The sequence below is a fragment of the Bubalus kerabau genome, chromosome 14, assembly GCF_029407905.1.
Source record: "Bubalus kerabau isolate K-KA32 ecotype Philippines breed swamp buffalo chromosome 14, PCC_UOA_SB_1v2, whole genome shotgun sequence".
NCBI lineage: Eukaryota > Metazoa > Chordata > Mammalia > Artiodactyla > Bovidae > Bubalus > Bubalus kerabau.
Genome location: NC_073637.1, coordinates 3,572,268 through 3,643,084, shown reverse-complemented (window position 1 = coordinate 3,643,084; position 70,817 = coordinate 3,572,268). Strand labels below are relative to the sequence as shown.

Genomic DNA, 70,817 nt, shown 5'->3' with positions numbered 1-70,817 from the left:
GCACCATAGTGGCCAACCATGTAGCCAGTGGGAGTCTGCAGAGGAAGACAAAAGAGTGAGAATTTCCATGGAGAATGAAGGTGTGAAAGTACAGCACCAGGGAAGACAATTCCAGCAACTTGTCTACAAACAAAGAACAACCTAAATAACAAAGAACTGAATCAAACCAAATGAGACCCCAGTGAGGATTTCCCACGGTCCAACCAATGGTGCCCTCAATTCATATGTGGAAACCCTAACCTTCAGTACCTCATAATGTGACTATGTGGAGAGAGGGTTCTTAAAGAAGTATTCAAGGTTAAGTGAGGTCATATGGATGGGTCCTAATCGAATCAGAATAATGTCCTCCTAAGAAGGGGCAGTGTGGAAGGACATAGAGACACCAGAGGTGGTTGGGCACAGAAGTATGACCACATGAACAGCATGGCCATCTGCTGGCCAAGGAGAGAAGCATCAGCAGAAAATAAACTGCTAATGCCTTGATCTTGGACTTCCAGGCTCCAGGATGATAAGAAAATAAATTTCTGTTATTTAAGCCACCCAGCATGGGTGTGGTATTTTATTATGGTGTCCCTAGAAAATTAATGCCATACCTTTCAAAGAAAACCTTGGGCTCTATCCCAGCCTCAAGAGAATCCTGAGAATCAGACTTTGTCTCCACCCAGTTTTGATAGCCCCTCATCCAGAACACCAACTCTCCATCTATATGGACTCACTGTTGGCCCCCTCCCACCCCCATCAGACAGCCAGGAGTGAGGCAAAGGCTCCCCAGGGGCATGCGTGCGGTTGGGGTCCAATGATGCAGTAGATTCTTTCAAGTCATGGCACCAGACTATTACAGACAAAGTAGTCTGACAGCTGTTTAGCTGACAAGAAAGACTATTCAAGAGCTAGACCTCAACTCCTAATATAGTAGAGATGGCTGGGGATTTATATCCAACTATAGGGTGAGGGGTCAGAGGATGGAAGCTTCCTGAGTGGAAACATCAAGGGTGGGGATGTTCTTGCCAATGGCAGACTGAGGACTTAGACGTGGAAAGTGGAACTTGATCAGATGTCAAGAGTGGGAGGAGTCTCACTAAACTGATGCTGTGGATTCTTTGCTAAAATGAGGTGACAGAGACTGAAGACAGGACTGGGGTCAATGTCAAGGCCCAGTTGAGAAGCAGCTCAGAGGAGTCTGGTTTGAGTTTGGGCCAGGAGGGAGTCTTTGTCAGGTGTAAACTGAAAAGAAGGGGATTGAGGCTGGCACATGACTAGAGTACTGATCAGTTACGAAGTGATTAAATTTGTTTTTGGAACTGTCCCTGGGAAAAGATGGGTGTGGCTACCTCCAGATTTTTTTTTTTTTTTCCAATTAGGCCAACAGCTTTATTGAAAGACAAGAGCAGACGCCTCCAACCCCCAGGGTCCCGGCAGCACTGGCTTCAGGCTCTGAGCATTAAGGTGTCCTGTAGCCTGAGAGCTGCCTCCAGTTTTCACACGTGAAAACCAGCTCACCAACAGCGCAAGAGGGCTCCCTTTGCTCCATACCCTCTCCAGCATTTATCGTTTGTGGATTTTTTGATGATGATCATTCTGACCAGTGTGAGGTGATATCACTGTAGTTTTGATTTGTATTTCTCTAATAACGGGCAATGTTGAGCATCTTTTCATATGTGTATTAACCTGTATGTCTTTAGAGAAATGTCTGTTTTGGTCTTTTTCTCACTTTTTTATTGGGTTGTTTTTCTGGTATTCAGTTTTATGAGCTGCTTGTATATTTTGCACTGTTGGTGGGAATGTTAATTGATATAGCCACTATGGAAGACAGTATGGAGATTCCTCAAAAAACTGGGAGGTAGAACTACCATATGACCCAGCAATTCTACTACTTGTCATATACCCTGAGGAAACCAAGATTGTAAAAGGCACATGTACCCCAAAGTTCACTGCAGCACTATTTACAATAGCTAGGCCATGGAAGCAACCTAGATGCTCATCATCAGATGAACAGATAAAGAAACTGGTACACATATATAATGGAATAGTACTCGCCATGAAAAGGAACACATTTGAGTCAGTCATTTGAGAAGGATGAACCTGGAGCCTATTATACTGTGTAAAGTAAGTCAGAAAGAGAAAAACAAATATCGTATATTAACATATATGGAATCTAGAAAGATAGTGCTGAAGTGCCTATTTACAAGGCAACAATGGAGACACAGACATGGAACAGATTTGTGGACCCACGGCGGGCAGGGACGAATGGAGAGACTAACATGGAAGCATAGACACTCCCATGTGTAAAATAGGTAACCAATGGGAATTTGCCATATGACTCAGAAAACTCAAACTGGGGCTCTGTAACAACTCAGTGGGGTGGGAATGGCTGGGAGGTGGGAGGGAGGTAAGAAAGGGAGGAGACACATGTATACCTATGGCTGACTCACTTTGATGTATGGTAGAGGCCAGCACAATATTGTGAAGCAATTTTCCTTCAGTTAAAAATAAATAGGTTTGAAACAAAAACAAAAACAGCTCAGAGGGTTGAAGCCACTACCCTTCTGCGTCTGTGACCCCGCAAAGACCAGCATTTCCTCTGCTCGGAGTTTGAGGGCAGAGTCCCTTGAAGACTGGGTTTGGAGGCAGCTGGACCTGCTGGGGGCGGCTGGCGGTCCTTTCGGCTCCTGCTGCCCCTAGCCCGTGTTGGGGGAGGCTAGTACTCTTGCCTGGAAAATTCCATGGATGGAGGGGCCTGGTGGGCTGCAGTCCATGGGGTCGCTAGGAGTCGGACACGACTAAGCGACTTCACTTTATTTTTTCACTTTCATGCATTGGAGAGGGAAATGGCAACCCACTCCAGTGTTCTTGCCTGGAGAATCCTAGAGACGGCGGAGCCTGGTGGGCTGCCGTCTATGGGGTCGCACAGAGTCGGACACGACTGAAGCGACTTAGCAGCAGCAGGAGGCCCAAACTCTGCAGGAGCAGAGGGAGGCTGCGTGGGGCTGGACGGGGGAGGGGCGGGAGGAGGAGCCCAGGGCTCTGAGTTTCCATTTCCCAAGAGAAGGCAGGTGGAGAGGGGAGGGGCAGGGGAGCCCCAGGAGCGGAAGGGGAGGGGAGGGGAAAGGGGGGCATCTCTCGGGCTCTGCTCAGAACTACCCGCCCCCCGACCCCGCATCTGCCCAGGCACAGCGCTGTCCAGTCCAGGCACACTCTGGACGGGGGTCCAGACTCCCCAGTCTCAGTGCCCAGGAACCCGTGTGATGCCTGCGTTTCCCTGCAGCCAAACTCAGCTCCTTCCGGTCCGGCCCCGCCCCCTCGCCTGCCCGTCCCAGGGAGCCCTGAACCCGCTAGCTGCAGGGAGGCGGACATTCCTACCCAGCGTCTGGCCTCCTCTTGTTACAGGACAAGGGGACACAAGAGGATGGTTATATGCCAGGTCTTAGGTGGGTCCCTGGCTCGGGGTCCTGAGTGAGGGTCCTTAGCTTCACACAGGAAAGAATTTAAGACTGAGCTGAAGTGGAGTGGAAGCAGATTTACTCACAGAGAACACGGAGTGTGGGCTATCTCAGAAAGTGAGAGTGGGCCCGCGGTTGTGGGGGTGGTTAGTTCTTAAGGGGCTGGATAATTTCATAGGCTAGCTAGTGGGAGGAGTATCCCTGCTACTTTGGGGAAGGGGTGAGTATTTCCAATATCTGGGCCGCCACCCACTTTTTGGCCTTAATGGTCAGCCTTGAAACTGCCTGGCGCCTGTAGGTGTGTCTACTAGCTGATGTAGTACAACGGAGCTTTGAATGAGGCTCAAGTCCACTGGAGGCTGAATCTTCCACCATCTTGGGCCTAGTAGGTTCTGACCAGTTTTTGTTGTATCCTCAAGGGTTCTGTCGTTTTTTTAGCAGTTGTGACCTGCCCCCTTCCTTCCCATCTTACTCCCAGGGCACTTCTGTGTGCCTGCGGCCCAGGGTAGGGGGCTCTGTGCCCCCTTCTTCTCAGCTCTCAGCGTCACCCACGTTGCTGGAAGAGGGGCCCCTTCTAGGGCCCAAGAATGAGCTCTTGTCAAACACTCAGAAATGAATCGTCTAAAGAGTCACGTGCTGACAGAGCAGGAGAGTTTACTGGGAAGGGACGCCAGGGAGGGAGGGCAACAGTCTCAGGGAACCCAGGGGTGCTGCTCTGCCACTTGGCTCGCGGTCCAATGGGGTTAGTTCCTGAGCTGTTTCTGGCCCGCAGCCTGCTTGGTGGCACGTGTGTCTCTCAGCCAAGGTGGACTCCAGGACGAAGGACTCTGGGAGGTTGGCCGTCTCCCCTGTTTTGGCCCCTCCTGAATTCTCCTGGTTAGTGTTTGGTGACAGCACCTTGCTCCTCATCAGGACCTCTCATTGTGGCACAGCTCGTGTTAGTGGCTGTCCTAGTGCCTGAGCCAAGGTGAGCAGTTCTGGTCCGTAGTTCCCTATCTGCCCTCCTGTGACTCCAGGCCCCCAGCCTGCTGGCCCAGGCCTGCATGGGATGGAGGACACCTCTTGATAAGTGGTGAGGAGAGGGCAGAGCTGGGATGGGGGCAAGGAAGAGCCAGGAACATGACATGGCAGCTTCTTCATGGCTCAGCCCTGCAGAAACCTAACTGCTCTGCTAGTCACTGGTGGCATAGCACAGGGCCATGGACCCTGAGGGGTCAGGCCAGCAGGTCAGCTATGAGTGGAGTGGCTCTGCTTCCAGCCGCAGTGTTCAGATGGCTCATGTGGAAAGAGCCTGTCCAACATCCTAGTGATGGCTAAAACAAATGTACCAGGATCAAATAATAGGGGTGTTAAATGGGCTCTTGCCAGGGATAGAGAGACAGGTGGCATAATATTTGTCAATCTTTAAAAATAATTTCTACCCTGACCCAGAATAAAAAAACTATATTTTGCATGGCAACCCAGAGCACTCATGTACACAGACTATGTGAATACATCTCTATGTAACTGAAACAAGGGCTCCGCAAAGCAGTAATTCTCCTTATTCATGAAATGAGCTCTGATGTTTTCTTTTCTATTGTATCTGAGGAAGTGTAGGGTATGTCTCACTTGTTTGAATTTGCAACCTTGTGTTTGTTTGTTTGTTTGTTTTTTTTTTTGGCCATGTATGGTGGCATTTGGAATCTTAGTTCCCTGACCGGGGATCCAACCCATGCCTCCAACATTGGAAGCATGGAGTCTTAACTGCCGGACTGCCAGGGAAGTCCTGGAATTCACAACCTTCTAATGCACGCAGTCTGCAGTCTAAGAATGTACAAGTGGATCATTTCCTATTGTGTCTTTGCCTGCCAGAAAGTATTTCTCCTCCTGAATGCTTGGAATGCTTGGACATCCGTTTGGGAGAATCAGCCTTCCTTGCTGGTGCAATTCAGCTGCCTGCCCTCCTGAGTAGGAAGCAGAGGGGTCTGTAAAAAGTCTGTTGTAACTTCTCTGTTCGGCACCCCAGCTGAGCCTCCACAATAGAAAGAGTGAAAAATGTGGAAGAGAGGGTAAGAAATATGCCAAGCAGCAAAGCAGATACCCAGATACTTGTGAGACGCCCAGTATTTGTGAGGACAAATACTGAATTGGTAATAGTTTGGACATCTTCAGGACTGATAAAATATATCCTATCCAAGATCAAGCAGCCCCATAGATCACAAGCGGGATAAAGAAATGAATCTCCACACAGACTCATGAGAAGGTAGAAAACTGCAGACAAAAAGGAATTCTTGTCATTGGCTAGAGAAAGACAGGCCACCTTCTAAGGAGTGACTCTGGGAATGACACCTGACTTCTTGACAGAAGCTGTGGAAGCCAGAAGGAAAAAAATGACACAACCTTAGAATCTACATGCAGCAAAAATATCATTTAGGAATGAAGGTGAAAGGAAGACAAGGGAAAGCAAGAGTTGACCATCAGCAACTTGCACAAAAAGACGTCTAGGAAGTATTCTTCAGCCAGAAGGAAAGGGATCCCATTTTGAAGGTCACTTATCTCAGAACATGCCAGTGCCACCATTTCCTGAATGTATGTCCCATGAAGAAGCCTGGAATGTAGTTGCTTCTGGGTCGAATGATCTCACCTTTGTCTTATGGTCATTCACCTTCCCCTGAGTTCTGCAAACCTCAGGTTGTGGGCTTTCCTGGGAGCTCTGTAGTAAAGAATATGCCTGTTAATGTAGGAGACCCAATTTCAATCCCTGGGATAGGAAGATCCTCTGGAGAGGGGAACGGCAAACCACTGCCATATTCCTACCTGGAGAATTCCTTGGACAGAGGAGCCTGTCTGGCTACAGTCCATGTGGTCACAAGGAGTCAAACATGACTAAGCAGCTAAACAACAACAACAAACTAGTGAGATGGGAATCTGAGTTCTTGTCCATGGAGCCAAAGAATGGAATCCACGAATATGCAAACACTCAGAGTAGTAAGCAAATAGGATCTATTAAAGAGGAGGAAAGTACAAAGCTCTCAACACAGACACTGAGACGGGTAAAGAGTCCTCTCAAGGTGGGACTTTCAGCAGTTTTTATATCCTTCCTTAAACCACATTATTTCTAACCAATTAATTTAAAGGTCAAGATACTTAACATCTTTATGGCTTCTCTTGATCCTTGGAAGAAGTCACCACCCTTTTTCATGCCTTCTGGCCATTTTACCATGGACCAGATTGCATGGGCTTAAGATTAAAGATCACTAGTTGTTTTTCCTTCAAGCATATGGAACAGACTTTAATTACTGCCCTTCCCTGGATCTGAGTGCTGAGAAGTTATCAAACTAAAGAGCAATGGTTTCTGCTGCTTAACCTGGCAAATGGCAGAGTAGAAGGATGTGCACTCATCTTCTCCTGTAAGAACTCCAAAACTACAACTTGCTGCTGAACAACCATCGAGTAGAGAATGTTGGATCCCACCAAAAAAAGGTACCCCACATCCTAGGGCAAAGGACAAGCCCCAGCAAGATGGTAGGAGAGGTGAAATCGCATTTAGAATCAAACCCCTTACCAGCCAGAGACACTCAGAGCGCTCAAACAAACCTTGTGAGCAGCAGGACCCAGAGACCCCCACAGACACAGAGACAGAGCTGTGCTTGACTGTCTCTTGCAAAGGTACAGGTCAGCGGTGGCCTGCCACAGGGGCAGGGACTCTGGGTGCAGCAGACCCAGGTATGGCATAAGCCCTCTAGGAGGAGGTCGCCATTAACCCCACCAGAGAGCCGCCAGAACTTACACAGGACTGGGGAAACAGACTCTTGGAAGGCACAAACAGACCCTTGGGCACACCAGGACCCAAGAGAAAGGAGCAGTGACCCCACAAGAGACTGATCCAAACTGCCCATGAGTGTCCAGGAGGCTCTGGCAGAGGCGTGGGTCAGTGGTGGCCTGCTGCAGGGTCGGGGGCACTGAGTGCTGCAGTGCATCATGGGAACTTTTGAAGGAGGTCCCATTATCTTCATTACTTCCACTATAGTTTGGCCTCAGGTTAAACAACAGGAAGGGAACACAGCCCCACCAATGAACAGAAAATTGGATTAAAGATTTACTGAGCATGGCTCCACCCATCAGAACAAGACCCAGTTTTCCCCTCAGTCAGTCTCTTCCATCAGGAAGCTTCCATAAGCCTCTTATCCTTATCCATCAGAAGGCAGACAGAATGAAAACCAATCTCAGAAAACTAACCAAACTGATCACATGGGCCACAGTCTTGTCTAACTCAATAAAACTATGAGCCATGCTATGTAGGGCCACCCAAGATGGACAGATCATGGTGGAAAGTTCTGACAAAACATGGCCCACTGGAGAAGGGAATGGCAAAACACTTCAGTATTCTTGCCTTGAGAACCCCATGAACATGAAAAGGCAAAAAGATATGATACTGAAAGATGAACCCCCCAGGTTGGTAGGTGCCCAATATGCTACTGGAGATCAGTGGAGAAATAACTCCAGAAAGAATGAAGAGACGGAGCCAAAGCAAAAACAACACCCAGTTGTGGATGTGACTGGTGATGGAAGTAATGTCTGATGCTGTAAAGAACAATATTGCACAGGAACCTGGAATGTTAGGTCCATGAATCAATGCAAATTGGAAGTGGTCAAACAGGAGACAGCAAGAGTGAACATCAACATTTTAGGAATCAGTGAACTAAAATGGACTGGAATGGGTGAATTTAACTCAGATGACCATTATATCTACTACTGTGGGCAAGAATCCCTTAGAAGAAATGGAGTAGCCATCCTAGTGAAAAAAAAGAGTCCAAACTGCAGTACTTGGATGTAATCTCAAAAACGACAGAATGTTCTCTGTTCGTTACCAAGGCAAACCATTCAATATCATCACAGTAATCCAAGTCTATGCCCCGACCACTAATGCTGAAGAAGCTAAAGTTGAATGGTTCTATGAAGGTCTACAGGACCTTCTAGAACTAACACCTCAAAAAGATGTCCTTTTCATTATAAGGGACAGGAATGCAAACATACGAAGTCAAGAGATACTTGGAATAACAGACAAATTTGGCCTTGGAGTACAAAAAGAAGCAGGTCAAAGGCTAATAGAGTTTTGCCAAGAGAACGCACTGGTCATAGAAAATACCCTCTTCCAACAACACAAGAGAAGACTCTACACATGGACATTACCAGATGGTCAATACTGAAATCAGATTGATTATATTCTTTGCAGCCAAAGAAGAAGAAGCTCTATATAGTCAGCAAAAACAAGACTGGGAGCTGACTGTGGCTCAGATCATGAACTCCTTATCGCCAAATTCAGACTTAAATTGAAGAAGGTGGGGAAAACCACTAGACCATTCAGGTATGACCTAAATCAAATCCTTTACGATTATACCAGGGACATGACAAATAGATTCAAGGGATTAGATCTGATAGACAGAGTGCCTGAAGAGCTATGCATGGAGGTTCATGACATTGTACAGGAGGAGGTGATTAAAACAATCCCCAAAAGGCAAAATGGTTGTCTAAGGAGACCTTACAAATAGCTGTGAAAAGAAGAGAAATGAAAGGCAAGGGAGAAAAGGAAAGATATACCCATCTGAATGCACAATTCCAAAGAATAGCAAGGAGAGATAAGAAAGCCTTCCTCAGTGATCAGTGCAAAGAAATAGAGGAAAACAACAGAATGGGAAAGACTAGAGATCTCTTCAAGAAAATTAGAGATACCAAGGGAACATTTCATGCAAAGATGGGCTCGATAAAGGACAGAAATGGTATGGACCTAACAGAAGCAGAAGATATTAAGAAGAGGTGGCAAGAATACACAGAAGAACTGTACAAAAAAGATCTTCATAACCCAGATAACCATGGTGGTGTGATCACTCACTAGAGTCACATCCTAGAATATGAAGTCAAGTGGGCCTTAGGAAGCATCACTACAAACAAAGCTAGTGGAGGTGATGGAATTCCAGTGGAGCTATTTCAAATCCTAAAAGATGATGCTGTGAAAGTGCTGTACTCAACATGCCAGCAAATTTGGAAAACTCAGCAGTGGCCACAGGACTGGAAAAGGTGAGTTTTCATTCCAATCCCAAAGGAAGGCAATGCCAAAGAATGCTCAAACTACCACACAATTGCACTCATCTCACATGCTAGCAAAGAATGCTCAAAGTTCTCCGAGCCAGGCTTCAACAGTACATGAACCCTGAACTTCCAGAGGTTCAAGCTGGATTTAGAAAAGGCAGAGAAATCAGAGATCAAATTGCAACATCTGTTGGATCATGGAAAAAGCAAGAGAGTTCCAGAAAAACATCTACTTCTGCTTTATTGACTATGCCAAAGCCTTTGACTGTGTGGATCACAATAAACTGTGGAAAATTCTGAAAGAGATGGGAATACCAGACCATCTGACCTGCCTCCTGAGAAATCTGTATGCAGATCAAGAAGCAACAGTTAGAACTGGACATGGAACAACAGACTGGTTCCAAATCGGGAAAGGAGTATGTGAAGGGTGTATATTGTCACCCTGCTTATTTAACTTCTATGCAGAGTACATCAAGCGAAATGCCAGGCTGGATGATGCACAAGCTGGAATCAAGATTTCCAGGAGAAATATCAAAAACCCCAGATGTGCAGATGATACGACCCTTATGGCAGAAAGTGAAGAAGAACTAAAGAGCCTCTTGATGAGAGTGAAAGAGGAGAGTGAAAAAGCTGGCTTAAAACTCAACATTCAAAAAATGAAGATCATGGCATCCAGTCCCATCACTTCATGGCAAATAGATGGGGAAACAATGGAAACAGTGAGAGACTTTATTTGGGGAGGGGCTCCAAAATCACTGCAGGTGGTGACTGCAGCCATGAAATTAAAAAATGCTTGCTCCTTGGAAGAAAAGCTATGACCAACCTAGACAGCATATTCATATTAAAAAGCAGAGACATTACTTTGCCAACCAAGGTCCATCTAGTCAAAGTTATGGTTTTTCCAGTAGCCATGTATGGATGTGAGAGTTGGACTATAAGGAAAGCTGAGCGCCAAAGAATTGATGCTTTTTATCTGTGGTGTTGAAGACTCTTGACAGTCCCTTGGACTGTAAGGAGATCTAACCAGTCAATCCTAAAGGAAATCAGTCCTGAATATTCATTGGAAGGACTGATGCCGAAGCTAAAGCTCCAATACTTTGGCACCTGATGTGAAGAACTGACTCACTGGAAAAGACCCTGATGCTGGGAAAGATAGAAGGCAGGAGGAGAAGGGGGTGACACAGGATGAGATGGTTCAATGGCCTCACTGACTAAATGGACGTGAGTTTGAGAAAACTCCGAGAGTTGGTGATGGATAGGGAGGCCTGGTGTGCTGCAGTCCATGGGGTCACAAAGAGTCGAACACAAATGAGCAACTGAACTGAACTGATCTATCTCCTCCTGTTGGCTGTTCCTGAGTTGTATCCTTGTAATAAAACAGTAGTCTAAGTACAGAGCTTTTGGTGATTTCTTTCACTTGTTCTATGAAATCATTAAAACTAAAATGGGGATGGGGGTCAGGGGACATCCAAAATTTGTAGCCAAGTAGGATAGAGATCCAATACTCCACTTGTAATAAGGCTGTCTTGCTGGGGACTTTACCTTTAAGCTGTGGGACCTGTGCCAGCTTCGGACAATTAGTTCAGGAATTGAAATGTAGAACACCCAGCTGAGTGCTGAGAACTGAGCAGAGAATGGCAGAGAACTGAAATGCAGTAATAAATAGATTGAAAATAAATGAATGAGAAAACATATAAATGCAAACTATAAGCATAAGGAAGCTGTCACTGTACTTATACTCCAAAGCAAAGAGTATAACTAAAGTCAGATATTTCATAATGATAAGGTAGCAATTTATCAGTAAGACACAGCAGCCCTTAGCATGTATGTCTTGTCAACTAAAACACACAAACAGCTTAAAAGCTGAGAATAATGTTTTATTTATTTTACTTTCTGAGGACTTCAGAAAAGTTCAAAAGACAGCTTCACAGCTAGCTGTGAGAGACTGCTCTGAAGAGAAGCCAGGATATATAGGAGTTTTTGCAACAAAGATCAGGTAGTCAGAGTATCAAGGTATTATTGTTCATTAAGGAAAACTTGATATCAGGAAAACCTGATGTTGAATTTAGCTCTTTTCTCTATACCAAAAGATGCAAAAGTCTGGGCTCACTGAAATCATTCCTTTGAATATGCGCCTCAAATTCTAGGGCCAGTATCCTGTGCTTTCTCACCCTGAGTCTCCTCGGGGTGCACCTTTGTGGGGAAGGAACTGTATCAGCTGAGGGCTGGCAACTGGCAGCCCATTTGCCTCCATCCTGAGTTTCCTCGTGGCTCACCTTCCAGAATGGCTGAAGTGGTTGAGGGCTGCAACATCCTTTGTTTACTGATATGGCAGGCAGCATTTTTTATTCACAGCATCTAATAACAAAATTTCAAAATACCAGAAACAAAAATAAATAGACATAAAGGGAGACACATACAAATACACAACACCTCTTCCTCAAAGACTGATAGAAAAAGAGGATTTTTAAAAATAATTCAGTAAGAATATAAAAGATGTGAACAATACTATTAGCTAACTTGACCTGATAGACATTTGCAAGACATGATGTCAAATAACCACAAAACAAGCAATCTTTTCAGGCATATATCAAATATGTTCAAGACAGACATATCCTGGTCCATAAGAACACCTGTCAACCTCAAAACATGAGCTAGTTACAGAGTAAGATCAAAGTCAATAACACATAGATATTTAGAATAGAATTGTCTAATAAAAATAGAATGGAAGTCACAAATGCAGTTTTAAACTTTCTGGTAGGTGCACTAAAAGGTTAAAAGAAATTTGAAATTAACATTAGTAACAGGGACTTCCCTGGTGGACCAGTGGCCAAGACCCTGACCAATTAATGCAGGATCCTGGGTTCAATCCCTGGTTAGGGAAATAGATCCCACATGCTGCAACTAAGACCAGTACAGTCAAATAAATACTATATTTGTTAAATATATCAGTACTTTACTTAAGCCAATATATCCAAAATACTATCATTTGAACATTAATGATATTTCCAAACGTGAGATAGCTCATGTTCCTTTTTTTAAAATTGTCTTAAACAAATCGGGGCGGGGGGGTGCGGGGGTGGGGGGTGGGGGGGCAGTCCTAAGATGGCAGAGGAATAGGACTGGGAAACCACTTTCTCCCCCACAAATTCATAGAAAGATCGTTTGAACCCTGAGCAAATTCCACAAAACAACTTCTGAATGCTGGCAGAGGACACCAGGCACCCAGAAAGTCAGCCCATTGTCTTCAAAAGGAGGTAGGACAAAATATAAAAGATAAAAAGAGAGACAAAAGAGTTAGGCACGGGAGACCCGTCACGGGGAGGGAGTTGTGAAAGAGGAGACGTTTCCAAACACCCTCTCACTGGCAGGTCTGTGGGGAGTTTTGGAATCTCAGGGGACAACATAACCGGGAAGAAAAATAAACAAATAAATAAATAAAACCCACAGATTACGTGCCTAATGGCAACTCCCAGAGAAGTAGCCCAGATGCTCGAATCTGCCACCAACAAGCAGGAGGGTGAACGGGGAGGCGCGGGTTGCATTGCTTAGAGTAGCGTCTGGGCCTGAATGCCCTGAGGGCAATCTGAGGGAGCTAATGAGAGAAAGCAACCCAAACTGTGGGGTAGCCAGAGAGAGAGAGAGAAAGAAGAGAGAGAGAGAGAACTTTCCCGCGAAAAGCTCTAACCTAAGGCACTGCCGGGCCGCTCACAGAACAAAGGAGTGAGCGAATACTGGGGGAGAGCTAGCCAGCAGCGGATCGGCCCATCCCCCACCGGAGGCAGAGAGGCAGGCAGGCGACAGCCGGAGCTGGAAAGAGGCAATCTCTGCCCCAGAGAGGCATCCTCTACCAAACTGCGAGCAGGCTCCCAGTTGCTAACCAAGTCTTCCTGGGATCCTGGACGGTTGACATCTGCCAGGAGGGTTGCGGCCAGAGATCAGCTCCCCAGAGGAGACACACGGCACACCTGAGACGGCGCTCCTGCTGCGCACCCAGGAAAACGAGCGGCTGGGACCGGGGAAGTGATAAGACGCACCACCCCACCTGGGGAGAGTGTGCTCACTAAGCACCTGGTCGCCTGAGCTGCTCGGACCTGGGAAGGGCACAAAACGCTGGCCCAACCGAGTCTGTGCCTTTGTGGGGGTACCCAAGAACCTGAACCTGAGCAGCTTAGACCTGGGAAGTGCACACAACCCAGGGCCTGCTTTTGACAGTTCCCCTGCAGAGCAACCTGGAGCCTAAGCAGTGTAGACCCGGAAAACACACATGCTGTGAGCAGGGACAAACCCAATGTGGCCCAGACACTGCGCGCACTCCCCACACTCGCCAGTGATATTTGTTTGCAATGTTCCTCCCTCCCCACAGCACGACTGAACAAGTGAGCCTAAATAAGTGACCACCTTCGCCCCCTTGTGTCAGGGCAGAAATTAGACACTGAAGAGACTTGCAAACAGAATAAGCCAAAAGAAACAGAGGGAACCGCTTTTAAAGTGACAGGTGCAACTGATTAAAACCCTGTAGTTAGCACCAACTACACTGGAAAGGGCCTATAGACCTTGAGACATATAAGCTGGAACAAGGAACTATCTGAAACTGAACAGACCCCACACTGCCCGAAACAGCTCCGAGAAATTCCTAGATATATTTTTACTATTAGCATTTAAACAATTTTTTTAATTTTTTTATTTTTAAGTCCTTTATTACCCTCTTTAACTTTCATTTTTATAACCTACTATTACCATGTTTTTTAAAAAGACCCTATTTTTAAAGCAAATTTCATATATATATATATATATATTTTATAATTTTTGTGATTTTGTTTTGTTTTTTTAATATAGTATTTTTGGGAGTCTAACCTCTATTCTAGATTTTTAATCTTTGCTTTTTGGTATTTGTTATCAATTTTGTACCTTTAAGAATCCAGTCTTCAGTACCCATTTTTACTTAAGAGTGTTATTACAGGCTTGATTGCCCTCTCCCCCTTTTGACTCTTCTTTTTCTCCCTAGGTCACCTCTATCTTCTCCCTCCACCTTCTCTTCTCTCCCAAACTGTAAATCTCTTTGTGTGTTCAGGACTGTGGAGAACACTTAGGGAACTGATTACTGGCTAGATCTGTCTCTCTCTTTTTTACTCCCCCTCTTCTCCTTCTGGTCACCTCTACCTCCTTCCTCCCTCTTCTCTTCTCTATGTAACTCCATGAATCTCTCTGGGTGTTCCAGGCAGTGGAGAGCACATTGGGATTTGATTACTGGCTAGATTGCTCTCTCCCCTTTTGAATCCCCCTCTTCTCCTCCTGATCACCTCTATCTCCCTCCTCCCTCTTCTCTTCTCCATGTAACTCAGCAAACCTTTCTGGGTGTCCCGCACTGTAGAGAATCTTTTCTCCATTAACCTAGATGTTTTATCATTGCTGCTGTATGGATAGAGAAGTCTTGAGACTACTGTAAGAATAAGACTGAAAACCAGAGGCAGGAGGCTTAAATCCAAAACCTGAGAACACAGAAAACTCCTGACTCCAGGGAACATCAATCAATAAGAGCTCATCCAAAAGCCTCCATACCTACACTGAAACCAAGCTCCACCCAAGAGCCAACAAGTTCCAGAGCAAGACATACCATGCAAATTTTCCAGCAACACAGGAACATAGCCCTGAGCTTTAATATACAGGCTACCCAAAGTCACACCAAACCCACAGGCACCTCAAAACTCACTAGATACTTCACTGCAACCCAGAGAGAAGAAATCCAGCTCCACCCCCAGAACACCAAAGCAAGCTTCCCTAACCAGGAAACCTTGAGAACCACTCATCCAACCTCATCCACAGGGAGGAACCTCCACAATAAAGAAGAACCACAAACTGCCAGAATACCGAAAGGCCACCCAAAACACAGCAATCTAAACAAGATGAAAAGGCAGAGAAATACTCAGCAGGTAAAGGGACGTGATAAATGCACACCAAACTAAACAAAACAGGAGATAGGGAATCTACCTGAAAAAGAATTCAGAATAATGATAGTAAAAATGATCCCAAATCTTGAAAATAAAATGGAGTTACAGATAAATAGCCTGGATACAAGGATTGAGAAGATACAAGAAATGTTTAACAAGGACCTAGAAGAAATAAACAATTCAATCAATAATGAATAATGCAACAACTGAGATCAAAAACACGCTGGAGGGAACCAACAGTAGAATAACTGAGGCAGAAGATAGGATAAGTGAGGTGAAAGATAGAATGGTGGAAATAAATGAAGCAGAAAGGAAAAAAGAAAAAAGAATTAAAAGAAATGAAGACAACCTCAGAGACCTCTGGGACAATGTCAAACGCCCCAACATTCGAATCATAGGAGTCCCAGATGCTATGCTATGCTAAGTCGCTTCAGTCGTGTCTGACTCTGTGCGACCCCATAGACGGCAGCCCATCAGGCTCCGCCATCCCTGGGATTCTCCAGGCAAGAATACTGGAGTGGGTTACCATTTCCTTCTCCAATGCATGAAAGAGAAAGTCGCTCAGTCATGTCTGACTTTTAGCGACCCCATGGACTGCAGCCTACCAGGCTCCTCCATCCTTGGGATTTTCCAGGCAAGAGTACTGGAGTGGGGTGCCATTGCCTTCTCCAAGGAGTCCCAGAAGAAGACAAAAAGAAAGGCCATGAAAAAATACTTGAGGAGATAATAGTTGAAAAGTTCCCTAAAATGGGGAAAGAAATAGCCAGCCAAGTCCAAGAAACCCAGAGAGCCCCAAACAGGAGAAACCCAAGACAAAACACCCCAAGACACATATTAATTAAATTAACAAAGATCAAACACAAAGAACAAATATTAAAAGCAGCAAGGGAAAACAACAAATAACACACAAGGGGATTCCCATAAGGATAACAGCTGATCTTTCAATAGAAACTCTTAAGACCAGAAGGGAATGGCAGGACATACTTAAAGTGATGAAAGAGAAAAACCTACAACCCAGATTACTGTACCCAGCAAGGATCCCATTCAAATATGAAAGAGAAATCAAAAGCTTTACAGACAAGCAAAAGCTGAGAGAGTTAGGTGCCACCAAACCAGCTCTTCAATAAATGATAAAGGATCTTCTCTAGACAGGAAACACAGAAAGGGTGTATAAACGCGAACCCAAAACAATAAAGTAAATGGCAACGGAATCATACTTATCAATAATTACCTTAAATGTAAATGGGTTGAATGCCCCAACCAAAAGACAAAGACTGGCTGAATGGATACAAAAACAAGATGCCTATATATGTTGTCTACAAGAGACCCACCTCAAAACAAGGGACACATACAGATTGAAAGTGAAGGGCTGGGAAAAGATATTTCACACAAATAGAGACCAAAAGAAAGCAGAAGTAGCAATACTCATATCAGATAAAATAGACTTTGAAATAAAGGTTGTGAAAAGAGACAAAGAAGGACACTACATAATGATCAAAGGATCAATCCAAGAAGAAGAGATAACAATTTTAAATATATATGCACCCAACATAGGAGCACTGCAATATGTAAGGCAAATGCTAACAAGTATGAAAGGGGAAATTAACAGTAACACAATAATAGTGGGAGACTTTAAACCCCACTCACACCTATGGATAGATCAACTAAACAGAAAATTAACAAGGAAACACAAACTTTAAACGATACAATAGACCAGTTAGACCTAATTGATATCTATAGGACATTTCATCCCAAAACAATGAATTTCACCTTTTTCTCAAGCGCACATGGAACCTTCTCCAGGATAGATCACATCCTGGGCCATAAAGCTAGCCTTGGTAAATTCAAAAAAATAGAAATCATTCCAAGCATCTTTTCTGACCACAATGTTGTAAGATTAGATCTCAATTACAGGAGAAAAACTATTAAAAATTCCAACATATGGAGGCTGAACAACACGCTGCTGAATAACCAACAAATCACAGAAGAAATCAAAAAAGAAATCAAAATTTGCATAGAAACGAATGAAAATGAAAACACAACAACCCAAAACCTGTGGGACACGGTAAAAGCAGTCCTAAGGGGAAAGTTCATAGCAATACAGGCACACCTCAAGAAACAAGAAAAAAGTCAAATAAATAACCTAACTCTACACCTAAAGCAAATAGAAAAGGAAGAAATGAAGAACCCCAGGGTTAGTAGAAGGAAAGAAATCTTAAAACTTAGAGCAGAAATAAATGCAAAAGAAACAAAAGAGATCATAGCAAAAATCAACAAAGCCAAAAGCTGGTTTTTTGAAAGGATAAATAAAATTGACAAACCATTAGCCAGACTCATCAAGAAACAAAGGGAGAAAAATCAACTCAATAAAATTAGAAATGAAAATGGAGAGATCACAACAGACCACACAGAAATACAAAGGATCATAAGAGAGTACTATCAACAATTATATGCCAATAAAATGGACAACGAGGAAGAAATGGACAAATTCTTAGAAAAGTACAACTTTCCAAAACTCGACCAGGAAGAAATAGAAAATCTTAACAGACCCATCACAAGCACGGAAATTGAAACTGTAATCAAAAATCTTCCAGCAAACAAAAGCCCAGGTCCAGACGGCTTCACAGCTGAATTCTACCAAAAATTTAGAGAAGAGCTAACACCTATCCTGCTCAAACTCTTCCAGAAAATTGCAGAGGATGGTAAACTTCCAAACTCATTCTATGAGGCCACCATCACCCTAATACCAAAACCTGACAAAGATCCCACAAAAAAAGAAAACTACAGGCCAATATCACTGATGAACATAGATGCAAAAATCCTTAACAGAATTCTAGCAATCAGAATCCAACAACACATTAAAAAGATCATACACCATGACCAAGTGGGCTTTATCCCAGGGATGCAAGGATTCTTCAATATCCGCAAATCAATCAATGTAATACACCACATTAACAAATTGAAAAATAAAAACCATATGATTATCTCAATAGATGCAGAGAAAGCCTTTGACAAAATTCAACATCCATTTATGATTAAAAACTCTCCAGAAAGCAGGAATAGAAGGAACATACCTCAACATAATAAAAGCTATATATGACAAACCCACAGCAAACATTATCCTCAATGGTGAAAAATTGAAAGCATTTCCTCTAAAGTCAGGAACAAGACAAGGGTGCCCACTTTCACCATTACTATTCAACATAGTTTTGGAAGTTTTGGCCACAGCAATCAGAGCAGAAAAAGAAATAAAAGGAATCCAAATTGGAAAAGAAGAAGTAAAGCTCTCACTATTTGCAGATGACATGATCCTCTACATAGAAAACCCTAAAGACTCCACCAGAAAATTACTAGAACTAATCAATGACTATAGTAAAGTTGCAGGATATAAAATCAACACACAGAAATCCCTTGCATTCCTATACACTAATAATGAGAAAACAGAAAGAGAAATTAAGGAAACAATTCCATTCACCATTGCAATGGAAAGAATAAAATACTTAGGAATATATCTACCTAAAGAAACTAAAGACCTATATATAGAAAACTATAAAACACTGGTGAAAGAAATCAAAGAGGACACTAACAGATGGAGAAATATACCATGTTCATGGATTAGAAGAATCAATATAGTGAAAATGTGTATACTACCCAAAGCAATTTATAGATTCAATGCAATCCCTATCAAGCTACCAACAGTATTCTTCACAGAGCTAGAACAAATAATTTCACAATTTGTATGGAAATACAAAACACCTCGAATAGCCAAAGCGATCTTGAGAAAGAAGAATGGAACTGGAGGAATCAACCTACCTGACTTCAGGCTCTACTACAAAGCCACAGTTATCAAGACAGTATGGTACTGGCACAAAGACAGAAATATTGATCAATGGAACAAAATAGAAAGCCCAGAGATAAATCCACGCACATATGGACACCTTATCTTTGACAAAGGAGGCAAGAACATACAATGGATTAAAGACAATCTCTTTAACAAGTGGTGCTGGGAAATCTGGTCAACCACTTGTAAAAGGATGAAACTAGAACACTTTCTAACACCATACACAAAAATAAACTCAAAATGGTTTAAAGATCTCAACGTAAGACCAGAAACTATAAAACTCCTAGAGGAGAACATAGGCAAAACACTCTCTGACATACATCACAGCAGGATCCTCTATGACCCACCTCCCAGAATATTGGAAATAAAAGCAAAAATAAACAAATGGGACCTAATTAACCTTAAAAGCTTCTGCACATCAAAGGAAACTATTAGCAAGGTGAAAAGACAGCCTTCAGAATGGGAGAAGATAATAGCAAATGAAGCAACTGACAAACAACTAATCTCGAGAATATACAAGCAACTCCTACAGCTCAACTCCAGAAAAATAAATGACCCAATCAAAAAATGGGCCAAAGAACTAAATAGACATTTCTCCAAAGAAGACATACAGATGGCTAACAAACACATGAAAAGATGCTCAACATCACTCATTATCAGAGAAATGCAAATCAAAACCACTATGAGGTACCATTTCACACCAGTCAGAATGGCTGCGATCCAAAAGTCTACAAGTAATAAATGCTGGAGAGGGTGTGGAGAAAAGGGAACCCTCTTGCACTGTTGGTGGGAATGCAAACTAGTACAGCCACTATGGAGAACAGTGTGGAGATTCCTTAAAAAACTGGAAATAGAACTGCCTTATGATCCAGCAATCCCACTGCTGGGCATACACACTGAGGAAACCAGAAGGGAAAGAGACACGTGTACCCCAATGTTCATCGCAGCACTGTTTATAATAGCCAGGACATGGAAGCAACCTAGATGTCCATCAGCAGATGAATGGATAAGAAAGCTGTGGTACATATACACAATGGAGTATTACTCAGCCATTAAAAAGAATACATTTGAATCAGTTCTAATGAGGTGGATGAAACTGGAGCCTATTATACAGAGTGAAGTAAGCCAGAAAGAAAAACACCAATACAGTATACTAACGCATATATATGGAATTTAGAAAGATGGTAACAATAACCCTGTGTACGAGACAGCAAAAGAGACACTGATGTATAGAACAGTCTTATGGACTCTGTGGGAGAGGGAGAGGGTGGGAAGATTTGGGAGAATGGCATTGAAACATGTAAAATATCATGTATGAAACGAGTTGCCAGTCCAGGTTCGATGCACGATACTGGATGCTTGGGGCTGGTGCACTGGGACGACCCAGAGGGATGGTGTGGGGAGGGAGGAGGGAGGAGGGTTCAGGATGGGGAACACATGTATACCTGTGGCGGATTCATTTTCATATTTGGCAAAACTAATACAGTTATGTAAAGTTTAAAAATAAAATAAAATTTAATAAATAAATAAATAAATAAATGATACAATAGACCAGTTAGACCTAACTGACATCTATAGGGCATTTCACCCCAAAACAACGAATTTTACCTTTTCCTCAAGTGCACACAGAACCTTCTCCAGGATAGATCACATCCTGGGCCATAAATCTAGCCTTGGTAAATTTTTAAAAATTGAAATCATTCCAAGCATCTTTTCTGATCACAATGCAGTAAGAATAGATGTCAATTACAGGGAAAAAAAGCTATTAAAAATACCAACATATGGAGGCTAAACAACACGGTTCTGAATAACCAACAAATCACAGAAGAAATCAAAAAAGAAATCAAAATATGCAAAGAAATGAATGAAAATGAAAACACAACAACCCAAAACCTATGGGACTCAGTAAAAGCAGTGCTAAGGGGAAGGCTCATAGCAATACAAGCTTACCTCAAGAAATAAGAGAAAAGTCAAATAAATAACCTAACTCTACACCTAAAACAACTAGAAAAGGAAGAAATGAAGAACCCCAGGTTAGTAGAAGGAAGTCTGTTCATTTCAGCTAGTCAGTCAGTTCAGTCGCTCAGTCGTGTCCGACTCTTTTCGACCCCATGAATCGCAGCACACCATGCCTCCCTGTCCATCACCAACTCCCGAACCCTACCCAAACTCACGTGCATCGAGTCGGTGATGCCATCCAGCCATCTCATCCTCTGTCGTCCCCTTCTCCTCCTGCCCCCAATCCCTCCCAGCATCAGGGTCTTTTCCAGTGATTCAACTCTCCGCATGAGGTGGCCAAAGTATTGGAGTTTCAGCTTCAGCATCAGTCCTTCCAATGAACACCCAAGACTGATCTCCTTTAGGATGGACTGGTTGGATCTCCTTGCAGTCCAAGGGACTCTCAAGAGTCTTCTCCAACACCACAGTTCAAAAGCATCAATTCTTCGGTGCTCAGCTTTCTTCACAGTCCAACTCTCACATCCATACATGACCACTGGAAAAACCACAGCATTGACTAGATGGACCTTTGTTGGCAAAGTAATGTCTCTGCTTTTGAATATGCTATCTAGGTTGGTCATAACTTTCCTTCCAAGGAGTAAGCGTCTTTTAATTTTATGGAGGCAGTCACCATCTACAGTGATTTTGGAGCCCCCAAAAATAAAGTCTGACACTGTTTCCACTGTTTCCCCATCTATTTCCCATGAAGTGATGGGACCGGATGCCATGATCTTAGTTTTATGAATGTTGAGCTTTAACTCAACTTTTTCACTCTCCTCTTTCATTTTCATCAAGAGGCTTTTTATTTCCTCTTCACTTTCTGTCATAAGGGTGGTGTCATCTGCATATCTGAGGTTATTGAAATTTCTCCCGGCAATCTTGATTCTAGCTTGTACTTCTTTCAGCCCAGCGTTTCTCATGATGTACTCTGCATATAAGTTAAATAAGCAGGGTGACAATATACAGCCTTGACGAACTCCTTTTCCTATTTGGAACCAGTCTGTTGTTCCATGTCCAGTTCTAACTGTTGCTTCCTGACCTGCATATAGGTTTCTCAAGAGGCAGGTCAGGTAGTCTGGTATTCCCATCTCTGTCAGAATTTTCCACAGTTTATTGTGATCCACACAGTCAAAAGCTTTGGCATAGTCAATAAAGCAGAAATAGATGTTTTTCTGGAACTCTCTTGCTTTTTCCATGATCCAGTGGATATGTTGGCAATTTGATCTCTGATTCCTCTGCCTTTTCTAAAACCAGCCTGAACATCTGGAAGTTCACAGTTCATGTATTGCTGAAGCCTGGCTTGGAGAATTTTAAGCATTACTTTACTACCATGCGAGATGAGTGCAATTGTGCAGTAGTTTGAGCATTCTTTGGCATTGCCTTTCTTTAGGATTGGAATGAAAACTGACCTTTTCCAGTCGTGTGGCCACTGCTGAGTTTTCCAAATTTGCTGGCATATTGAGTGCAGCCCTTTCACAGCATCATCTTTTAGGATTTGAAATAGCTCCACTGGAATTCCATCACCTCCACTAGCTTTGTTTATACTGATGCTTTCTAAGGCCCACTTGACTTCACATTCCAGGATGTCTGGCTCTAGGTGAGTGATCACACCATCATGATTATCTGGGTCGTGAAGCTCTTTTTTGTACAGTTCTTCTGTGTATTCTTGCCACCTCTTCTTAGAATCTTCTGCTTCTGTTAGGTCCATACCATTTCTGACCTTTATTGAGCCCATCTTTGCATGAAATGTTCCCTTGGTATCTCTAATTTTCTTAAAGAGATCTCTAGTCTTTCTCATTCTGTTGTTTTCCTCTATTTCTTTGCATTGATCACTGAGGAAGGCTTTCTTATCTCTCCTTGCTATTCTTTGGAATTGTGCATTCAGATGCTTATATCTTTTCTTTTCTCCTTTGCTTTTCGCTTCTCTTCTTTTCACAGCTATTTGTAAGGCCTCCTCAGACAGCCATTTTGCTTTTTTGATGGAAAAAAATAATAAAAATTAGGGCAGAAATAAATGCAAAAGAAACAAATGAGACCATAGCAAAAATCAACAAAGCTAAAAGCTGGTTCTTTGAGAAGATAAATAAAATAGACAAACCATTAGCCAGACTCATCAAGAGACAAAGGGAGAAGAAAGAAACACTCAAAAACACTCAAAACCAGCTGAAAGTGGATGACCAGGTCAGCCCCTGGACTTGGAACAAAGTAACCCCTGAGCCCTGGAAAGACTCTGCTCTCAGGTCCTGTCTCTCTCTACCTGTATCGTGGGGGGCCTTTCTGGCTATGCTCCTCTGTGGCCCACACGCACACCATAACCCCCTCTCTGAGACTGCAGTATGAAACACTTCTTCCTCCCAAGTCTTTCTTCGCCCAGCCAACATCTCTCTTAGACAGCACCAGGATAGACAGGCAGGCTCGGCCCCACAGAGATCTCTGGAAGTGGAGCCTGAGAGGGCACAGCCAACTCAGGAGATGGGTGGACAAACACTGCCTCCCACGTGTGCCTGGAGCAGCCCTCGACAGCGTCCTCTTTGTCCCACAGAAGGGCAGGATCCTCCTGGTCCATGTCCCTCATCAGGTGAGCACAACAGTGGGCTTTCTGACGGCAGAGCTGCCATGACGGGGCTCACTGGGAAGACAGCGAGTGTTCAGGGAACTTGAGGACAAGGGTACCCAGGGGGGGGCTCCCCGCAGCCATGTGGGGAATGCACAGAGGACAGCGGGCAGCCTGGGGACTGGGGGCTTGGGCCCCAGAGAAGGAAGGGGCCGGGAGATGGACAGTCCTGAGAGGTCTCAGTTTTGCAGCTCTGAGGACTGGGGAGCTGCCCAAGTTCCCTCCTCCTAGGATCTCCCCAAACGAGGGCTGTTAAGGTAGAGAGAGGCTGGACGTCTGCCCACAGGATATCCCTCCTGCTGGTCTGGGCCTAGGTGTGGTCTGATAGGTGGTTGAGGGCGGAGACAGGTGAGCCCCACCCTGCATTCCTATGGCTGGCTCGCCAGAAGGAGTCTGAAGCCACTGGTGAGTAGACGTGGGAGGGAGGTGAGCTGGGGGGCCAGCCAGGGAGGGCTAGTCTTGGAGAGGGGAGGCAAGAGCCTGAAACGGAGGCGCCCCGATGGGCCTACGGGCCTGTGTCGTCTCCAGAATCATGAAAGGCCCCGTTTTTGTCCATCTGATCCTCGTGTTGTGCGCAGAGCTCAGTGAGTGCCAGGGCAGCTGAAAGACCTGGCCCACATGGCATGGGTGGCAATGCCCTGCAAGAGGCTGTGGTGGTGAGCATGGGAGGGGTCTGCCCTCTGGGAGCCGAGAGGGTGGGAAGGGGCCCCAGTTCCTACAGAGGGCGTGGAGGCAGTCACCCAGAGGGACGCTCCCACACCGCTCTGTCCTGCTGTGCGGGAGTCTGCAGCTGGCTTTGGGCCTCTGAACTTGGGCCCGTGTCCCTGCCTGACCCCAGCTCAGAACCTGTGCTGCTACTCCTGTGGGACCCTCGGCAAATTTAGCAATCTCAACATTGCCCAACAAGCAAATGCAGCTCAAATTCCACTGTCTGCTACACGGGCAACCTGACCAAGACCATAGAAAACGGTGAGTCCCTGGCATCCAGAGTGGGAGGATTGATGGAGGGGGTTTCTCAGAGAAGCAGGGGCCAATGGCAGTGTCCCCTGGGCCACAGCCCTGCCCTGCACCAGCCTTCCTCCATGTCCCTATCAGTACAGAGACGGGCTAGCTCCAGCGGCCACCTGTGTCGGGGGTGGTGGTGCTTGGTGGGACAGGATGGGAATTTCAGCAGGGAAACAGGGGGCCCAGCATATCAGGGGAGAGAGTTAGGATGGTCAACCCCAGGAGGGTCAGAGGGGACGCCACCGCAGACACCTCATTTTATGCCCACAGACACGATTGAATTGGATATCAGGGGCTGTGTTTCTTCCTGCCAGACACCTACAGAGTTCATAGCCACATCTAAGAGATTGATAGCCACATCTAAACCTCAATCTGAAGAGTGGAAAGTGACCTGCTGTGAAAAGGACCTGTGTAACGGGTGGTCCGAGTGAGGCCCAGCCCCTGTGCCTTGACCAGAGGGCCCCTTCCCAGTCTGGGCCCCACCCTCCTCTGGCCCTGTGAGGAGCCCCGGGGCTCAGACTCAGAAGGGAAGGGGCACCATTCACCAGCACGGCGCCAACCCACCACACCCTCACGCACCCACACACACACACACGCACTCAAAGGCTGTCCTGGGACGTGTCCCCACCACAGGGCCCGGTCCTGGGACCACCCGCTGCCCACTCCACTGGCCAGCGCAGCCCCAGGCGGCCTGTGGTCCACCTCAGCAAAAATAAACGCCTTCCACATCATCCTGTCGTTTACATCTGTTCAGTCCAGTCCAGAAGCGGTGGGGTTCCCTGTCACCTGCTTGAAGGGAGGATCTGTTTCAATCCTGGGCAAGTTGAGCTCCTAGGGCCATGGGTATACCAGGGGTGCCAGTCCTGCAGGGGTCAGCTCTCACAGCAGTCAGGGGTACCCACTCCTCCACCTGAAGCATTTCCTCTTCCGCAGCAGAGTGGGAGCAGACCAAATCTCTCTGCCTTCTTCACCCCTTCAGCTGAGAAGAAGGGAGATTCAATCACAACCTGTGAACACAAGCGGCCTTCGCAGACCTGTGGGGCAGAGGAGGGAACCTTCCCACACTGGGAAGGGCTGGGGGCAGGGAAGAGCAGGGTCTCGGAGGCCTGGAAGTCCAGAAGCGTCTCCCTCAGCACCCGGCCTTCCAGCGTCTCCCCAGCCCCAACTGGACCCCAAGCTTGAGGGGCCGGGACACCACACAGGGCAGCAGGATGAGGGGGGGGGGTGCTGTCCAGGGGTGGGATGGTGTAGTAGGAGCTGCTTCTCTCAATGTGGGGTCCCCATACGTGCTGGCCTCCGCAAGCCTGCCCCAGCGCCCAGCCTGGTGGGCCAGTCTCCCTCCCCTGACCTCACTGTGCTGTCCCCTCTGGCTTCCCCGGACACTCCAGTGTTGGGGTTCCCAGGGCCCTCCAGTGTAAGGGTGTTGGAGGAGGGGCTTCAGAGAGAGGTGTGTTAATGTGGACAGTCCCACCTGTGGAGGAAGTGCCTGGGCTGTGGAGATCTTGCTGGGCCCCTGCGAGCCCTGAGAGGAGGCAGCTGAGTCTGGAGGACATCCCAGGCAGGAAACGCCTTCTCCATAGGGAGCTTTCAGTCAGCCCCTGACAGTTTTAAGAAAGATGTTTACAAAAATCTCCCACGGGCCAAGTAGTGGGTCCCCAGAACCCCAGCAACTGCCCTTGCTGAGAGACACACCTGTGAGACAGCTGGGCCTCAGAGGGCCTCACCCCATCCCCCTCCAGAGCTGCACCTCATGAGAATGCGGGGCCGCTGAGAGCCCCAGCCCCCAAGTCAGTCACATCTAAGGCACCAGAAGCTTCTGCAGACACTCAGGGTGAGGTCCAGGGTCCTTCCAGTCACAGGCACCCTGTTGGCCGGGCACTTTGCTTTATGGGAATACAGTGCCCCATATTTGTGATTCTTGGGAAATTGATGCTGCAGGGGAAATCTTGGTCAGCATTTTTGCCATACGTAATGAAAACATTGGTAAACAGCTTTGATACCATTTGTGGGAATTAAAGCCTGAATTGGCCATTTGCCCTCGATTTAGGACAGAAAGCAGACTGACACATGCTTCCAAACCCAAAGGTGACTTCTTAAAACTGCTTAAAAAGCTTTCAAAAGGGGCGAGCAGTTTTTTCAAATTATCAAGAGATTTTTTCAGTGATTCAAAAGAGTGTAGTGATAGGTAAAGTCAGATAATCAAATCCTTAGCTCGGAAATCCCACCAGGGGATCATAAATAGAGAAGGAAACTTAGGGGCTTTGGGAGACAACAGTAAGTTAATGATCACTTGAGACAGAAGTGGGAGGGACTTCCCTGGTGGTCCAGTGGCTGCGACTTCATGTTCCCAATGCAGGGGGTCTGGGTGCGACCTTGTTCAGGGAACTCGATCCCACATGCTGCAATCTTGAGTTCACTAAGTGCACCTAAAGACCCCACGTGCTGCAATGAAGGTTAAAGACCCCGTGTGCTGCACTAAGACCTGATGCAGCCAGATATACAAGTGATTTAAAAAAAGAAAAAAGCAATGGGGAAATCCTGGAATAATGCGGGCCTGCTTGGCTCATAAAGCAGAGCAAGGCCCTTACTATCAAATCAAACAGGCTTGCCGACAACAAATCCACCTGCTTGCTCAGCAACGGAAGCCTGCAATGGAGGCACAAGCCACGCCTCAAGAACATTCACAGCAGTGGGAAAGTAAGGCCTGCATCCTGCCCAGTGATGGCAACGGGCTAATGGCCCCTAGCACCCGATTCCTGTGCCCACGAAAACAGTAGTTTAGGGAAAGGTGGCAGTTCAAAATGAAAGACCCTCATTGTACGGAGACCGGAAATAATTTTTCCATAGTGACTCGACAGTTCCGGGTGCACAATTTGAGTCAAAAACTCCCCTACCTGACATGTGGGAGGAGTGGATGATGGAAGACTTGAGGAAGCAGGAAGAGGTGGTCTTCCCCCCTCCCCTCTTTCCTTCAGTTCCGTTCAGTCGCTCAGTCGTGTCCGACTCTTTGCGACCCCATGAATCGCAGCACGCCAGGCCTCCCTGTCCATCACCAACTCCTGGAGTTCACCCAGACTCACGTCCATCGAGTCAGTGATTCCATCCAGCCATCTCATCCTCTGTCGTCCCCTTCTCCTCCTGCCCCCAATCCCTCCCAGCATCAGAGTCTTTTCCAGTGATTCAACTCTTCACATGAGATGGCCAAAGTACTGGAGTTTCAGCTTTAGCATCATTCCTTCCAAAGAAATCCCAGGGCTGATCTCCTTCAGAATGGACTGGTTGGATCTCCTTGCAGTCCAAGGGACTCTCAAGAGTCTTCCCCAACACCACAGTTCAAAAGCATCAATTCTTCAGCACTCAGCTTTCTTCACAGTCCAACTCTCACATCCATACATGACCACTGGAAAAACCATAGCCTTACACAACCCATAAATGTTCAGGGCAGTGCAATGCTCGCTGCCTGTTTGAAAGTGTGACAAGCATCCTGTTCTGATACCTCACTTCTCGGTCACTTTGCCTCTCACTGAATTCTTTGTGCACTGAGACTTAAAGAACTGGAGCTCTCAGAGCCTCCTGAGACGCCGCCTAGCAGTTTCTGTAGGTCTTTAATTTTAAGACTAGGAATGTCCATCATAGACCCTGTACCACAGTGAATGGTTTTCTCTGTTATATTTCTGTGTTGTCAGTTATCTTTCTCAGAGGACCTGGGTTCTGTCTGATCAACTGCCAGATACAAAATTGTTCTTCTACACGGAATGAGACACACCAGTAGAAACCAGCCGTGTGCTTCCCAGGTCAGAGCACTACCCCCCATGCATGAAGGTTGGGCAAGTTACATACAGAGGCGTCCTTTGTAGATCACCATGACAACAGATGTGGCGTCTAGTTTTCCCAGATTAGGCTCCTATGGTGTGTGTTTCTAGGACCATCAATATGAGGTAGGCCACTAGTCTGAGAGGTCTCAGGCACACAGAGGACAGGCAGTGATGGGTGCCCCCAGGACCACCCCCCCAGCATACCTACCTGTTGTTTTTCAGGGTGTGACAAGCTCAGGCACTGAATTTCACCTCCCTGCTCCTGGTGCACCCAGATCTAGTACGAAGGGGTAGAATTGGGCATGATTGAGTAAATCATAAACAGAAGGAAGTCCTAAGACGCCTCCTCAGGAAGCCTCTGGGAGTCACCTCCTCTCTGGACACTGAATACTTAACAGGAGGGTGGGGGAGTCCAGGCACCAACTGTTGGCCACCGGGAGGTAGAGGCACCCGTCACCTGAGGACCCAGGTCTCCAGTGCCAAGCTCTGCCCACCAGAGCAGGAGGGATTGAGCCTTCCTCTGAGCCCTGCCTTGGAAACGGGCTTTTAAGCACTTCTTCCTGTACACACACACAGACACACACTCACACACCTGTAAGCAGCTTTCGACGGGAAGGTGTTCTCTGCAGGAAGTCCCTTTGGTCTTGTCATTAACCTTAAACCCCCTCTACTCATCTCTGGTATGAGAATATCTTTCAGATTTATTGATCACACAGTACCTTGTCTAACCTACTGGTTCTTTCTGTAATCAAAGAAGTATTGTTGTAGCCACGCATTCCGGGAAACAAACTCACTCAGAAGGACAATGCAGATAGTGGAGTGCAGTTTATTACACCGGCGGCCCCAAGGCAGAGTCTCCTCTTAGCCAAGGACCCCGACCAGTTTTTCTGAAACCCTTATATACCCTAAGTGTACGTGCCCAAACCCACCTCCCCGAATTCCCTGAAACTAGTCTGAACAAAGGAAAAGACAGATACAATCAAAGTTAACCTGTGATTCATATGCCTTAAGCCTAGGTAGTTAACAGTGGACAATTATCAATACCCCAATAAGCATAATAGAATTTATGATTCTATTCAGTTACACAGATAATTAGAGTATTCTTTTAGGCAACAGAGAGTCTAGGTACGAGCCCTGGGGCTCTTCCATCCAGGGGGCCTGGTTTTCCAGTTGGTATGTCGTTTCCATACCTACTGGGCATAGAGCTCAAGCCCACAGTCCAGCCCAAGATGGAGTCCTGCTTTCAAGATGGAGCCTGTTCTGTCTGTTTCTTCCTTCATTCCCCCGTCTTGAGGCTCTTAACTCATAGTATGAGCATGATTCATAGGGATATATTGCACCCTGACTCTCCCACCTCCAATTTGGGAGAACGACATCAACCTTTGGGTTACAAAGTTCATAATACATTGTAAAATAAAGGGTCCACAAAGCAGACCTATCAAGACAACTATTACAATGGTAAATATAGTTTTCCACCAATCACCCTTCACCCAAGATAGGACCGAAGTCCAAAAAGGAAGATTATCATCAGACATAACTTTTACCTGACCTTTCATGTCATCTAGGGTGGCTGATATATAGCCAGATAAATCAGGAATATATACACAACATTCAACTTTAATTATAGCACAGGTCCCTCTTTGTACTGAAACTATGGTTAGTCTCAAGATGAGACCAGCAAGTCCTTGTAGCAGCAGTTGATTGTAGAGCTTCGTCTCTGTCTCTTCTTTATGACAATCTTGGTTTCACAGGAATCAGTGGGGTCCTTTAGTGTGGTCTGCTCGGTGTCCTCCGGGTCTGCGTGGTATGCACTCTTCACCCTCACGTGGTGCAACTTTAACTGCAGCAGGGCTGGTTAGAACAACAGTATATGGACCCTTCCAATGTGGGGCCAAGGAGTCGTGTTTCCAGTCCTGGACCACATTTGATCCCCAGGCACAAATTCGTGAATCTGTTCCCCAAGGGGGAACGGCACACTTTCTTGTACAAACTTAGTTACCTGATTTATTAGCTTACCCAGTTGTTCCATCTGCTGTGAAATCTCATCTCCCCTTACCTGAGGCAAATTTGTTGACACCTGTTTTATTATGGGAGGGGGCCTCCCATACACAATTTTGTACAGAGAAGAGCCATGGGACTGTGGGGTCTGAGCAGAGCCGTCGGAAACAAGTCCACCCAGGAACAGTCTGTACTTGGAGAGTGTCTCTTTAAATGTCTGATTGGTTCCTTCCACCATCCCAGAACTCTGGGGACTATATGCTGTATGTAATTTCCACTTAAGGTTTAAAGTTTTGCTTACTTGTTATAGCTACGAAAGCCGGGCCATTGTCCAATCCAATGCTGGCAGGAAACCCAAATCTGGGAACTATCTCCCTAAGCAGGCACCAGGCTACTTTTGATGCTCTTTCAGTCAGGGTAGGAAAAGCTTCTACCCATCCTGAGAACGTACATACTATGACCAGCAGGTAATGGTGGTGTCGGTGAGGTTTCATTTCAGTGAAGTCCACTTCCAGGTGTTCAAAGGGCAGCGTGCCTTTTACCTGAATCCCTGGAGGTTTCTGTCTATGCTGAAATGCAGCATTGACCTGTGAGCAGGGAGTGCAGTTCTGAGATTTTTTCCTTTTGACAGCTGGAGGGCCTGGATTAGAGCATATAGTTCGCTTGTTGAGCGGACCAGTGTGATGGCAAAGAGCCAGCCTCAACGATGGTTTCTTCCATGACTACTGCATATCCCAACAGTCATTGTCCTTGTTTCGCCAGGCTGGTGCCATTGGTGTACAGGACCAAATCTGGGTCCGGGATTGGCTGGTCTCTCAAGTCAGGCCTGCTGGCATATTTCCTTGCAATCATGTGAGGGCCCACCTTCTCCCACAAGAAACAGAGTGGCCAGATTCAGGGCCTGACAAGGCTCAGTAGTAACATGGGCGGTCTCACATAACAGTCCCTGGTATTGAGTAATCCGGGATGTTGACAGCCATTTATGGAGGTCCCCTCACAGGAGAGTGTTGACCTCATGCGGGACTTTTATGAACAAATCTTGGCCCAAAGTCAGCTTGGTTGCCTCCCGGACCAGTAAGGTAACAGCAGCAACTGCCCGTAAGCGTCCCAGCCACCCAGCGGCAACATCATCCAGCTGATTAGAGATAAGTCACTGGTCTGTCCCATGTTCCCATAATCTGGACAACACTCCCATAGCCACCTTGACCTTTTCAGTCAAGTAAAGAGTAAATGGCTTAGCAAGGTCTGGCAGGCCCAAGGCGGGTGCTGATGTCATTGTACCGGGTTTGAGTTCTATTACCAGTGGGATTTGTTTTGCAAGCCTGCACGGGGTTGTCTTCCACCCAGACCTCAGGGAATTGTTGAGTTAACTCTTTCTCTTCATTGTTTAGCCCATCCAGTTTCCTTTCCGGGAGATTGTGCAACCTCCATTCATCTTGAGGGGTTACTGAGAGGAAGAGTATATAGGTGGTTGAGCCCACTCGAACAGTGGGTCTTTCGTGGGGAGAAAGGTCACTTGTGCCCCCAATTTAGACAGCAAGTCTCTTCCTATCAAAGGTACTGGGCATTCAGTGATGTATAAAAATTCATGAGTCACTTGGTGTCCCCCCATCTGACATTTTCAGGGTAGGCTAGAGGCACAAAAGCTGCATTTTTCACCATCTGAGATCCAGCAGCCTCTGGCTGGGTCTATTGGCATATAGTCTATAGGCCTCGCATAGTCTTTCACAGAACTCAGAGGGTGATTCGCTTTCCCTTTGAATCACTTCAGAGGGTTTTGCGATACTCATAGCTTTTTGGGCCCCCCTCTTGAGACCTTGTAAAATAGCCGCCAGGTATCTCTCCAGGTGGCCCCTCCCTGCCTCTGTGTTACAGTCCCCATTGGACCTCTTATCAGGGGTGGCTAGTTCTGCCCACCACTGCGGGTTTGCAGTACCCTCAGGTGCCATTTCAGAGAAGGCAATGGCACCCTACTCCAGTACTCCTGCCTGGAAAATCCCATGGACGGAAGAGCCTGGTGGGCTGCACTCCATGGGGTCGCTAAAAGTCAGACACGACTGAGCGACTTCACTTTCACTTTTCACTTTCATGCATTGGAGAAGGAAATGGCAACCCACTCCAGTGTTCTTGCCTGGAGAATCCCAGGGACGGGGAAGCCTGGTGGGCTGCCGTCCATGGGGTCACACAGAGTCGGACACGACTGAAGCGACTTAGCAGCAGCAGCAGGTGCCATTTCTCTTAACCATTTTGTGGCCTCAGTTAGGATCCTGTGTCTTTCCTCAGTGCTGAAAAGGAAGACTAGTAGTTGGATTATGTCATCCTATGTAGGGCAGTGGGTTCAAAAAATAGTCTCCATTAGCCTAATAATGGCTTGTGGCTCCCCCGAGTACAGTGGAGCGTGTCTCTGCCAGTTTAATATATCCGTAGAGGAAAATAGCTCGTAATACTAGGCTACAGGGGGCTGATGGTAGTGCCCCATGGGTCCTGAACTGGAGGCTGTTGTACCCTCTGAGGGGCATCTGTAGTGGGGTTCTTTCCCCCTGTTCCTTGGCGGAGCGCAGCCTCTAATTGCTGTGTTTTCTTCCCGCTCCCCATCAGTACTCACCAGGAGAGGTGTATACAATCTAGGAGATCCGGCTGAGGTGGAATCCTGGGGCGTTGACCAGAGGTCTCCATTGCTGGGATTGGAGCCTGCTGAAACGGCAGCTCTACGAACTCCAGGAGAGCTGGTGGAAGAGCAGTGGCTGCTGCAGGAACTTCAGCTGGCCCTGGGTTGGGCATTAAGGCGGCCTCTGGTCCTGGTGGAGCACTGGGAGGCAGGCACACCATTATCCAATATGGGGGAGGGGTCAGGTCATCCCCGTCCAAATCCTGTAGAATTTTCTTTTTTATCATCAGTCAATTTTTGTGCCATTAATATTTTTCCCTTTCCCTTCTGGATACAGAACCTTGTCCAAGTAGGAAGGTATTGAGCTAACTCTAGCCATGAGTCAATATGTGAATATTGATCCAGGTGTCCTGGCTCTCCTGTGACTACTGTCTAGAGTGCTTCCACTATTTTTAAGTTGATGGTGTTCTCTGGTGGCCATCCTACTCCCACAGGGGGCCATTCGACCTCACAGAGTATGTGAAGGCAGTTAGGCATCATCTTCACCCCATAGTCTCCTCCAAATCCCTTCTTTAAATTTTTAATCATGCACTCCAATACAGTTGCCTTAGATTCACTTCCCCTCATCTTGCCTACCTTCTCGGACCTTCTTCTACTTTTCCTTTTCCTTCTGTCTACGAAGTTCTTGGTACCTGCTGATATTTCCACTCAGTGAAACACTTAAATTGCCATTCTGCCTCCTTCCTAACTGGGGTGAGAAGAGCCTTACCTGCCAGATCCCAGAGGGAGAAGGGGGACCAGCGTGTCTTCTCCTGTCGGTCAGCACAGCTGAACCAGAACACCACGTGGTCCAAGACTGTTTCTCCCTTAACTTTCAAAGTCCGCTCTGCTTTGGTGGACTTGATCAGGTGCAGATGAAAACACAGATGGGTTAAATATCCCATGTCCCAGGCTGTCTCCGGAAAAGCCAATTCATGCTCACTTATGTATCCCCCTCCTTCTAGCCTGACAATTCCGAGAGGGTCAAGAATTTCACAGCCTGGGACACCTCCTGCTGGAGGGTAAAATACGAGCACACAAGGACCAAGTTTCTTCTCCTAATAATCCCCTGGCGATTGCTTGGTAATAATTTCCCCCAAGACAGCGTGGACACCACCTCCTAAATGACCTTCACAAATTTTCTTCCTAAGCCCTAACACACTCGTCGACCTGTGTACCAAGCAATTGCCGCCTGTCTATTCCAGGCTCCTGTGGGTCCCCGCTCCTTCTAGTCCCTCCCAGGGGGGTGATCAGGCCCCCTCTTCCACCCTGCCAGGTGGGTTCCTCCTCACCTGAGCTCTCAGTTTCCTTGCTCCTGTTCACTACCTGCCAAAGCGAAGAAACCGGGCATTGAAAGGCTGAATTCTTCCAGAGGGGTGAGACGCCTTCCCCCCTCTAGGAGATTCAAGCCACAAAGACTCGGGGTGGCCTCAAATGAGACCTGTCTCCTCAAAGTGAAGAGTTTCCCGGCCCATGCACCAAATGTTGTAGCCACGCGTTCCGGGAAACAAACTCACTCAGAAGGACAATGCAGATAGTGGAGTGCAGTTTATTATACCGGCAGTTCCAAGGCAGTCTCCTCTTAGCCAAGGACCCCGACCAGTTTTTCTGAAACCCTTATATACCCTAAGTGTACGTGCCCAAACCCACCTCCCCGAATTCCCTGAAACTAGTCTGAACAAAGGAAAAGACAGATACAATCAAAGTTAACCTGTGATTCATATGCCTTAAGCCTAGGTAGTTAACAGTGGACAATTATCAATACCCCAATAAGCATAATAGAATTTATGATTCTATTCAGTTACACAGATAATTAGAGTATTCTTTTAGGCAACAGAGAATCTAGGTACCAGCCCTGGGGCTCTTCCATCCAGGGGGCCTGGTTTTCCAGTTGGTATGTCGTTTCCGTAGATACTGGGCATACAGCTCAAAGTCCACAGTCCAGCCCACGATGCAGTCTTGCTTTCAAGATGGAGCCTGTTCTGTCTGTTTCCTCCTTCAGTATCAGTAAAATGAAGAAAGTAACTGATGACCAGATCTCTTCCGTGCCTTCCCATCAGTAATCTCTGGGACAAACTGAACAAGATGACATCTAAAGAGAGATGACAAGAAGTCGACAGGTCCACAGCAGTGGGGGATAGCCATAACTCTGACCCCCATCTCAAGGATTCACTGAGATTACCTCCCTTCTTCCCTTTAAAAACCTCGTGGTGGAGCAGTACCTTTGGAGGTGGTTTGTGGGGAATGTGGAGTCCACCATCATCCAACTTGCCAGCATACTGAGCACAAGCTACTTTCCTTTCCACTAACAACTGCTTGTTGGGCATTGATTCTGGAGCAGCAAGCAACCGGACCTGAGTTTGGTAACACACATGCACACACACATCTGTCCAGATGCCCATATACAAACACATGCACACATACACACACTCAGAGATTCACACATTTACCCACACACAGAGACACACCACACAAGGTGCACCTACGAGCAATCACTGACCCCTGCTGGCATTGGTCTCCTGGGATGTTTATAAGCCTTGCTTTCTGAGTACAGGGCTACCCCTCCCTTCTAGCCGCTCCTGACAGCACAGTGCCCGGCCTGCAGACGGCAGCTGGGGCTGTTGCAGCTATGTAAAATGTTTTTAACTTTTCATCTTTAAATCAGTTCGTATTGACAACGACGTTTCAAAAATAATAGTTTCTAGAATCCTTTCCCTCATCTTCCACAAATGTTAACTTCTTCTGTTAACGTAACCACAGCACCATGACCAAAACAGGAACTCCGCACTGGTGCCAGACCCTCAGGCCCGGCTGGAATCCCCCGCTGTCCCTCAGTCCTTCCCTTGGGTCTTGCACGGCACCCCCATCCTGTCCCCTGGTCTTCTCACCTGAGACACCCTCCCCCCAGCCCACTGCCATCCCAGAGGTTGCCGCTACTCCCAGCCTCCCAATGCCCATAGCTTACACTCCAGAGCTTTCTCTCCACCTTGTGCTGAGACCCTCAGATAATCATAACCTTCCCTGTTTGCCCTCCAGGTACCACCCACACTGAGGTCCCAGGTCCCACCCCTTCACCCCCCACTGGACAGCACACCCTGGGAATGTCCGATTCTGCTGGGCCCTGGGACTCAGGCCTGCACGGTGGCCACCTTGGGGCAGCTGGCTGACTCGAGTCTGTCAATCCTGATGGACCCGCTGCCCAAACAGGAACAACAGCCCACAGCCCTCTGCGCCTGTTCTGTCTGGGGCTGGCTTCATCACATCTCTCCATGGCCTGGATTCTGGTCACCCATGGAGAGAGCCTCCCAGCATACAGGGCACTACAGGGAGCTGCGTGCATGTGCTGTGTGTGCCTGTGTGTGCCTGTGTGTGCTGTGTGCCTGTGTGTGCTGTGTGCCTGTGTGTGCTGCGTGTGTCTCTGTGCCTGTGTGTGCTGTGTGTGTCTCTGTGCCTGTGTGTGTCTGTGTGTGCTGTGTGTGTCTCTGTGCCTGTGTGTGCTGTGTGTGCCTGTGTGTGCTGTGTGCCTGTGTGTGCCTGTGTGTGCTGTGTGTGTCTCTGTGCCTGTGTGTGCTGTGTGTGTCTCTGTGCCTGTGTGTGCTGTATGCCTGTGTGCTCTATGTGCCTGTGTGTGCTGTGTGCCTGTGTGCTCTATGTGCTGTGTGTGCCGTGTGTGTTCTGTGTGCTGTGTGCTCTGTATGTGCTGTGTGTGCTGTGTGTGCTGTGTGTGCCTGTGTGTGCTGTGTGCTCTGTGTGCTGTGTGTGTCTCTGTGCCTGTGTGTGCTGTGTGTGCTGTGTGTGCCTGTGTGTGCCTGTGTGCTCTGTGTGCCCATGTGTGCTGTGTGTGCTGTGTGTGCCTGTGTGTGCCTGTGTGTGCTGTGTGCCTGTGTGTGCTGTGTGTGTCTCTGTGCCTGTGTGTGCCTGTGTGTGCCTGTGTGTGCCTGTGTGCTCTGTGTGCCCGTGTGTGCTGTGTGTGCCTGTGTGTGCCTGTGTGCTCTGTGTGCCTGTGTGTGCTGTGTGCCTGTGTGCTCTATGTGCTGTGTGTGCTGTGTGTGCTCTGTGTGTGCTCTGTGTGCCTGTGTGTGTTCTGTGTGCTGTGTGCTCTGTATGTGCTATGTGTGCCTGTGTGTGCTGTGTGTGCTCTGTGCTCTGTGCGCTGTGTGCCTGTGTGCTCTGTGTGCTCCGTGTGCTCTGTGCTCTGCGTGTGCTCTGTGTGCTCTGTGCTCTGTGTGTTCTGTGTGTGCTCTGTGTGCTCTGTGCTCTGGGTATGCTCTGTGTGCTCTCTGCTCTGTGTATGCTCTGTGTGCTGTGTGTGCTCTGTGTGCTCTGTGTGCCTGTGTGCTTTGTGTGCTCTATGTGCCTGTGTGCTCTGTGTATGCTCTGTGTGCTGTATGCTCTGTTGTTGGGGTCCTTTAATGGATGGGGACCTGGAGGTCCAGAGTCAATAATAAGAAGGTGAAAGAGAGAGCCGGAGAGAGAGAGAGAGAGAGAGAGAGAGAGACATGGGGACCAAGCTCTGATGGAGCAAAGGTGCTTTAATGATTTTTCTGTGTGTATATATAGGCTGTAACACAAGAAATTTCTTTCAACAATGATAAAGATCAGAAAACCAAATGTACGTTAACTGTTACCAAGGGAATGAGAGAGTCATTTCCTAGGCAGGTTGATAGGGAGTCTAGGGGTCCCCAAGGAGAGAGTGGTCTGGAATTCTCAAGGAGGAAGAAAGGACAAACTGTTTTCTTTCTCCACATTCCTTAGGATTATATAACAATAATGTATCCTGCCTAAGGACAGTCTTTGGATTAAACCTTCCGTTATCTTAAAATGTAAATTATGGGAGTAGACCTGGTCTTTACAAGGATGTATCTTGCCTGAGGACAGTGTTATCTTAAAATGTAAATTATGGGAGTAGGTCTGATGAGGTCTTTACAACCTCCAGACATTCTTTGGATTATATAACTTCATTGTTAACACTAGCAAGCGGGTACTCTTTCTGCCCCCTTCTGATGCCTATGTCAGAAGCTTTCTCTATCTCCTTTATACTTTAATAAAACTTACACAAAAGCTCTGAGCGATAGAGCCTTGTCTCTGGCCCCAGATTGAATTCTTCTCCTCCGGGGGCCAAGAATCCCGGTGTCGTCACGTGATTCAACAACAACCTTTCATCTTGGGGGCTTGTCCGGGATCCTTCAGGACAAGGTAAGGATGCTTGGAGCTTTAGTTCTTTGTTCTCTTAGCGAACACGTTTTCTGCTGTGCTTTACTAACTCTACCGTGTGCTTGTGTGAATGAATGGCAGGCCCTGCGTGAAGCAAGTAAGGGGCCCTGCTCTGTGGTTCCTCAGTGATCTCATACGGCTTATGGCAGAAACCTGTCGGGGGTTATACCGACCTGCCAATGCCAAGAGGCACCCAATGTCTCCTTCAGGAACCGACCAGAAATGGGCAAAGCGTGTGGACCGAACTCTCCTTTCTCGGTCAAACTTTTCAGTCTCTTTGACTATTTCATAACTCCTTAGGAATTAGAAGTACTAACCTAATCTATTGGATCATAGACTTTCAAGGGACTTGTGATCTATACTGTTATTGTATACTGTGGCTTAGGTCCCAAACTTGGATTGGTAGTCAAGAAAGCACCTAGCCTCGCTAGGAATTGAAAGTTCGGAAGCTAGATGGAGCTCTAGCTCCCAGAACATCTCTGAGGTTAAAGGTTACTCAGATTGGGACTGCGATGGGTTTTTTTTTCTTTGGTAACGCCAGCTCTTAGTGGATCAGAGGAAGCTGTTATACTGGTGTGGTGATGCTTGGAAAGAACATCTCAGTTTATGTTCGCGTCGGTCTTATTGTGGTCAGGAAATACTCAGGGTCGTGCACAGGCACTCAGGTGACGAATATTTCCCCTAGTAGTCTTAGCTTGGGAGGCATTCCGGAAGGTTACTCTGATTCACCCCCGGTGACATCAGAGGCAAGCAAGGTTAAAGGTGAAGAGCTGGACGTCAAGTAGGGATGCTATCAAGTCTACCCCTGGTACATCCCCACCCCATCTCGGTGGTAGAACCGGGAGGGACGAGTACGGCACCTGCGTCAGTAAGGGACAGACTAAGTCCAACCAGGAAGGAAAAGCTTTTGGTGTAACGTCTGTCTACACCCCCATCTAGAGCAGGGAGGGACGCCTCTGGTAGAAAAATGGCTCTGGTCACTTTTTTTCCCCTCTCTTACAGATGGGAGCTAACAATTCCAGCCTCACTCCTTTGAACTGTATCCGGAAAACTGGGATAGATTTGATCCCCAGGGCTTAGGGAAGACACACCTGGTCTACCTATGTGATACTGCATGGCCCTGGTATCCATTGGAGGACGGCGAACGGTGGCCAGTTGGAGGGTCTCTTAAGTATAATACTGTTCTACAATTAGACCGGTTCTGTAAGGAACAAGGGAAATGGGTAGAAGTAGCATATGTGTTGCCCTTTTTCTCTCTGCGAAATATGCCAGACTTATGTCATAAGGGTATAGATTTGGGCGTGAAGCCTTCAGCTCCCTCCTGTCCTCTTACTTTGCCCCCGTACCTGGGACTCCAAACTGAGATTCAAACCACCCACACGGAGGTCCAAACAACTCCTGTCTCAGTACGACCTCAGACTACTCTGGTTTACCTCAGACCATCGAAGTAAGAGATGAGATGGAGGACAGGAGACAAAAAGAAAAAGAAAAACAGGTTTCTCCAATCTATCCCTGGGATCATATGCGCAGAGCAGCCAGAGAGACTGAGGAACAGCCACACAAGCTGTTGCCTCTTTATGAAACACCCACTGGGAGAAATAATCAGTCTGTGAGAGTTAATAAGCCTTTCTCTTATCAAGAAATACAAAGAATCAAGGAGGATCTGGGAGACTATTTAGAGGACCCAGAAAAATATATTAGAGCTTTTAAAGGTGTGCTTTATGACCTCACTTGGAAGGATGTGATGTATATCTTGGGACAAACGCTGACTCCCGAGTCAAAGGCTCGAGTTTTGGGAAAAGCGGTTGCTTATGGAGATGAATGGCTTGGTAATGAATCAGTAGGGAAGAGGGAGAACAAGATAGTGGCCCTCCCCACTGGGAATCAGGCGGTCCCAACTATAGAACCAGACTGGGACTACAACACAGCTAAAGGAAGATGGGATCAGAGTCATTTTGTTAGATGTATTCTTGAAGGACTTAGGCAGGCGCGTTCTAAGCCTTTAAAGTATGGCAAATTGGCAGACATAGAACAGGAGGAGAAGGAAGCTCCTAGTAAATTCCTAGATAGACTGAGAGAAGGCCTTGGCAGATTCACTGAGATTGATCCCGAAAATGAAGAGGGAAAAGTGATCTTAAAGGATAGATTTCTCACTCAGTCGACTCCAGATATCCACTGTAAGCTATTAAAACGGGCGTATGGACCAAATCAGTCTTTAGATACTCTGTTACAACTGGCTCAGACAGTCTATTATGGTAGGGAATATGAGGAAAAGAAAGAAAGGCAAAAAAAGACAAAGTTACAGGCGGAAGCCTTCACCATGGCTATGAAAAACGTTCTTAAACAGCTTGAGAAAAATGCCCAGAGGGGCCCAGGTGAAAAGTGATGGGCTTGCTATTACTGTGGAAAGGAGGGGCATCTCAAGTGGGATTGCCCTCAGGCATCTAAGCCGCCCCCGGCTCCATGTACCATCTGCAAAAGACCACACTGGAAGAGAGACTACCCCCAGAGGCGTAGGTCTCCGGGGTCGGACTCTCAAGACAATCAGGACTGAAGGTGCCCGGGGGTCCCCACACAAGCTCCCGTCCTAATTACACCTGAAGAACCCCGGGTATTAATAATTGTGGGGGGCCAATCCATCGATTTCCTTTTAGATACTGGGGCAACTTATTCTGTGCTTACTGAAGCCCCTGGCCCACTTTCTTCCCGATCCGCTTCCGTAATGGGACTGTCTGGACGAGCCAAAAGGCATTATTTCAGTTATTCTTTATCTTGCAACTGGGATTCTGTGCTGTTTTCACACGAGTTTCCGATCGTGCCGGAATCTCCATCACCCCTTTTGGGGAGGGATATACTGAGCAAGGTCCATGCCTCTGTTTTCATGAATATGGAGCCCTTCCTTTCTCTCCCTTTAGTTGAACAAAATGTAAATCCTAGAGTATGGGCTGATGGAAAATCTGTGGGTCGAGCACAAAATGCTATTCTTGTAGTTGTTAAGCTCAAAGACCCACACGTATTTCCACATAAGAAGCAGTATCCATTGAAACCTGAAGTTAAGGAAGGGTTAAAACCCATCATCGAAAATTTAAAGGAGCAGGGACTATTAATTCCCTGTAACAGTCCTTGCAACACTCCTATTTTGGGTATAAAGAAATCAAATGGTAAATGGAGAACAGTTCAAGATTTACAAATAATAAACGAGGCTGTAGCTCCTTTACACCCCGTGGTGCCTAATCCTTATACTCTATTGTCTGAAATTCCTGAACGGGCCAAATATTTCTCAGTAATTGATTTAAAGGATGCCTTCTATTCAGTGCCTTTGGCGGAAGAAAGTCAATTTCTATTTGCCTTTGAAGACCCTACACAGCCAGTTCTCAGTTAACGTGGACAGTTTTGCCCCAGGGATTTCGTGACAGTCCTCACTTATTTGGACAAAGTTTGTCACGGGATCTACAAAACTTTAATAGCTCTGAAGCGGTGGTGTTACAATATGTAGATGATATTTTGCTCTGTGCTGAGACAGAGGAAGCTTGTTCGCGAGCCTCAGAAGATTTCTTAAACTTTCTGGCAGGCTGTGGTTACCAGGCATCAAGAGAAAAGGCTCAGCTTTGTCAACAGTCGGTTAAATATCTGAGCCTAATCATATCGGAAGGGACTAGGGCCACAGGCCCCGAGAGAATTAAACCTATACTAAATCATCCCCTACCTATGACTTTAAGACAATTGAGAGGATTTTTGGGAATCACAGGTTACTTTCGCATTTGGATTCCAGGTTATGGAGAACTTGCCTGGCCTTTATATAAACTTATAGCTGAAACTCAGCAGGCCCAAGCCAACAAACTGGTTTGGTCTCCAGAAACTCAAAAGGCTTTTAAGGTTCTTCAGACTGCTCTCCTGCAAGCTCCAGCTCTGAGCTTGCCCACAGGGTCAGAATTTAATTTGTTTGTCACTGAAAGAAAAAGTGTGGCATTGGGAGTTTTGACACAACCCCGAGGGCCTCGCCAGCAACCTATTGCTTATCTAAGCAGAGAATTAGACGTAGTTTCACGTGGGTGGCCCCACTGCCTAAGAGTAATTGGGGCAGCGGCTTTATTAGCACCTGAAGCTTTAAAAATAATTAATGGACGAAACCTTACTGTCCTGACTTCTCATGATGTGAGTAGAATATTAAATTCTAAGGTTAATATTTGGATGACAGACAGTAAGCTTCTTAAGTATCAGTCATTGTTGTTAGAAGGACCAGTAACTAAGCTTAAAGTTTGTGGAAATCTAAATCCTGCCACTTTCCTTCCTGAGAAGGAAAATGAAACACCTGACCACGATTGTTCTCAATTCCTAACTTTTAAACTATGCAGCTCGGGAGGATCTAAAGGATACCCCATTAGACAATCCTGACGTGGAAATATTTACAGATGGCAGTTCTTTTGTTCAGGATGGAAAGCGTAAAGCAGGTTACTCTGTGGTGACTGCTGAACAGGTTTTAGAAGCAAAATCTCTCCCCCAGGGAACCAGTGCTTAGTTAGCGGAGCTTGTGGCTCTGACCCAAGCTCTAGAGTTAAGCAAAGGGCAGCGGATGGGCCTGATAATCTATGTGAGTCTACTTCTGCTGACTCCAAAAATCCTGAGTCTGCCGCTTGATCCTCAAGACAATGCCTTCCTGTCCTGGGATCACTCCTACACTGCATGCCACAATCGGTCTAACTGCTGGGTCTGTAGAGCACTCCCCTCTTCATCAGTGGAAGGCTTCCGGAGGTGGACATCTCCACTTCAAGGAAAAGACTTTCTCCAAGTCTGTGAATACCTTCGACAACAATCACATGCGATGCCTCTTCTTCATCTGATGACATCTACCAACCCTAAAATGGACTGGTGCAACACTTTGCACTTTAACTATGGACATAATGTGACTTTTAATTTTGATTCTGAATGTTGTGTTTTTGCTGTTTGCTCCCTGCATCTGTAACTGTATAACTGGATTTGTTTCTAGCGGCATGAAAGCTTTTAAGTTACAAATGATTGCTCAAACTCCTGCTACTGTTGCAACTTCCTCCAGCTACTATTTGGGGCCCCTGGATCAGATATCCTCAATATGAGGATTAGGAGAATATTTTGCCTCACCAATTTAGGGACAACGCCCCTTGTCAGCTCGGAAGCAGTTATGGAACGAGAACGACGCCCCTTTCCCTAGGCAACATAATTCTCCTAAAAGAAAAGGGGGGAATGAAAGTCATTTCCTAGGCAGGTTGATAGGGAGTCCAAGTTTGAATAAAACCATGTGTTTGAATTGATGTTTGTAAAGCAACACCAGAGACAGCAGCAGCAGTGCAAATAGCTATTAATCCCAAAATGCCAAAAATCAGCCGTCCAGTGAACCGTTTAGATCGCCGGAGCAATTTAGTAAGTAACTGGGAAGCAAGTCCAGCCATGGGACCTTCTTCCTAGGGCCGCTGGAGATTTATTGGTAACCACAGATTATGTCGAGATCGAAGAATCAAAAGGGAGTCATTTCTCAAGGAAATAGAGGAGTTAAGACAAGTATATAATTTACAATTTATGCAAGTTACAGAATGTAAAGTCTGATTGAATTGTAAATTTCCTATAGTTACAACAAAAGGAAGTGGAACATAGGCTTGTATAAAATATGGTTGATCATAGTGAAAGAAATAATTGCTATGGCTGTGATTAGTCCCTGTGAAATGTCCAGTCCAAGTCCCCAGTTCCTCGGTGCTTGTAGCAAGTTTCCAGATGTCCCATTGTTCAGGCCCAATCTGTTTATCAAGGAAGATTCGAGAACGAGGTGGGGCCATTCCACTGTCAAGTCACCCAAGAAGTCCTCTGTCATGGTAATGCTCCATTGTATTCGCAACCTTCTGTTATTTGAGTAACATAATCACACACAGTGTTGTTAATATCATTTGAGCAGTTAGATAACCATATACCATGAGGTCCCCAATCGACAATTGTATGATTAGCCATAAACATTAATTTTCCTGATTTGGCCTGACATTTGTCTCAGTGAACAGGAATATATTTAAAGTTCTTATTAGTAAACACTTTGCATCGTGTTCTTTGTTCTTTCCCTAACTCTTTCCCTAAAGTTTCAGTAGTTTAAACATGGTTTACGGACAAAGAAGGGGTAGTAAATAATCCAAGCAGTGTCCAAAAGTCCTCTTTTAGAGGCAGGGCGAAAGCCCAAGTTTGTCAGCTAACATTTATGCATGATTCTGTTGGGCCCATATACAAAGGAAGGACTTCATAACCTAGAGAGTTATTAATTAGTTTTTCTTCTTTTTTAGGATGAGAGGGCCCCTCCAAGTTCCAAGGAAGGGGCATATGTGTTGAGTCATTATTGGATATGATTGGTCTTATATCTGTCCATTTTATAACCTATAATAAAAAAGGGGGGTTAGGTATATAAGCCCAATAATTGTGATCAATCGAGTCAGCCTGAGCAGGGGAAGTAAAAGCAAGCAAAGCAAGCATAGTGAAGAAAAATATTTTCAGGATTCTGAGGCATTCCCTGTTGAGAAATCAGATTTTCAGCTTCATTAGTAAGGGTATTTATTTGTCCCCAAGTAGGGAGATCATAAGTTCGGTGACGTCGAGTGCGGCATTTTTTTGAAATTTTTAACATCGCCATGGCTTGTATTGGAATTCCTTCCTCCTGAGGTTTTTGTTGTATCATCTCTAGTCTGAATGTTGGGGGCCCCCTTAGGTTGAATCTTCTGAAGAGGAAGTCCTATGAGTTCGTTGGATCCATCTGGAGAAATAGAAGCATACCCCTTTCCCTGCAAGATTAGTTTCTTAGGTTTCTATTGATTAGTTAATCCGTCTTGCTATCAAATGGGCAAAGGAACGGAGGTGTCCTTTAATGTTTCAAAATGTTTTTCTGCTTTAGTCAAAACATCTTGCGGTAAGTTTAAAAATTTTAAAACAAATAAACCTATATTAACAATGGTTGTAGAAAGAAAGGAAAGCGATAATGATGAAAACATTCTTAGGAAATATTTCAGTCCAAAAGAAAAAAAAAATCATCTAGAAATCTGTTTGGGACTGGAGTTTGGCTGTGGTTTTGAATTAATGGGTTGATTTTCTCTTCATTCAGTATATACATTTTTCCTGATATAAAAAGAAATGGGATCTAACTGTGTTTTAAGTGGTTTGTGTTATTTGGGGCAAAGGATTAGGAGCAAACATTCAAATATTTTTTCCTAAGTGAAATTATTGAAAAGCTGATGTAAAACAACTTGACAAATGAAATGTTGTTCATATTTAAATATATTTGACCTTGTCCTTAGAAAAGAAATGCAGCCTGGCAGCTGTTGAATCTCTCTGTTTAGTGTGTCAAGGAAGATGATTATACTTACAAGACAGACCTGAAAAGAAGGTGAATATTTTGCATTTTTGATACTCTTAGGAACAAATAACTTATTCGGCAAATGGTGTCCTTTTTATGTTGTTTTTGTTTTGTATTGTGAAATAGGCAATGAAGTTGATGTTATTTTGTTTTAAGAATCGTATAGACTGGAAACAGAAATAAAGTTATATTAATACTAGATATAGGCTTAAGGAATATATTGCATTAGAATCTAGTAAAGTCTGCTCTGGATAAGGAAGATAAAAGTGTTCCTGTGTATTTTTCTTATTTAATTTTTCTATTTGTAGCTTCAGTGTGTAATGTGTTTGTTTAATTATGTCTTGTGTTTGTGGATTATAAGGAATGTTTGTAATCTGTTTAACAGAGAATGAATATAAAAATTGAATTGTTTAGAAATATAGGTAGGGCCATTGTCTGTTTTTATAGAATTAGGTGTTCTCATTATTACAAAGTAAGCTAATAGGTGGGTTATAACATGCTGTGTAGTTTCAATTCTTTCATTTGTCATAAACCCTTTTTATATTTTTGTATTCATCATTTTATTTGCCATTTCTTATATCTTTTTATTAAAAGCATATATCTTATTTTTCTTTAGCAACTATGAATTGTCTTGTATGTTAGTATTTTTATAGATTGGTGAATATATTTATTATATTATATATTATTTTATATATATTTATATTTATTAACAGTTTAAAATCTCTTTAGTTTATCTGTAAGAAAAACTTTTTGTAAGAAGAAGTTAGTGTTCAGTAATTAATGTTTTAAAATCTTATTTCATTTGGAAATGACCTAGCTATTTAACATATTTTTATTATTTAGCTTAGTATAACTCCAGAAACTTAAGTTACCCCAATCCTAAGAGATTATTTTAGATTATAATAATAGATTATTCTATTAAAATATAATTTTTAAGAGTTTATCTAAAAGTTTTCATCTTATTTATATATTTTTATATATATATATAAAAAGTTACCCTTTTGTTGACAAATTTAGTTTACCTTAAACCTAGGCATAATAAAAGTATTACATAGTGTTGATGATCTAAGACATGTCTTAATTAGATTAGCAAACAATTATATTTAAATTATATATTTATATTTAAATAAACATTATAGTTAATATTGAATATTTTTCAATTCATGTTAACTTAACTTTAAATAGAGCTTATTAACTTCATATTATCCAAAAACAAAGACATATATTGAGACATAGATAATTTTAGGTAGATAGGTATAGTTTTCTGCTTGAAATTTAAAATCTCTTTTTGTTTTTTTTTTATTTATTATTTTTTTATTTTTATTTTTATTTTTTTGAGTTTCACCAATTCGTTTATGGCTGGAGTCATAGATAGAGTGGGCTGTGTATCCCAAGGACATGATAAGAGTTAATTTTAGGTTTTTTCTTAGGCCTGTTTTTGTTTCCCAGGCAGAATTGGAGCTTCAAAAAAGTATTTTAACAAGTTAACTTTTTCCTAACTGCATGTGTAAGAAGAATCGGTTTTGTAATTTCAAAAAAGATTTTATTTTAATCAGTTTTCTCTGGAGTCCAAAGAATATTATGGCCATTCAATGTCAAAAATATAATTTCTTCTTTTTGTAGTTATATTATTAATGATATGTGCATGAGGGAATTGCTATCACATTGGATGTAAAGCCTTGGCTATAAAATTTTGACAAACATTAGGACTGTTAAGCATACCTTGAGGTAACATAGTCTATTGAAATCTTTTATGAGGCCCTTTGTGATTAGGATAAGGGAGAGAGAAAGTGAATTTCTCCCGGTCTAAAGAGTGTAAAGGTATATTAAAAAAGCAATCTTATAAATCAGTAATAATTGTGTGCCAATTTTGAGGAACAGCAGTAGGTGATGGGATCCCTGGTTGTAATGCATCTATAGGTTTCATAGATGCGTTAACTTTTCTAAGGTCTGTTAAGAGACACCATTTGTTAGATTTCTTCTTTATAATAAAAACAGGAGAGTTCTAAGGAGAGTAAGATTCCTTGATATGTTTCAATTCTAATTGTGTGTCTATAAGTTCTTCAGTAGCCTGTAATTTATCTTTTGTAAGGGGCCATTGTTCTGTCCAAATAGGCTCGTCATTCTTCCAAGTTATTTTAATAATTGTTTTGTTTGTTAAATGAGCAGTGGCCCTTAGGAAAAATGAGGAACATATATCTGAGTTTGCCACTGCATAAGTAAGTCCCTTCCTATTAGATTTAGGGGTGCATTTATCACATAAGGTCTTAATGTTGCAGGCTGGCCTTTTGGTCCTTCATATGGGTAGATTTGAATATTTTGATAAACTTCTTGTACTTTGATTTGAGAAATTTCTGCAATTTGGTAAGAGATTTTTTTGTATAGGCCAGGATTTGGGCCATAAGTGTTTGGAAATAATAGTAATACTAGATCCAGTGTCGAGGAGACCAGAAAATCTTTCACCATTAATTTTGGTATTTATATTTGGTCAGGCATATTTAGATACCAATGATGTCCATAAAGATTATTTTTGATCTGTACTGCTGAACCCATTTGTCCGTACATTATTAGAGGAGTTAATAGAAATGTAAGGCTTAAAGCTCAACATTCAGAAAATGAAGATCATGGCATCTGGTCCCATCACTTCATGGAAAATAGATGGGGAAACAGCAGAAACAATGTCAGACTTTATTTTTCGGGGCTCCAAAATCACTGCAGATGGTGACTGCAGCCATAAAATTAAAAGACGCTTACTCCTTGGAAGGAAAGTTATGACCAACCTAGATAGCATATTCAAAAGCAGAGACATTACTTTGCCAACAAACGTTCATCTAGTCAAGGCTATGGTTTTTCCTGGGTCATGTATGGATGTGGGAGTTCGACTGTGAAGAAGGCTGAGCACCGAAGAATTGATGCCTTTGAACTGTGGTGTTGGAGAAGACTCTTGAGAGTCCCTTGGACTGCAAGGAGATCCAGCCAGTCCATTCTGAAGGAGATCAGCCCTGGGATTTCTTTGGAAGGAATGATGCTGAAGCTGAAACTCCAGCACTTTGGCCACCTCATGCGAAGAGTTGACTCATTGGAAAAGACCCTGATGCTGGGAGGGATTGGGGGCAGGAGGAGAAGGGGACGACAGAGGATGAGATGGCTGGATGGCATCATGGCCTCGATGGACGTGAGTCTGAGTGAACTCCGGGAGTTGGTGATGGACAGGGAGGCCTGGCGTGCTGCAATTCATGGGGTCACAAAGAGTCGGACACAACTGAGCGACTGAACTGATGGCAAAAGAAGTAATTGAGCAATTTTGTCCCCCTTTTTGAATTGCCATAGAATTTGCGATGACATCATAATTTGAATCTCTCCTTTATAATTTTAATCAATTATTCCAGGGTAAACAGCAATTCCTTTAGAAACCAAACTAGATTGGCCAAATAAAAGACTGAAGGTTTGTGGGGGCGGGGGTCCAAAAAGTCCAGTAGGTACTCTAGAAGGGACTGCTTGAGGGCAAAGGAAAAAATCATTTAGGGCTGGTATATTGACTCCAGCATTGCCAGATGTTGAGGGTTTGAAGGAAATGATAGAATTTGCCCCTGGTTTTTGTTGTAGGAGACCTGGGGGTGTCCCCTGTTTGGAGTTTCTTGGAATAGGTTTTCCTTCAATATCAAATTTAGATTTACAGTCTTTGGCCCAATGCATTCTTCTATGGCAGCGAGGGCAAATTCTTGGAGATTTTTTATTAGCATTCTTAAGGTACTCCCTTTTTAAATGGTTTTTATCTCTACATGTAAAGCATCCTTCATTTCCCTTTCTAAAGGTAGTAGCCATTGGCTTAGTTAGCATTTGCATCTTTTGAGTTTTTGATCCTAGATTGCGATAAGCCTTCAAATAATCAGTAATAGCTGCAGTCTCATGAACTGCAGCCATAGCTCTTTGACATTCCTGATTTGCATTCTCATAAGCAAGTAATTTCTCTAGCTGTTTCTTGGTTTCTTCTCCGATTACAGTATGGGAAATAGCAGTTTTTAATCTAGCAAAAAAATTAGCATAGCTTTCATTAGGTTCCAACAAAGGAGAGACTTTTGGAGTGGCGCCTGTTGGCAGAGGAGGAGCATATGGAGCAGCCAGGGCAGGGCTAGTAAAAAAATTTTGAAATATTTTATGTTGTTCTAATTGGGCCTTTTGTAAAGTTTCATCATCTAATTCATATTCATGCAATAAGTGTTCTGTCTGTTGTCGAATATTTGGAGGGCTAGAATTTACCTTGAAATGGCCAGAAATCAATTGGAATATTTTTTCCTTGCTTGGTGGCTCATCCAAATTTCTAAATCAAAACTGCCTTTATCAGGGAACCAAGGATTACATTTAACCACTGTTTGAAAGCAAGCCTCTATTCACTGGCGTGAAACCAAAAGTCCCTGAGCTTAAACAAATGGTGAAGTAAAGTAGAGAAATTATGGGGCTTTTCAGCCGTATAACTCGTGTCTGAGTACTTACCTACCTCAATAGGTCCTGAGTCCCTCCATCCAAAATGCCACGTATACCAGAGTCCCTGTTCTGGGGCGCCACTTGTTGGGGTCCTTTAATGGACCAGGATCTGGTGGTCCGGAGTCGATGATAAGAAGGTGAAAGAGAGAGCCAGAGAGAGAGAGAGAAAGAAAGACACGGGGACCAAGCTCTGATGGAGCAAATGTGCTTTAATGTTTTTTCTGTGTGTATATATAGGCTGTAACACAAGAAATTTCTTTCGACAATGATAAAGATCAGAAAACCAAATGTACATTTCCTTGTTACCAAGGAAACAAAGGATAATAATGGTCACAAGGTCAGGAGACAATCCGTATCTCAAGAAAAAGGGGGACGAGACTAAGCAGTCTTGTCATAAAGAGAATGTTTACTAAAGGAGACCCAAGCCTGTCGCACAGAGTGACCTCAGTCCTGAGAGCTGCGTGCACTTCTACTCGCCTCCGGCAGAGGCTGATAAGGAACAGAGGATTTATGAGAAACAGCACATAGGAATCCTCCGTTAAACATTCCCTGACACTCTGTGTGTTGTGTGTGCCTGTGTCCTGTGTGTGCTCTGTGTGCTCTGTGTGCTGTGTGCCTGTGTCCTGTGTGCGCCTGTGTGCTCTGTGTGCCTGTGTCCTGTGTGTGCTGTGTGCCTGTGTGCTCTGTGTGCCTGTGTCCTGTGTGCGCCTGTGTGCTGTGTGTGCCTGTGTCCTGTGTGTGCTGTGTGCCTGTGTGTTCTGTGTGCTCTCTGTTCTGTGTGTGCTCTGTGTGCTGTGTGTGCCTGCGTCCTGTGTGTGCTGTGTGCTCTGTGTGTGCTATGTGTGCTGTGTGTGCTCTGTGTGTTGTGTGCCTGTGTCCTGTGTGTTCTGTGTGCTCTGTGTGTGGTCTGTGTGCCCTGTGGGCTCTGTGTGCTGGGTGTGCTCTGTGTGCCTGTGTGCTGTGTGTGCTCTGTGCGCTGTGTGTCCTGTGTGTGCTCTGTGTGCTGTGTGTGCTCTGTGTGCCTGTGTGCTCTGTGCTGTGTGTGCTGTGTGTGCTGTGTGTGCCTGTGTGCTCTGTGTGCCTGTGTGCTCTGTGTGCTGTGTGTGCTCTGTGTGCTCTGTGTGCCTGTGTGCTCTGTGTGCTCTGTGTGCTCTCTGTTCTGTGTGTGGTCTGTGTGGTCTGTGTGCCTGTGTGCTGTGTGTGCCTGTGTGCTCTGTGTGCTCTCTGTTCTGTGTGTGGTCTGTGTGGTCTGTGTGCCTGTGTGCTGTGTGTGCCTGTGTGCTCTGTGCGCTGTGTGTCCTGTGTGTGCTCTGTGTGCTGTGTGTGCTCTGTGTGCCTGTGTGCTCTGTGCTGTGTGTGCTGTGTGTGCTGTGTGTGCCTGTGTGCTCTGTGTGCCTGTGTGCTCTGTGTGCTGTGTGTGCCTGTGTCCTGTGTGTGCTGTGTGCTCTGTGTGTGCTCTGTGTGCTGTGTGTGCTCTGTGTGCCTGTGTGCTCTGTGCTGTGTGTGCTGTGTGTGCTCTGTGTGCTGTGTGTGCTCTGTGTGCTCTGTGTGCTCTCTGTTCTGTGTGTGGTCTGTGTGGTCTGTGTGCCTGTGTGCTGTGTGTGCCTGTGTGCTCTGTGTGCTCTCTGTTCTGTGTGTGGTCTGTGTGGTCTGTGTGCCTGTGTGTGCTGTGTGTGCCTGTGTGCTCTGTGTGCTGTGTGTGCCTGCGTCCTGTGTGTGCTGTGTGCTCTGTGTGTGCTCTGTGTGCCCTGTGTGCTCTGTGTGCCTGTGTGCTGTGTGTGCTCTGTGTGCTGTGTGTCCTGTGTGTGCTCTGTGTGCCCTGTGTGCTCTGTGTGCCTGTGTGCTCTGTGCTGCGTGTGCTCTGTGTGCTCTGTGTGCTGTGTGTGCTGTGTGTGCTCTGTGTGCTGTGTGTGCCTGTGTCCTGTGTGTGCTGTGTGCTCTGTGTGTGCTCTGTGTGCTATGTGTGCTGTGTGTGCCTGTGTCCTGTGTGTGCTGTGTGCTCTGTGTGTGCTGTGTGTGCTGTGTGTGCCTGTGTCCTGTGTGTGCTGTGTGCTCTGTGTGTGCTCTGTGTGCCCTGTGTGCTGTATGTGCCTGTGTGTGCTGTGTGCTCTGTGTGTGCTCTGTGTGCTCTGTGTGCTCTGTGTCCTGTGTGTGCTGTGTGCTCTGTGTGCTGTGTGTGCCTGTGTCCTGTGTGTGCTGTGTGCTCTGTGTGTGCTCTGTGTGCTCTGTGTGCCTGTGTCCTGTATGTGTTGTGTGCTCTGTGTGCTCTGTATGCTGTGTGTGCCTGTGTGCTCTGTGTGCCTGTGTGCTGTGTGTGCTCTTTGTGCTCTCTGTACCTGTGTGTGCTGTGAGGACACGTGTTCTCTGTGTGTGGTGTTGGTGTCCTATGCACAGGGTTGCTGGCCTCATGTGTGCGTGCTGTGTGCTCAGTGGAGCCATAGCACCGGGCATGCATGAGGGCATGGCCACAGCAGCCCTCCAGCTTCCTTTTCCCCCGTATGTTGCCCCACCCTGGGCCTGGCCCAGCCTGGGCTACAGTGGAGAGGGACCCACCAAGACGTGTGGGCGGCTTCTTTGGCCCCAAGGAAGCGAGCTATGGGCTGGGGACCCCGTGGGGGAGGAGCCACCCCTGCCCACCCGAAACAGGAAGATCTGGGCAGATTCCCCACCCACCTTCCTAGCCCCTCCTTCAGGCGGGGGCGGGGGCGTCCTCCGAGGGAGGAGGAGGCAACACCAGTGCTGTGCAAGGAGAGCCAATTCCTAGGGCTGCCCTCAGGGTCACAGGGCCTGGTCTCTGCTGGCCCCTCCACAGCCTGCCCTCCCTTGGAGGGTGCTGGCAGACGTGAAAACCCACTGGGAGCCGGCAACACTCACCCAGGATCCCTCGATCTCTGGTGAAGGGAGGGGAACCAGGGGCTCCTCTGTGACTGCAGTGAGGCTGAGCGGCCAGCCTCCCCCAGAAAGGGGCTGCCAAGCTCAGCCGGGACAGGGCTGTAGGGGAGGGAACTGGGCAGAGGTGGGACAAATTTGAAGGCCGGGACCCCCAGGAACTGAAGTTGGTGCCCTAACCATGCTGGTGATAACAGCTGAGTTGGGAAGTAGAATTAAAAGCACAGTCTCCTGCAAACTCAGAGCACCTCCGTGAGTGGATCGTGTTGTTGAATCGGCATTCACCGGAGTGCAGTGCGCACCACAGGCCGTCTGCTCAGCTGAGAGACAGCAGAACCAGCTGGGTCCTCTGCTCACACGGCTTCTTCAGATCCACGGTAACTGGCCGCGCACTTGACCTGAAGCACTGACACTAGGTGACCCCAAATTCACCTTGTAAAGGATTCAACGCCATCCCAAGTTAGCTCAGTTCTCAAGAGAGGATTCACCATGACCAGTTTTCTAAAGTGATTGTTCCAAGAAATGAGACACAAGAAAGTCCTTTCCTTTCTTGCTCCAGGAAGAACAGGTTTTTGCCTTGTTTTAATGTGTGCCCCTTACGTGCAGGGAGCAAGGACTCTCTGCCTTCCTCTGTGCTTGCCTTACTGCTCAGGGCCGCTCAAAGAAGGCAGGGTCACTCTCCCATCTAATCAAATCAAGCGCATTTCCACTTGACATGCTATTTCTTTTTGCAACTCAGTGCTTCCATTACCTAAATAACTCTCCTTCCTATAGAGAGTTCTATTAATAATAAACCATCTGAAAAATAAATGCCATAAACTGGGTGGGGCTTTGGCCCTAAAGCAGAAACGGATAGAATCAAAAATATCACGTACGTGCCACACAGCAAGAATTTATATGTGTTGGTCATAATGAAACCAACTGGTGTCATTCTAGAGGGCTCCGAAGCACTCCAGCACCATAGTCCTTGATGTCTCAGCACAGAAAAGAATTCAGCAAGAGGCCAAGTAATAGATAAAAAGTGATTTATTAGAATAGGACACTTGTGAGGTTTATAAGGGGGTGGATGAGAAAAGCAGCACCCTGAGAACTTACTGAGCTACAGTTCTATAATCAAAAGAAAAATATAGATGGGGTGGGGGTGGCAATGGGGGAGGGGGAATGGGAAGACCCTCTTTCTCTTGAGCAGACATGCGTCCATCATCAGCTCCTCCTCCTGGTTAGGCAGGACAGTTTTCTCGTCCCTACATGGTCAAGCTAGGTCCACAAATTACTGTTTTTTATGTGTGCAGAGAGCATGGCTTAGGGGTCATTAATGTGCTGACCTCACAGGGCAGGACGTGAGACTCATGCCACCATTATTTCCTTGTTTGGAGGGCATGTCTTGTGTTTCTGTTGGATGGTTTTGTTGTTAAGCAAGCCTGCTTGGTTAAGCAAACCTGCTTTCTTGAGTAATCATTACTTACAGGGGCCTCCCATCGAGAAAAATCTACTTACAATCCCCTAGTAGGATTAACTATGTACTCATCTACTTATCCCTTTACTGTAGCCCTAAGAAATGCCCCCTGGACTTGAAGTCCTAACATTCCCACCAAATAAAATAACTCTCTACTTTCATGTTGTGACTATTTTTTAGTCAACAGTTTTGGTGACCACAAAGGGACCCAGAGTAGACTCCTCTCTTCCGCCTAAACTGCAAGAGGAGCTGGAGCCTTGGGGTCAGCAGAGGCCCCCTGTGCCCATCGGCCTCCTCAGGGTCCAGACAGATGGACAGAGTCTCTCCTGGTTCTCAGACCTCCTGTACTGATTGATGATCCTGAGTTTTGTTTGGTGGGCTACAGCAATTACCTGCCCTGCTCTGTTTAGTTTACCGAGGAATACAAAGGACTCTGTTGAAAGAAACCGAGTTTGCTCCATTGTAGGAGGCTGAACAGTCTATGCTGAGTAGTTGGGTAAGGGCCTGATCTGATGCTTTTCCTCAATTCATCTGCCTTAACAGAATTTGTTGGGATAAAAGTAAAGATATTCCATGAGAGCTTTGCTCTGAAGAAAAGGGACAACTCTCCTCCCCTGCCCATTAAGGTTTTCCCAGGTGACTGAGAAATTTATGGGGTTGAAGACTGAGTCCTCAAAACATGCAGTGGTCACACAGGCAAAGCCACTCATTAATTCGCCCTGGGGCTGCAAATAAGAACTGGCCATTCATTCAGCAATTTGAGCAACCATGGTGGTCTTAGACTGCCAGAGATAGACTCTGAGACACGTAAGATGAGCTACAAGGCCTGTGGGGTGACTCCTGGAAGAATCAAGCTCACAAGCAGCACACAGGCCCATAATCTCACAAGTAATTTTATCCCTGACTAATTCAACATAAAATGTGAAACAGAGTCTCTCAAAAACAAAACAAGAGGCAGCAGACAATCAACCTCTGACTAATCAACATCTCAGCCAGAGTAATGTACAATATATATGGAGCTCATACTTGCAAGTACCTAGTTGGTGGTGGTGGTGGTGGTGTTCAGTTGCTAAGTCACGTCTGACTCTTTGCAACCCCATGAACTACAGCACGTCAAGCTTCCCTGTCCTTCACTAACTCCCAGACTTTCAAACTCATGTCTATTGAGTCAGTGATACCACCCAACCATCTCATCCTCTGTTGTTCCCTTCTCCTGCTCTCAATCTTTCCCAGCACCAGGGTCTTTTCCAATGAGTCGGCTCTTGGCATAGGTGGCCAAAGTATTGGAGCTTCAGCTTCAGCATCAGACCTTCCAATGAAATTTCAGGATTGATTTTCTTTAGGATTGACTGGTTTGATCTCCTTGCAGTCCAAGGGACTTTCAAGAGTCTTCTCTGGTATCAAAGTTCAAAAGCATCAATTCTTCAGCACTAAGCCTTCTTTATGGTCCAACTCTCACATCCATAGATGACTACTGGAAAAACTAGCTTTGACCATATGGCCCTTTGTTGGCAAAGTGATGTCTCTGCTTTTTAATACGCTGTCTAGGTATTTAATATGCTGTGTTGTCAAAGCTTTCCTTCCAAGGAGCAAGCATTTTTAAATATCATGGCATCACCATCTGCAGAGATTTTGGAGCCCAAGAAAATAAAGTCTCTCACTACTTCTACTTTTTCCATGAAGTGATGGGACTAGATACCAAGATTTTAGTTTTTTAATGTTGAGTTTTAAGCCAGCTTTTTCACTTTCCTCTTTCCCCTTCATCAACAGGCTCTTTAGTTCTTCTTACTTTCTGCCATTAGGTTGATATCATCTGCATATCTGGCTCAGTCTCTTGTGGGGGTCAGTGCTTCATTTCCTGGGTCCTGGTGCACACAAGGTTTTGTTTGTGCCCTCCAAGAGTTTCTGGTGGGCAAAAAAGGTCTTAATGACCCAGATAACCATGATGATGTGGTCACTCGTTAGAGCCAGACATACTGGAATGGGAAGTCAAGTGGGCCTTAGGAACCATTACTACAAACAAAGCTAGTGGAAGTAATGGAATTCCAGCTGAGCTATTTAAAATCCTAAAAGATGATGCTGTGAAAGTGCTGCACTCAATATGCCAGCAAATTTGGAAAACTCAACAGAGGCCACAGGACTGGAAAAGGCCAGTTTTCATTCCAATCCCAAAGAAGGGTAATGCCAAAGAATGTTCAAACTACGGAACAATTGCACTCATTTCACACGCTAGCAAGATAATGCTCAAAATCCTTCAAGCTAGCCTTCAGCAGTACCTGAACTGAGAAATTCCAGATGTACAAGCTGGATTTAGAAAAGGCAGAAGAACCAGATATCAAATTGTCAACATCCACTGGATCATAGAGAAAGCAAGAGAATTACAGAAAAATATTTACTTCTGCTTCACTGACTGTGCTAAAGCCTGTGATTGTGTGGATGACAACAAACTGTGGGAAATTCTTCAAGAGATGGGAATACCGGACCACCTTACCTACCTCCTGAGAAACGTGTATGCAGGTCAAGAAGCAACAATCAGAACCAAACATGGAACAATGGACTGGTTCAAAATTGGGAAAAGAGTACATCATGGCCATATATTGTCACCCTGCTTATTTAATTCCTATGCAGCTTATATCATGCAAAATGCTGGGCTGGATGAATCACAAGCTGGAATCAAAACTTCCAGAAATATCAACAACCTCAGATATGCAGATAAAACCACCCTAAGGGTAGAAAGTGAAGAAGAACTAAAGAACCTCTTGAGGAGGGTGAAAAAGGAGAATGAAAAAGCTGGCTTAAAACTGAACATTAGAAAACTAGGATCATGGCATCCAGTCCCATCATTTCATGGTAAATTTTGTTGCTCAGTCACTCAGTCATGTTTGACTCTTTGCAATCCCATGGACTGCAGCATGTCAGGCTTCATTCACCTTCACCATCTCACAGAGCTTGCTCAAACTCATGTCCACTGAGTCTGTGATGCCATCCAACCATCTCATCCTCTGTCATCCGTTTCTCCTCCTGCCTTCAATCTTTCCCAGGATTAGGGTCTTTTCTAATGAGTCGGCTCTTTGAACCAGGTGGCCCAAGTACTGGAGCTTCAGCTTCAGCGTCAGTCCTTCCAATGAAAATTCAGGACTGATTTCTTTTAGAATTGACTAGTTTGATCTCTTTGCAGTCCAAAGGACTCTCAAGAGTCTTCTCCAACACCACAGTTCAAAAGCATCAATTCTTCAGTGTTCAGACTTCTTTATGGTCCAATTCTCACATCCATACATGACTACTAGAAAAACCAGATCTTTGACTAGACGTACCTTTGTCAGCAAACAATGTCTCTGCTTTTTAATACGCTGTCTAGGTTTGTCATAGCTTTTTTTCTAAGGAGCAAGTTCTTTTAATTTCATGGCTGCAGTCAACATCTGGCAAATAGAAGGGGGGGAAATGGAAACACTGGCAGATTTTATTTTCTTGGACTCCAAAATCACTGTGGACAGTGACTGCAGCCATGAATTAAAAGACGCTCGCTCCTTGCAAGGAAAACTATGACAAACAAACACCATATTAAAAAGCAGAGACATCCACTTTGCCGACAAAGGTCTGCATAGTCAAAGCTATGGTTTTCCCAGTAGTCATGCACAGATGTGAGAGCTGGACCATAAAGAAGGCTGAGCACCTAGAACTGATGGTTTCAAGCTGCGACGATGAAGAAGACTCTTGAGAGTCCTTTGGACTGAAAGGAGATCAAACCAGTCAATTCTACAGGAAATCAACCCTGAATATTCATTGGAAGGACTGATACTGAAGCTGAAGCTCCAGTACTTTGGCCACCTGATGTGAAGAGCCAACTCATTGGAAAAGACCCTGATGCTGGGAAAGACTGAAGGCAGGAGGAGAAGGGGATGACAAAGGATGAGATGGTTGGATGGCATCACCGACTCAATGGACGTGAGTCTGAGCAAACTCCGGGAGACAGTGAAGGACAGGAAAGTCTGGCATACTGCGGTCCATGGGGTCACAGAGTCAGACACACCTAGCAACTGAACAATAACAACTACATACATAGAAAAGAGCTAAATTCCTTAACTTGGAATATCTGCTTTTCTTTAATTAAAAATAATCTTTTGAAGTTCAGACTACCTGCCCTTTGTTCCAAATTTCTATATAACATGGCACACACACACCCCTCGCCACCTTCATGGAGTTCTCTCAGGGTCACTTGAGATGCAGACACCCAGGCTTCCTGCCAAATAAAACAGAATTCTCAACTTTCAGGTTGTGAATATCCTTTAAGTCCACAGGAGGGAGGGGAGAGGGGAAGCAGAGAGAGAGGCAGATGTATCCTCAGCATGTCTAGACGCAGAAGCGGGAAACACACACCTGGCCCCTCCAGCAGGTGTCAGGTGGGCAAGCAGCAAGTCCCCAGAGCAAGAGGTTGAAAGAAGGAGCCTGAGTCACCCCCGCCCCACCTCCCAGGGGTGGGTGAGCCTTTAGGAAAGCCCCCTGGCATAAGTTTGGTTGATGAGCCTGGCTATACCAAGCCTATGGATACCAGGCCTGGATATAGACCCAGAACTGCCATGGGTTCAAGGGCATGGCCTTCTGAGTGCAGCAGGCTAATTAGGTCACCCCACCCCCACCCTATCAGACAAGTCCGACTGGAGTATAGGCTGAAACCAAGCATCAAGCTCAAGGGAACCAGCTGGCCTCTTGGCCTCAGTTTTCAGGTTATGGTGAGTGTGGCCAGAGCTGGTGCAGTCCCTGCTCCCCAGACCTGAGGCCCAGAAGGAAACTAACCAAGAGCCACGGCCTACGGCATGTCCCTGGGCCCCAGCGCTGTGTAGTTCCCAAGGATGGCATCACACCTGAACTGTGACATCTCAGGACACACAGCACCTCACCTTCAGCGTCTAAGGAAAAAGCCCCAGAAGCCTCTCCAAGTTGATCTGTCCCACTCTCCTGTCACTTGGACATCACAGAAGACCACAGAAGAAGCGGAGCCCCGGCAGAACTGTGCACACACAGCCCACTCACCAGACAATCACACACACTTACATCCACGCATAATCACATGGTGCCCAGGGTACCCCGCCCCTGCCCAGAGGACTGGGCCCCTCTTACAGGGTCCCTCTTCCCACCCTGCCCCATCCTGACCACCCTGCCATCCTGCCTCAGCCCCTCCCTCTTGCCATCTCTCTCCACGGGTGTATGGTTAAGAAGACACTTCTCCTGTGCCCTATCCCCATCCCCCAACCCCGTCACCACAAACGTCACCCAGAAAGGATGCAAGGAAAAAAAAAAGAAGAAAAAAAAAAAAAAAAACAGCTCCAACAGGAAATGTGCTGCGAAAGTAAGAAGTGTGACTCCTGGGGGGGGCTCCACCTGGCAGCCCCATTGCAGGCAGGCAGGCGGATCGGGTCTCCATCCCCACCAGGGACAAGCAGGAGCAGGGCCGGGGCAACCGCAGAAGCTGACCTGGCTCACAGGCCCGGGAGGCGTCGGGCCAGAGCCGCACACCGTGGATGCTCCGTGAACGGTTGTTGAAGGAAAGGCAGTTATTGGCACCGGAGACAGAACACCAGAAAGGCAGTGACGCCAAACCCAGGAGAGCCCGCTTCACTAAGGATGGCCGGGGGCCTCTGGACTCCGCTGGGAGGGTTAGGTTTGGCTGGCTTTGGGACCCAGCCCACCCCAGCCGGCTGCAGCGGAGCACCCAGGAGGCTAATGAGTCCTCCTGGGCGGAGGGTTTAGACGCCGGTGTGGCCGGGATCTCCAGCCGGTCCGCACTGTGGTGCACAACCACCGCCCCGAAACCCCCTCCTCCACCCCTGGATCCTCATCCTGTCACCTCCCCCCACCATGGGACGGCTGACGGCCGGCGCGGGGAAGGCCTCCTATCAGCCTCCTGGCCGCCCGCACCCGACTCTGAAAAAGGGGTTCTGGGCACCGCCGCCTCGGCCTCCTTGGCCGCCTCGCCTCCCCCGTGTTCCACCGGAAAAGTGTCGCGCCACCTGTGGGCCTCCCCCACCCCTGCCCGGGCTGCCGGGAGTGCGCGCGACGCCCCCGCCCCCTCCCCGGGGGACCAGACTGAACCGCCGCGGCTGGCGCTGCGCCGGGGAGCGGGGCCGGCGGGCGGGGCCTGGGCCGCAAGCCGCGCCTCTCGCGCTCGAGCGCCGCTTCTCCGGCCGGGACTGAGGGCTGCTGCGGGCTCCCGCTCCGGGGCAGTTTAGGCTGCGCCGCCAGGCCGGGGACCTGCGTCCGCTGGCGGTAAGTCAGGGCCCGGCCGACCCCGGCGGGCGGGGGCGCGGGTATGGGCCCTCCCAGGCGCGGAGGGGGAGCAGGCGAGTGGGGCGCTGGGCAGGCGGGAGGAACCTGCGGGAGGGAGGCTGGGGGTCGGGGTTGCGAGCAGCCCGGCCCCAGGGCTCGCCTGCCCGCCTGGCCTCCCCGCTCCCCGGCCCTCCCCAATATTTCCGACGGACGAGGGCGGGAGAGCATGGAGACTGCAGCGGGCGCCCTCCGGGGCTGGGTAGTCCAGGGTTGCGCAGGCGCCGGGGGCCCATCGCCCAACTCTAGGTTCCCCCACGACCCCTCACGTGGAAACTGGGGAGAGTCAGCCTTCCAGACTTGAGAGAGCTGGGATCTTGGCGGCTGGCAGGAAGGAGAGAGTTAATAGCCCCGGAGGGTGACCACGGGACGGGAGCCTGCCACTGGAAGAGGTGAAAGCACCTTGCTTGGCATAAATTATGCAAGCACTGGAGATGCCTAGGAGCCCACTCCCTGCGCTGGGCCGCCCTTCCTTCCCTGGGGCCCAGGACCAGCTCCTACCTCTCTTGCCGGCTCAGAGTGCCAGGCTTCGCCAGAGGTCAGCCCGGTCCGTGCGCCTGGCAGAGAAGTGCACATTCCGCGATTGGCCGAACCCCACCCCCCGCAAACCCACTGGCTCCTCTCAGGGCTCCCTTCCGCTTGACCCCACTAGTGTGGATGCGTTAGTGTCCAATGCCTGTACTCAGCCTGCTTGCGGGGAGGGGGAACCTGGCAGCAGTCAGTGATGATGCTGGCCGTGCCAGCCGGGGCCGGCGGCTGTGGGCACCAGAACTTCCTTCAGGACCGCTCGCTCGGAGCTCCTCCGGCGGGATTCTCACTTTATGGAGGAGGAGACCGAGACTCCTTTCTCCCTGAACTGCCTGCATCCGGGCACAGGCCCCAGGGGGGCCTGGTGCTGTTCTTGAACATCTGCGGCTCCTTCTCTGTGCCCCAGGACGTCAGGCCTTGCCCAGAGCTGGGCATGAGAGACCTGAAGCCCATTCTCCGGGTCGCCAACTGTTCCTCCAGCCCCTCCCAAAATCTGTCTTCTCCTTGACATTCTCCTTCCTCCCAGTGCCTAGGAACTAGTGCCCTCCCCCACCCACAGCTCTCCCCTTTAGAAAGCACCAGACTGCTCCTCCCACACCATGCCTGAAACAGAAGTCCAGAACCCCAGCTGGTCGCGTTCTGAGAGCTTTCTCCACCCCCTGCTAAGGATCTTTGCCCAAAGGAGTGTCCTGGCCAGCCCCCAGGGGCTCACCCCCGTCCGCCTGAGCCTGCGTCTATTCCCACTGGGGTGACTGGTGGCACACTGCTGGGTCCCCCTGAGCCCCCCTCCAGCCACCAAGAGCAGCAGATGCTCTGAGGTCCTTGTCTTCAGTGCTGCCCCTGGACAAATGGGAGAGCCCTGAACGGGCTCCCCCAGCACAGAAGCTGCCTGGGCGGATGCTCAGCTAGATAAGCCCTATGCCCCCAGCCCAGCTCTGGGACTCCATGGCAGGCATGGCGCTGGTCCCATGGAAAGTTCTGGATGCAGGTCAACTAATATTACCAGCCACTGTCCCTCCAGGGCCCTTGAACTCAAGAAATTGATAAGAGGCCAGATGAAAATTCCAAACAAGCCTTTATAGGTGCTGAAACTGCAGCACAAGGAAGCAAAAGCAAGAAGCAGGTGCCCTCACCCACTCCCGGAGAGGAGCTGCTTCCGTCCTGAAACGGAGAGACAACAGGGGCGGGTCTGTGGAGGGAAGCAGGAGGCGTAGTTCAGGTGGTCGGTCCCACTGCTTGGTGGTGTTGTGGAGGGGTCCTGAGCACCGCCCTGCTTGTTCTCCCAGCACCTCAAAAATGTAGTTTGTTTGTGACTTCTTGTATCCTTTTGCCCAAGGTGTGCATAGGCATTGTTATTTTTAGTCACTTACAGTTTCTTTGTATTGTGTTGCTCACTGGGATGTTTGTCCAGGTGCAAGCACTCTGGTAGAGGATCCCAGGTCCTAGCCTGTCTCACCCACACTGCCAGGACCACAGGCAGGGCCCACTCCCTTGGCCTCCCTTTCTGGGAGATTCTGAAAACCCTAATGAGTTCCCTTATCTGACCTCTAGCCCTCCTCCCCCAGCAACAAGTGCCACAGACTTGGGGAAGGTCTCAGCCAGGAGTCTGCGCTGAGTGAGAGGTGGGTTCGGAATGGAGCAGAAAGACCATCTGCACTCTGGCCTTGCTTCTGGCACCTCCCACCCCCCCATCTACAAAGTGGGGTCGCCAACTGTTCCCCCAGGGCCAACAGCTCTGACCCCATTGGGAGAAGCAAGGCCCGCCCCCCAGCACGCCATCTCATTGGAACAAGGCTGACTGCAGCTTCCTGAGAGCCCAGCAAGACCCCTGTCCCTCCAGAATGAAGGTCTTCCTGCCGTTGCTGCTGGCTGCCCTCCTGGGCGTGGAGCGAGGTGAGGTGCCCCGGGCCCCAGGCCTCCAAACTGGCCGTGGCCGTGTCACTGGTGCCACTCACTGCCTCCCCTGCCCCGACACTTGGACATTGCTGGAACCCCTCCAGGGCCAGGGTATGGTGTCCTTGTCCTTCCAGGTCTCCAGCCTGGGCCCCATGTACCATAGGGGCCCCATCAGTGCCTGCGCAAGAGGGGGTGCCCTCGAGCCTCTGGGTCGGGGCTGGGAGGGGGCACCGGAGGACTCCCCGGCATGAGACTGCATCCCTCCCCTGCAGCCCACTCCCTGGTGTGCTTCACCTGCCAGAATGTGAAAAGCAACTGGTATTGCCTGAAGCCGACCATCTGCTCCGACACAGACAGTTACTGTGTGACGGTCTCTGCATCCGCTGGCCTCAGTGAGTGCGGGTGCTGGGCGGCCAGGCTCCCCCCCCAGCCTCCCCCACCCCTCCTCCACTCACAGTCTCGTTTCCGGTGGCGCAGAGAACGTGGTGGACTTGGGCTACTCCCTGTACAAGTTCTGCTCCCCGATCTGCGGCTCCACGAGCCTCAACTTCGGCGTGGCGTCCATGGATACCTCCTGCTGCCAGAGCTTCCTGTGCAACATCAGCGCGGCGGGCCGCGGGCCGCGGGCCAGCACCCCTGTGCTGGTCCTGGGGCTCCTGCTCAGCCTGCTGGCGGCTCTGCTGCGGTTTGGACCCTGACTGCCCAGCCCGGCTCCCAAAACTCAGGAAGGAAGGAAAGCCCAGACCCAAGAGGATCTCAAAGCCGCCGCCTCTGACTCCTCACCCTGCTAGTCCCACCTTCTCAGCCCTGGGTCCCCACAGGCAGGCCTGGCCCCCTGTACCCACACCTGCAAGCTCCCCCTACCTCCAGGTCAGCCTTGCCACGGGGACCTGGGAACAAAGCCTGAGGATTCGGGAGTCAGAACCGAGTCCCAGGGACATGCTGGGAGGGGCTCCTAATCCCAGGCCCTCCCTGCCCCCAAGTGCAGAAGATGTGCTGTGTGGACAGGCGTGTGGTCCATGCGCCCAGCTGGGCATGTGTGAGTGTGTTTGGGGGAGGGGTGGGGGTCAGAAGCGTGTCTGGAGCCCCAAGCACCAGCACAGAGCCCCAGTCCCTGGTATCTCTGCACATGTCCTTGTATTTCACTCACTTAGAGGGTGGCCTTTGGGGAGACAGGGCTTCCCCTGTTCCCAGGTCTAGGCTACTGACCCAGGAATCTGTTCCTGCCCCAGATCCCACAGCTGCCCACCCCCTCCCTCCACCCCACACTCCTGCTGCTTCGCTGCCTCAAATAAACATGTTTCCACCTTTTCTGGCTCTGCTGTGGCTCTCAGCCTGAGACCACCCCTCCCGTCGGGGTCCTAGTGAGGTGGGCAGCAGAGCTCCAGAGCCTCAGGTGTAGAGGGGTCTGACGGTTCCCTGTGATGGGGCCCCACCCTGAAGCCCACTTGGAGGCCCTGGGGGAGCCGGGTCACCCAAGTTCATAGCTAGCTGCCCTCAGCTGGGTGGGATCATTTGATCCTCAGGACAGGACTGGAGTGGACAGGGAGACTGGGGCAGGGCAAGGGAGGTGGTAGCCCAGTTCTAGGTAGGAGGCAGGACCCTACAGAGGGAGGGATGGGATTGGAAGGGAGGAGACAGCCCCGCACTTTCTGGGACTTGGGTAGGGCTATCTGGGCCAGTCAGGCTGCAAAGGACACACAGCATGGATGGGTTGGGGGAGGCACACAGGAGCTGAGTAAGGGGGAGCAAGGCCCCTGTCCCAAGGGCGTGTGGGAGGGACTCCCCTGGAGAAGGGCTGAGGTGCTGCTCCCTGGGCGGCAGCCCTCCCTGCTCATGCCTACTCCCCGGCAAGCCCCACTGTGGTCTTCGGCCAGCCTTGGACCTCCAGGGTCTGCAATGGGGCCTGAGTTCTAAGCCAAGGGGATTCTTTGATTAGGCTGGTGGCCCAGGAGCAGTGGATCCAGGACTGCAGGGTGGCGGGAGTGAGCGCAGCAGAGCTCGGCCCGGGCCGGCCAGAAGCTCCTATGTGCTTGGGTCCAAAGTTCAAGGACCACTGTGCAGCAGGGCAGGGCAGTGGTCACTGCAGGGCTCAGATTCTGGCCCATGTCCTGGGCCCTGGTCACAGGGGCAGGTGAGCAGCTCAGCACAGACAGGCCCTGTGATGCCCACGAGGGCAGTGTCCTCGTTGCCACCAAGGAAGACTCCAGCCAACACTTGAGGTTGAGCACCAAGGCGATGATAGAGCTCCAGGGAAGGGCAGGAGGAGTCTGCCCTGAGAAATTGGGGTGGTCCAGCAGGATGGGGAGGGGAAGGAGATCCAGGCCCAGCCTACGTATTGTGCAAGGATCTAGAAGCACATTACAGCAGTCTGGTTGAGACTGGGGTGGTAAAAATATTGAGATTCATTTAGGGGTCAGACCAGTATTAAAAACCAAAACAAGAAACAAAGGAGAAAAAATCAGAATGTCCCCCAGGAATGCTGGTTACCCTGGAGTCCTGAGTCCTAAAAGCAGAAAGCTCAAGGACTTCCCTGGTGGTCCAGTCTGCACATGACTGCAAGGAGCACAGGTTTGATCCTTGGTTGGGGAACCAAGATTTCACATGCTACGTGGTGCGGCAAAAAAAAAAAAAAAAAAGCAAAACCAGAATGCTGCTCCCCACCAGTCCAGTTCCACAAGGATTAAATTGCAGCCCATTGCAGCCATCCAATGGGGAGAACAGGAAGAAGCCTTCTGTGCTTTGGACGTGCACCCCTAGATAGATGAGATGTGGGTCTAAGGAAAAATTTCAATGACCCCCAATTCTTGCATCTTCCCATACATCAGTTCAGTTCAGTCGCTCAGTGGTGTCCAACTCTTTGCGACCCCATGAATCGCAGCACACCATGCCTCCCTGTCCATCACCAACTCCCAGAGTTCACTCAGACTCACGTCCATCGAGTCAGTGATGCCATCCAGCCATCTCATGCTCTGTTGTCCCCTTCTCCTCCTGCCCACAATCCCTCCCAGCATCAGAGTCTTTTCCAATGAGTCAACTCTTCGCATGAGGTGGCCAAAGTGCTGGAGTTTCAGCTTCAGCATCATTCCTTCCAAAGAAATCCCAGGGCTGATCTCCTTCAGAATGGACTGGTTGGACCTCCTTGCAGTCCAAGGGACTCTCGAGAGTCTTCTCCAACACCACAGTTCAAAAGCATCAATTCTTCGGCGCTCAGCCTTCTTCACAGTCCAACTCTCACATCCATACATGACCACAGGAAAAACCATAGCCTTGGCTAGACGGACCTTTGTTGGCAAAGTAATGTCTCTGCTTTTGAATATGCTATCTAGGTTGGTCATAACTTTCCTTCCAAGGAGTAAGCGTCTTTTAATTTCATGGCTGCAGTCACCATATGCAGTGATTTTGGAGCCCCAAAAAATAAAGTCTGACACTGTTTCCACTGTTTCCCATCTATTTCCCATGAAGTGGTGGGACCGGATGCCATGATCTTCGTTTTCTGAATGTTGAGCTTTAAGCCAACTTTTTCCACTCTCCACTTTCACTTTCATCAAGAGGCTTTTTAGTTTCTCTGCACTTTCTGCCATAAGGGTGGTATCATCTGCATATCTGAGGTTATTGATATTTCTCCCGGCAATCTTGATTCCAGCTTGTGCTACTTCCCATACATAGAAAGCACTAAAATCATTAACATGAGATGTCTGTCTTTTGTGGTTAGCTGCAAGCTACCTGGTGCGAAGAGCCGACTGGTTGAGAAAGCCCCTAATGCTGGGAAAGATTGAGGGCAGGAAAAGGGGATGACAGAGGACGAGATGGTTAGATGGCATCACCGACTCATTGGATGAGCTCCGGGAGATAGTGAAGGACAGGTGTGAGGGTCACAGGCAGGAAGCCCAGGGGCCCAGAGGAAATAGGCCCCAAGTGTCAGACGTTTTCATCTCTCTCTTAAGCCGCAGGAGGAAACAAACTACAAGTGTCAATTTTTCCCTTCTCTATACAAAATTAAAAGGGGGTTTATTTTTAAATTCTGTGTTGCCATGATGATACCTGGTTCCAACTGAACTTAACTTTTCTCAAACCTTGAGCTAACCAATGCTTTTTCTTATGGAAATGTTTTCCTTAAGCTATGTTAAGCTATGTTAATAAACTATGTATTTACCCTAGACTCTCTTCGAGTCAGTTCCACCTAAGACTCAGAACCAATAATGACTCAACAAACCAGTATGTTTTACTCATACAAATGTTCTCCTAATCTATGTTAATGAAACCATATATTTGTATGGAAATCTGCCTTTCTTCAAGATTCGTATCAATCGTTTAATGGCCTGGGATGACTCACCTGGTGGCAATGTTATCTCAATACATGTTGTGGATGAGGGGCCTGGTGCCACTCTCTGAGTTTTGAGGCATTTCCTTTCTCTAATTAGCAGCCTGCTAGTAGGTATATGTAAAAGGCAATGGCAGCCCACTCCACTGTGCTTGCCTGGAGCATCCAATGGACAGAGGAGCTTGGCGGGCTACAGTCCGTGGGTTGCAGAGTCAGACACGACTGAGTGACTGAACAACACTTGACTACCTGTATCTACCAATCAAAAAAATTCATGTAGATCCTACTTCTCCCCTACCTTTTCAGAACATTTCCTCAGAGCTACTGAGAGGCCATCTCCCAGGCTAGAGTCCTCAGCAAAGTTCCAGAAAAAGACTGAAACTGTGTAAGCAGGTAGGTTAGGGAGTCCCTGGAGAAAGAGTCAGGAATGGCTTTCTTGACATAAGAAAAGCCATTTTGTGATCTAAGCCTGGCCACAGCGCTTGCCCTTGAACATGGTCAGTAATCAGTGATCTTCAGGGGACAAAGGAATGCTGGGACAGAGGAAAAGCAGTCAAACAAGAGTGCAGTGGTAATATAAAGCAGGGTCCTGGTTCCTCCTCAAGGGAAATACATGATAATATGTCTTTGAGTTCTGTAGGGCTTCCCAGGTGCCTCTAGTGGTAAACAACCCACTTGCCAATGCAGGAGATTAAGAGACTCAGGTTCTATCCCTGGGTTGGGAAGATCCCCTGGAGAAGGGTATGGCAACCCACTCCTGCATTCTTGCCTGGAGAATCCCATGGGCAGAGGAGTCTGGTGGGCTACAGTCCACAGGGTCCCAAAGAGTCAGACACGACTGAGCGACTAACACTTTCACTTTGGGCTATGTCATCCTTTTAAAGCTTGTGCCCTGCCCACTTCCCTCCTGTTTCGAGACCAGCAAGGCTGGGCAGTGGTGATGACAGGGACAGAGTGAAGAAATGAAGCAGGTGATTAAATAGTTACTCCCACTAAGGGGTCATAAGTAAAGAAAAAAGTATGGGAGACCTCTGTAAGTTAATGATCACTCAAGAAAGCAGGCTTGCTTAGCAACAAACCACACAACAGAAACACAAGACATGTCCCCAAACAATGGTGAAATGAGACTCACATCCTGTTAAATCGACTTTAAAACAACGCGTAACGTGAGAGTTTCAAGTGAAGTTTTTTATTTGGGGCAAAATGAGGACTGCAGCCCAGGAGACAGCACTTCGGAGAGCTCTGAGAGACTGCTCCAAAGAGGCAGGTGGGGAAAGATCAATATATATGTGATTTTGGTGAAAGGGAGTTCCTGCAATCAAGCACATATTTTTGCAGGTTTCGCTAGTCATGAGAAGCAGATGTCACCATAAGGGAATTTAGTGTTTTTCCAGATATGAGGAGATGCAAGAATTGGGTTGATAATATCAGCTCCTGAAAACATCTTACTGAAGAAGTGCCAATTTCCCGAGGGTACAGAATGCCTCATTCTTGATCTCCAATGTAAACTCCTTCAGGGAATGTTGGAGGTCAGCAGCCGCAGCAGCACATGCTTTAATCCTTGGAGACGCAAGTGCCAATTTGTAGTTGACAGTGACCGCCTTTTTGGCCTTTTTGCACATTTCCATAGCACCAGGACAATCCCAGTTCAACGATGTAGAAACAAGACTTCCCTGCCAGACGTGGATGAGGAGCTGATGAGGAGAGTTTGACATCTACTCAAGAATGAGTAAGAAGATGGTCTTTTTTCCCTTCCCAACTTCTTCTACATTATAAACAATGTAGCCCACCCAGCTCAGATGGCAGTGCCCCGCCCAGTGGCCCACACTAACAAGCCTTTGCCCTTCCTGTCCCTCTGCCTCCCGCTGGATTCTTTCTGCACTGAAGACCCCACACTCGACTGAGTCCTGAAACACAGGCCAGGCCAGAGGAAGATGCCCAGCTGGACGTGACCATCACAGGGGACACCGGGAGCCCAGGGGCACACGGCAGTGGAAAGACAGCTGTGTAACTAATGCTCTATTCCCACGCATGCTAACCTCAGCTTTCATCTCTGTGCACAAACTATTTTGCAGGTGATAATAGTCTGTTATTACTCTACCCACAACTACACAGCGAGATGAAAAGCAGGGCTCAGAGCTTCGAAGCTTCCTGGTGACTGTGACCCTTGGAGACCTCCTGGGAGCAGCTGACGGTTCTCTCGATTCCTGCTGCCCCTCCCCTTCGTTGGGGGAGGCTAGGAGGCCCAGACTCTGCAGGAGTGGAGGGAGGCTGCGTGGGGCTGGGCGGGGGAGGGGCGGGAGGAGGAGCACAGGGCTTCGAGTTTCCATTTCCCACAGCCCGAGAGAGGGCAGGTGGGAAGGGGAGGAGCAAGGGAGCCCCAGGAGCGGAAGGGGAGGGGAGGGGAAAGGGGGGCATCTCTCGGGCTCTGCTCAGGACTCTCTCTCCGCACCCCGCCCCGGCATCTGCCCAGGCGCAGCGCTGTCCATTCCAGGCACACTCTGGTCGGGTGTCCAGATTCCCCAGTCTCAGCGCCCAGGAACCCGTGTGATGCCTGCGTTTCCCTGCAGCCAAACTCAGCTCCGTCCGGTCCGGCCCCGCCCCGCCCCCTCGCCTGCCCCTCCCAGGGAGTCCTGAACCCGCTGGCCCAGGGAGGCCGACAGTCCTGCCCAGCATCTGGCCTCCTCCCATGATGCCTGTTTGGTGCCCACGGCCCAGGCCAGGGAGGACTCGGCGCCCCCTCCTCCCCAATCTTAGCATCACCTGCATTGCCTTGCTGCTGCTCGCCTCTGACTTCCAAGGGCCCAACCCGCTGACTAGGGCCTCTCACTAGCAGGCTGTCTCATGACCCTGGATGTCCAGCAGCTATGGCTGGACCTGACTTTGCTCTGCCCTAGCTTTCAGAGTTCCTCTGGTCCCTGCCTGGCTCCCCTTGGTCTGGGGCAGGCAGGGTGGGACACACCAGACCG

At 47.4% G+C, this 70,817-nt stretch overlaps 2 protein-coding genes and 1 long non-coding RNA gene across 3 annotated transcripts; all 3 read left to right on the top strand.

Moving 5' to 3' along the window:
• The first annotated feature begins 24,297 nt into the window (after nt 1-24,297).
• Nucleotides 24,298-25,616, top strand: LOC129627194 (uncharacterized). Its single transcript, XR_008702472.1, has 4 exons — nt 24,298-24,318; nt 24,442-24,569; nt 24,752-24,882; nt 25,189-25,616. It is a non-coding gene; the product is annotated as an uncharacterized LOC129627194 (long non-coding RNA).
• A 12,533-nt stretch (nt 25,617-38,149) lies between these two features.
• LOC129627165 (uncharacterized) lies at nt 38,150-41,055 on the top strand. The gene is made up of 2 exons (XM_055546816.1): nt 38,150-38,574; nt 39,595-41,055. The coding sequence occupies exon 2, from the start codon at nt 40,052-40,054 to the stop codon at nt 40,976-40,978; it is 927 nt and encodes a 308-aa protein (XP_055402791.1). The 5' UTR covers nt 38,150-38,574; nt 39,595-40,051; the 3' UTR covers nt 40,979-41,055.
• A 19,775-nt stretch (nt 41,056-60,830) lies between these two features.
• LY6E (lymphocyte antigen 6 family member E) lies at nt 60,831-64,835 on the top strand. Its single transcript, XM_055546815.1, has 4 exons — nt 60,831-61,043; nt 63,353-63,521; nt 63,797-63,916; nt 64,002-64,835. The coding sequence occupies exons 2-4, from the start codon at nt 63,470-63,472 to the stop codon at nt 64,220-64,222; spliced, it is 393 nt and encodes a 130-aa protein (XP_055402790.1). The 5' UTR covers nt 60,831-61,043; nt 63,353-63,469; the 3' UTR covers nt 64,223-64,835.
• The last annotated feature ends 5,982 nt before the right edge of the window (nt 64,836-70,817 follow it).

What these genes read in the sequence shown, in the direction of transcription:
- LY6E (XM_055546815.1), top strand. Translation starts at nt 63,470, where the DNA reads ATGAAGGTCTTCCTGCCGTTGCTGCTGGCTGCCCTCCTGGGCGTGGAG. An exon ending in CCTCCTGGGCGTGGAGCGAG is followed by an intron (nt 63,522 to 63,796) that starts GTGAGGTGCCCC and finishes CCTCCCCTGCAG; the next exon opens with CCCACTCCCTGGTGTGCTTC. An exon ending in CTCTGCATCCGCTGGCCTCA is followed by an intron (nt 63,917 to 64,001) that starts GTGAGTGCGGGT and finishes CCGGTGGCGCAG; the next exon opens with AGAACGTGGTGGACTTGGGC.
- LOC129627165 (XM_055546816.1), top strand. Translation starts at nt 40,052, where the DNA reads ATGGAGGACAGGAGACAAAAAGAAAAAGAAAAACAGGTTTCTCCAATC.